Source organism: Armigeres subalbatus, chromosome 3 (genome assembly GCF_024139115.2).
Source record: "Armigeres subalbatus isolate Guangzhou_Male chromosome 3, GZ_Asu_2, whole genome shotgun sequence".
In the NCBI taxonomy this organism is placed as follows: domain Eukaryota; kingdom Metazoa; phylum Arthropoda; class Insecta; order Diptera; family Culicidae; genus Armigeres; species Armigeres subalbatus.
In genome coordinates this window covers 372,659,003-372,710,253 of record NC_085141.1, presented here as the reverse complement: position 1 = coordinate 372,710,253, position 51,251 = coordinate 372,659,003, and the positions used below count along the sequence as shown (strand labels likewise).

General features: G+C 42.8%; 2 protein-coding genes and 1 non-coding gene across 3 annotated transcripts; 1 reads left to right on the top strand and 2 right to left on the bottom strand.

Moving 5' to 3' along the window:
- Positions 1-14,988: 14,988 nt before the first annotated feature.
- LOC134226477 (chromodomain-helicase-DNA-binding protein Mi-2 homolog) lies at positions 14,989-39,927 on the bottom strand. Its single transcript, XM_062707281.1, has 5 exons — positions 39,664-39,927; positions 20,645-21,670; positions 18,829-20,582; positions 15,677-18,653; positions 14,989-15,608 (listed from the first exon to the last, which is right to left on the bottom strand). Exons 1-5 carry the CDS (start codon positions 39,698-39,700, stop codon positions 15,448-15,450), a joined length of 5,955 nt encoding a protein of 1,984 aa, XP_062563265.1. The 5' UTR covers positions 39,701-39,927; the 3' UTR covers positions 14,989-15,447.
- Positions 34,905-34,979, top strand: Trnas-aga (transfer RNA serine (anticodon AGA)). Its single transcript has one exon. It is a non-coding gene; the product is annotated as a tRNA-Ser (tRNA).
- A 2,414-nt stretch (positions 39,928-42,341) lies between the features above and the next one.
- Positions 42,342-48,080, bottom strand: LOC134226476 (DNA-directed RNA polymerase I subunit RPA1). Its single transcript, XM_062707280.1, has 5 exons — positions 47,298-48,080; positions 47,056-47,239; positions 43,632-46,994; positions 42,969-43,530; positions 42,342-42,909 (listed from the first exon to the last, which is right to left on the bottom strand). The coding sequence occupies exons 1-5, from the start codon at positions 47,797-47,799 to the stop codon at positions 42,430-42,432; spliced, it is 5,091 nt and encodes a 1,696-aa protein (XP_062563264.1). The 5' UTR covers positions 47,800-48,080; the 3' UTR covers positions 42,342-42,429.
- Positions 48,081-51,251: the final 3,171 nt, after the last annotated feature.

Below are 51,251 nucleotides of genomic sequence, written 5' to 3'. Positions count from 1 at the left end.
GGCCGCGCGAAGAACAACATGGTATCGTCGCGGAACCGGGCGGGTTCCGAGCCCGAAGACGGAAAGGGGTCCTCGTCAAGGCTGAAGCAGGCGTAGGCACCGCGTCGGCAAGTCCCTCTGTGTGCTGTGGCGAATAGGCCCTATCGCAGAGATGTCAATTTAGGGTGCACGCGGCATCATCATTCTTGATACCAGTCGTGCAGAGGGAAGCAGGCGCGAAGTCGACCCTTCCCACCTTCCGAGGAAATAGGGCGTGGTAAGGCCACATGCAATGTTGTCCTACACTCAAGGCAAAAAATTCTGCTCTTTGATTTTACTCCATCTAAACGATTTTATAGTCTCAACTAAGTAAGTTCAACTAATAGAAGGACATTTGAATTTGCTAAATGTCATGGCAAACTGTCAAAAAAATGCACTCCAGAGCCACAGGAGCGCGCGCACTGAAAATACAGTGGAGTGTTTTCACTGGAGTGTATTGCGAGAACAGAGAAAACTTCTAATTTTGCGGAACAAAGAAGAAGAAGAAGAATGAGTGTCGGAAACTTCAAATGACATGCACTGTGCGAAAAGTGTTGACATTCCTTGATATCAAGAATATTCGAGAGGTCTAAAATGTTTCAAACCGCATAAATACGTTCCGAAATGCCTTGAAAGTACCATAAAACTTATTTAAAATATATAGCGACATGTAATACTCGTTTAAAGTTGCATATTTTCTTTAATTTCAATAATCAACGTTCATACCGAAAAAATCAACCAACATTATTTTCCGTGCATCAAGTGATTTGACGTTTGCGGAACAACTTTCCGACGGTCGACCGTCGGACCCTCGTTCGAATTTTTCTATCTTCTCGCAATATTTTCAGCCTTACCATTTGTTTGACAGTTTGCCATGACATTTAGAAAATTCAAATATCCTTTTATTAGTTGAACTTGCTTAGTTGAGACTATGAAATCGTTTAGATGGAGTAAAATCAAAGAGCAGAATTTTTTGCCCTGGGTGTAGGACAACACTGGCCACCTGGAAAGCCGGCAATGCGCTGACACGATACCATGGTGTTCTTCTAAAAAAGCGAGTCACGATGTTCGATGCTGCAAGGACACGCAGCTAACCTCGAGGGTGCGTTGTGCACTGGCCCCCCTTTGAAGCATTACTTTCTGGTTGTACCGAAGGGGCTATGGGCTTGGCGGCAATGGAAACGGTTTAGCGGGTCGGAGATGTAGTCCTGCCTCCCTCGTTTGCTATTGGAGGTGGTCCCTAACCCCGCACTTCCTAGACAACCCAGGATGTCTGTTGAGCAGATTCCCCCTCCATTGCTTACACACTTAATTTAGATTACCGGGCTCGGTTGCTGAATTACCGAATTCTCAACAGCTGAGCTCTCGGTAGTCACCTCGGTAAACGACTTCAACAGTTTACCGAGTGTTCGGTTATGTATCCACGATGGCTAAATGTCAAAAAAATACCGAACTAATCTGTAAACCGCTACTGAGCACTCGATAAAGCATTACTGATAAATCTGTAAACATAGTGAGGACTTCTGTAATTACATCTACCGATTTAAATTGTAATAGAACTTTTAGTTTTCTTGCTTATAGTAACGAAAACAACAGATTTACATTTTTTCATGATTTTTTTCATTGGAAGTTCTATTTTATTGGTCAGTGGTTTTATCAGAAAAGTAAGGGCGATCCGCAAATTCGTAAAACGCTTCAGTACTTGTAGCATTGCATGTAGCCAAATTTAACCTGAAGATTTTAAAAAACGGCGAATCGTAAGGCGCAGTGGAAGCGGGGCATCTGAAAAAACAAATATTCAAAATTTGTTAATTTGAATCCAGTTTTTTATAAATACTGATATTATCATCAAAACTTACCGGCAATGTTGAACTAAACGCGATTTTTCCACCACAAATTTATGCTAAAGCACATACATTTTAATAGCAGCACATTGCTTCGAAGAAAACTTCAGAGAGGAAATATGGCGACACACCAAGCGTCACGAAGGACTTTCATAAACTGAGACCTCGGTACATAAATTACCGTAAGCCCAGTAGAACTTATTATTTTTACCGAGTTCTCGGTAAAATTACTTGTCAGAATCGAAAGTTTCAACCAAACCGAGTTGTTCAGTAGTTTACATTACTGAGGTCCAGTATTTTGATTTAAAGTGCTGAGACAACGGTATAAACTATTACTGAAATCGGTAAATGCTGAACATTTTACTGACCTTCCGGTATAAATTAACTATTACTGGATAAAATCGGTAAAAATCTTTACCGAGATGGAATTTGGGATTTAAGTGTGTAGGAAGAAAAAAAACACACACACAAACGGGAGATAAGAGTCAGCAAGTCCAACTGCTTCAAGCAGTTGTACCAAGAAGCTGACGCTGATCCTTGGGGCAATGCTTATCGTGTGACAATAACGAAAATCAAGGGTCCAGCGACGTCAGCGGAAGCTGAAGATCATCGTGGACGGTCTTTTCCCGCAGCATGATTCTACGATATGGCCGCCTACACCGTACGAAGATGAAGACCGAGTCACCATTGCAGATATGCAAGTCTCCAACGACGAGTTGTCAACAGTGGCGAAAGGTCTGAAGATAAAGAAAGCTCCGGGTCCGGATGGAATTCCAAACGTGGCTCTAAAAACTGCGATACTTCAGGATGGTGCTTCCTTAGGGCCCTCCTTAGCCGTGCGGTAACACGCGTGGCTACAAAGCAAGACCATGCTGAGGGCGGCTGGGTTCGATTCCCGGTGCCGGTCTAGTAAATTTTCGGATTGGAAATTGTCTCGACTTCCCTGGGCATAAAAGTATCATCGTGTTAGCCTCATGATATACGAATGCAAAAATGGTAACATGGCTTAGAAACCTCGCAGTTAATAACTGTGGAAGTGGTTAATGAACACTAAGCTGCGAGGCGGCGCTGTCCCAGTGTGGGGATGTAATGCCAATAAGAAGAAGAAGGTGCTACAGAAATGTCTAGCAGATGGAAGAAATGTCTAGCAGTGGAAGATTCAGAAACTGGTGTTACTGCCGAAACCAGGAAAACCGTTGGGGAGTCCAGCTTCGTATAGGCCCATATGTCTGCTAGATACACTGGGGAAGCTTCTGGTAGGATTATCCTTAATAGGCTGACGCAGTTCACGGAGGGCCAGATCGGCTTGTCGGAGAAGCAGTTTGGATTCCGAAAAGGCAGATCGACGGCGGATGCAATTAAGGCGGTCGTTGAAGTTGCAGAGAAAGAATCCAAGAGAAAGAGGTGCGGAAGTAACGATTGACGTCAAAAACGCATTTAACAGTGGCAGCTGGGAGGCCATCGCCGTAGCGCTGCATGGAATGCGGGTTCCTGGCTATTTGTGTAGAATCCTTAAGAGCTACTTCGAAAACCGGATTCTGGTCTACGATACGAATTCTGGGCAGAAGTCGATTAGGGTTACGGCGGGTGTTCCGCAAGGCTCCATACTTGGCCCAATGCTGTGGAACGTTATGTACAACGGAGTGCTAAAGCTGAAGTTGCCCAAAGGCGTGAAGATCTTCGGATTCGAGGATGATGTCCTAACGATAACCGGAGAGTCGCTGGAAGAGGTAGATATGCTGGTGGCGGAGACGACCGACGCAGTTTGAAACTGGATGAATGGAGTCAAGCTGCAGCTTGCTCACCACAAAACAGAAGTGATACTGGTCAGCAACTGCCGAATCATACAGCGAATGCAGATTATCGTCGGAGAGCACAACATACCGTCCGTGCGGGCTTTGAGACATCTAGGAGTGATGATCGACGACCGTTTGAATTTCATTACTCATGTCGACTATTCCTGCGAGAAGCAAATAAGCAAATAAGCTTCGGCTCGGAGGAAAATCCAGCACAGTGAGCAGTGTTTGGCCACGGGTCGTCGGGGCGCCGGTGAACCGGAAGTCTTCTGCCAACCGGAATCGTCGGACCGACTTCGGCACTCGATCAGCCAACCTGCTGAAGAAAGAAGAAAGAAGTGCTTCGGGTATGTAGGGCACCGCCAGTGCGGACGTCATCCACCACCGGAACTGTCGGACCTCTGCAACCCGAAGACGAAGTCGGCGCAAAGCGCGAATAGCCGATAGCCGCCGGTAGTCGGGGCACCATCAGTGCGGAAGTTTCCTTCACCGGAACTGGTGGACCACCCTCGACGCCGGGGGAAGTCAGGAAGATTCGAGTGAGGAAGTTTGTGGCACGACCGCCGAGGGATCGAGACAACGTAGCAGTGGATCTCAGCAATTTTAGAAGAAGTGCATGAGCACAGACAGCCCCCCCCCCTCTGCTCTGGATGCTCAGGTGTCTGTCTCGCAGATTTTTCAATAGCCTTAAACCCTTGAAAAAAACACATACACACGCAATGCGCGAAAGCGTCCCCTGCGATAGCCGCCGGTAGTCGGGCCACCATCAGTGCGGAAGTTTCCTTCACCGGAACTGGCGGACCACCCTCGACGTAAAAGCCAGCGCCGCAGCGTGGAGTTGGTCGGGTTGGCCCCCGCCAAGGGCGCCAGCCTTCAGAGGGCGCCGGAATCGAGAACTACGGTATGGGAAACAGAACGATTTTATTCGTTACATGGTCAAATAATAACAAACCGACCACAAAGTCCGAAGGTCTATGGCGGAGATATTTCAAGAACTCAAATCTTTCTTCTATCTCAAATAAACAAGTCGAATGATTTGGTCTTAACTTTGACTGCCATTTCGGTTTCTCTGAGCCTTTTGGAACCGACTACAAGGGGCTAAAAAAAGTCTAGAAAACTTATTATATTCAAAAGTCACAGGTGTTGATCAATTTTCTAAAAGACCTTTTGCGCTAATGACTTATATCGGGTAGGGGTAAGGATAAGGATGCTATAGATGTAAGACAAATTTGCTCATTTCATTCAGAAAAACTTCATTCAGTCCGAAAAATTAACATCATGGTCGCATTTGACCTGGCGGCATTACGATAAGCAGTGATAATGGCCTTCCTCAAATGACTTCTTTGGTTAACATTTCTCAAAGCTCTCGTAGATTAGCAAAATTGACATGTGCCAGGGCATGTGCTATCAAAGCATTCATAGCCTCATTTCACCACATGGCCTTCCTGCTTCCGATGTCGATTCCGACCACTTCAAAGTTGGATGTTATTGACCCAACAAAGTACCTCCAAACCACTGACAAACTCATTCTTATGTTGTATCTTTCTTGATCTGAAATCCGATAGCGATTTCGTTCATCGACCGATCCACTTCAGAGTTGGATTTGATTGTTCTATCAATTTGACATTTGTATATGATTTGTCATTTGTCAAATCCCTTTTCTCTGCGATATACTTGCAAGTACGTCAGTTCCTTCCATTTAGAGCAAGAAACAGCCGTTAGGACACTATGAGCTGTAAGTAAATAACTTTCAGCAATTTTAATGATCTTTCAGCCTGGATGTTCCAACAGATTCCATACCAGAATCCAAAAATGCCCACGACTCTGCCAAGTTCCTAACATATCTTACCATATTTTGCAAATTAGTGTAAAAGCTCACAACATTTAAAAACATTCCAGAGACATACCGCCTAATATACTGCTTGTTATAGTCGCCTCTCTACATCTCGATATTGAAGGGACCATCAAGATAGGGAGAGACCGAGGAATGGAAAGAAAATTGAAATGGATACTAGATCCAAAAAAGCTTGTTGCTATGAAAAACGACAACAAAACAAATGTCATTTCCTATTGTTGATGTGTTTGTTATTGTCTAAAGATGGTCTAGTAGCCATAAAATTTGAACATATCGACATAAGGAGAGTTAATAGGTTATCGAGATGTAGAAAGCCATAATGTATGTAGAGTGAAGGGACTGAGGAAACCATCGACATAAGGAGTCATTGGCGTAAATAAGGGGGGCCGGGGGAGGTCTGGCCCCCTCCAGACCTACTTGTGACCCCCCCCAGAAAGTTTTGAAAAGTAATTCCAACTTAGTAAGTTTTTATTTCATTTACATATTTCCTACATATTTCTTAATTTTGATTATGAATTCTATAAACATATTTTTTGTTGGCTTATCACATCTATGACCATTTGTTCAGCAAAGCATCGAAATATTTAAGTTGGACCCCCGGGAACATTTTCTCGATTTTTAAGCTAAAATCAATGCCGCTTCTAATTCAGTTGCTAGCTTAAAATAATAAATTTGTTCTGCATTTGTTTGACTAGTATCCTGGGCGCAGAAACATAAAAACATAATTGTATTAGGATATAAATATTTCTGTTCTATCAAACTACCATCCGCTTCAAAAAAGACTGAAGCAACTACATTCTTTCGAAAATCTTCGAGTTAATCGCAAGGTATGCCGCAAAACAGTTGATCAAATTCCTATGGAGCTTTTTGCTCTCGCTATATAATTCTGGCACAGAAAGATATAAAATTATAAAACTTAAGAATCTTTGTTACAATGACAGAAAAATCAACAACGCATTCCATTGAAAGTATTAGGACAAAACTTAGGCAACCTTCGCACTCACAACAGAGATTGCATTAAAGAAATATTTTTATAATCCTTAAAAGATCTTGTTCCATTTAATTTTTTGGCGATTTCATAAGGATCATCGGAAAACTCTTTTGTGCCTGCTTTAGTTAGAATAGAATTTGTTTTTTAGGATAAAAAAAAATTAGATTTAGAAACCAGTTCGTATCAGAAAACATTTCTTTTGCAGCACAATTCAGATCGATTTGGTTGCTTCTCAAGTCTCTTTGATTTTTGCAGAGAAATCTCTCACCTATTCAGAAAACCATAATAAAGCCTCTTCCTAACGTCAGTAACTACAAAAACCCTATGTTATTCTGGAATTTGAATTATGACTCATAATTTTATGACTCATGGAATTTATGACTCATAAAAAACACTTTAGGATTCCAAATTTGTGTCCATCGGTACTTAACTATTTCAGCACATAGCATACATTTTGGAATTGCATGAATACTTATATTGATTATGACAAAATTTCGTGGAATTTATTCCACAACTAAAGGGTTTCAAAAATTTCAAGTTTAAAAAAATCGAGATCTTTATGCATTAAGTAATCATGGAAATGCTTGAAAACTTTCAGAAATATACTCATATCGAATTTCATTTATAAATAATTCGAAGAATATTCTTGAATCTTAGATTACACACTTATCCACATTTAGTAACATGGAGAAGACAAGTTGACACAGACACAGCGTTTTGAAGCAATCACAGCATCATTGGAAATCAATTTTATTCGTATTATTCGCGATTTTTTTTATGTTAGTTCTAGGACGAATGAGCAATAAACTTAGTCAAACAATTTCTATTGCAATCCATGCGCACAGTGCTTTAAATCGCCTTTGAAAATTCCATCCCACCAGCTGGTGCCATGCCCCCCCCCTAGACCGAGACTCTATTTACGCCTATGATAAGGAGAGATATCGAGATATAGAACATCGAGATGTGAGAGTCGACTGTATATGAAGCATCTTCGATCCACTAAACTTTTTAATATTACTGTTCTACAAGATGAGCAAAAAAAGTTAACAAAATCTCGTTAATACAAATTTGTAAAACTTTAAGGTGGGATTTAAAATGTTATTGGATTGTGAAATATTGCACATATTTCCTTGGTAAGAGAGGGGCGCTCAAAAAACATTTCGCCAAGGGCGCCGGGAGTCCACGCTACGGCTCTGGTAAAAGCGTATTTTTTCGTTTATGTTGTATCTCTCACAACGGTGTGTGCCCTCGAAAATTGAAACATGGAATGGAAAATTACTAGAGACGGATTGGAACGGAATGGAAATTCACAAGTAGGTAATACATCATCACCGCCAATAAACGCCAATTACCTGCCTAATCGTCTTTTCTAATTCGGTGGAATTTTCCATCATAACGAAAGATTAGCAAGATGGTACTGTTCAGTATGCTTGCTATTGGACAAATTTCAACCAAAGAAACTTTTTTATTCTCTTTACTTTTTTATTTTGACATCGAGGTATTGCTTTTTGCTAGATTTGAATTCTTTTATCAAGGCAGTGACCACATTGCCATTGACTGTTAGCTTGAGGTGTTTTATATAGGTTTATATAGGAGTCTCAGAGGTCCATAGTATTATGTATCAATCAACTCATCTCGACAAATATCACTATAAGAAAAACATTAACCAACTTTCAATACAGTGATTTTCAGTTTGAATATGGTCGACCGTTACATTCAAAATCTATGATGTATCTAACCAAAAACGTTGGTGAGTTAATTTATTTGTATGATGATATTTAAAATATTGAAAATGAAGATTATTTACAACGTATGATCACGCATGTTTCAGACCTTGGTTAATAAGTTAAATAATCTGAGCTGATTATCCCATTGACTAGTGGCCTATAAGTAAACAATAACAACGAATCTGCAAACCGGACTGACGCCAATGCAAAGCGTTATAAGATAGTAGTGCTCCACTCGTTCGCCAATAAAGTTATTTTCATTCGTCATCATATTTCCAGCGAGATAAGCTTTCTGTTCGGTTTAATCTGTCTCCACAGCTTGCCTGTGACGTTTGTTTATTTGCGCGCACCCGTCTTAAAGATTTAACCCGTTGCGATTGGTTGGATTACAGTCATTTCACTACAGTCTGGGGAATACAAAATCGAACTTCTACTTTGTAATTTTGAAAATACGATCGTGACTATCCACTATTCAGTGTCACGAGTTCACGAAACATCAGATCGTTGCGTTTCAATATTCAACGCTTGGTAGTTGAAGGGGATTAATGAATAGTAGCGCCTCAAGCTGGACGAGTATTAAAGTAAAACAGTTTATCATTAGCGTGAATAATGAAAAATTCTAGGCGTGATTTTTTCTTGAGGCGTGGAGACATTTTGTAGATAGTCAGTTTGGTACGGCGTCGAACTCTAATCGATCGGAGCGTTTTGCGGTGTCCAAAGTACATACGATTTCCTGCCATGATGCGTCTCCGAATTTCTCGGCTGGTATCGTTATCGAAGGTCACCAGTGAGCCCACGTACACCAACTCTTCAACTACCTCGATTACGTCACCACCAATACAATCTCGTGGTGGGTGGCTTACGTTGTCCTCTCTTGAGCCTCTTCCTATCATGTACTTCGTCTTCGACGTGTTGATGACTAGTCCAATCCGTTTAGACTTCCTCCATCTTTTCAAAGTTACGTGCCATAATGTCTATGTTGTCGTACCCCTCGTGGCAATCCCTGTCCTTCGTATTACTACCTCCAAAGTGATGTTGAATAGCATCTCCTTGCCGTAACCCTTTGCGCGTTTCGAAGACACTCGATAATGCCCCTGAAACTCGAACTACGCACAAGACCCGATCCATCGTCGTCTTGATCAACCGTATTAGTTTATCCGGAAATCCTTTTTTCGTACGTTAGCTGATCCCGATCGATTGTACCATATGCGGCTTTGAAGTCAATTAATCCGGAGCCAGAAAACGTATGCCCTGCGGGGTCTTCCACGAAAGGCTGAATCACATAAGGCTGAACACGAAAGGCTGAAAAGTAAAAAATCTCACATAAGGCTGAAATAACAAAAGGCTGAAACTCGAAAGGCTGAAAAATCGTGAGAAACCAATATTAGTGGAAGAATTTACATTTGACGTTAACACAAACTAAAATGATCCGCAACCTTCTTGTGACTTCTTGTTGTCTTTCAATTTTTATACGGAATTCTTATTTTGTAGTCTATACAGCTCATAAAATTTTGAGGTACTGTCGTCGGGGGTTACAATGGGTCAAATGGGGGTGAGAATGGGTCACTGAATGAATGCTTGTAGAATGCATTGAATATATCTGAGGGTAAGAAGACTAAAAAATAAGAGACCTTTTTGAACGATTTTTCTCTACGACCTCAGACGTCCGACTTGAGAGCGATGACCCATTCGCACCCCCAGAACCATTGTCACTCATGATGGCGGTAACATAGAAGGGAACAAGACTTAATTGTTCTCGGTTCTTGTATTTAGTTTTTGATTCTTGCTAGATTGCTTTCTATTTTTTTTCTTTATTCTTCTCTCTTCTTTCTTCTTCTTTTTCCTTTTTTATTCTTCCTTCTTTCTTCCTACTCCAGTTTTCTTCTTCTTTCTTTTTTCTTCATTCTTGTTCCTTCTTCTTTCTTCTTTCTTCATTCTTCCATCTTTATCCTTCCTTTTTCCTTGTTTCTTGTTGCATCATCATTATTTCTTCTTTCATATTTATCTTACTTTTTCGTTCTTCCTTATTCTATGTTCTTTCTTCAATCTTTCATCTTTTTTCTTCTCCCTTCTTCCGTCTTCTTTCTCTCTTCTTCCATCTTCTTTCTTCTTCTTTCCTCCTTCCTTCATCTCTGTGAAATTTTTATTTTTTATTCTTCATACTTTATTCTTTATTCTTTATTCTTTATGATTTATTCTTTATTCTTTTTTATTCTTTATTCTTTATTCTGTATTCTGTATTCCGTATTCTTTATTCTTTATTCTTTTTTATTATTTATTCTTTATTCTGTATTCTGTATTCTGTATTCTTTATTCTTCATTCTTTATTCTTTATTATTTTTTTATTTTTCTTTATTCATTATTCTCTATTCTTTATCAATTATTCACTATCCAACCACTCAACATAGTTGGTACAACATATCTTATGGTTGGGATTCATTTCATCCCATCAATTTCTAGCCTTTCGATACGTTTCAGTCTTTCAGGATTTCAGCCTTTTGAGTTCAGCCTTTTGTGTTTCAGCCTTTCGTAGGACACCTGTCCTGCGCGCGTGCACCCAGGTTTATTACCATACCGCCACTGTTGTCTGCCACATCACCATTCAGATGCTCTTCGTAGTGCTGCCGCCACCTTTGGATCACCTCACGTTCATTCGTAAGAAGGTTATCCTTTATGTCCTTACACATATCGGACTGTGGCACGTGGTCCTTACACTGACAAAAATCCAATCATATCCATTATGTGTGGCACACATAAATTTTGACTATAGCATTTCCCAGATAATGGCTATGTGAATTCGCATAGCATATATGTGGAAACACACATAACCGTTATTAATTAATAACCTTTATGTGGATTCTCCTATAGCGGGTGATTATTAACGCACACATAAAATTTATTTTTAAAATTTCTTTAGATTTTTGCCAATAAAAATGTGTGGATTTTTATTAGTTTACGTGAACGGTTAAACTTCTCATAGAACTTTCATGATTTAGTACATTTGCAGTACATTTGCTCTACACATTCTCGATCTTTCTGCTGGCGCTTTTTCCTCCGAAAAATCGAGTTTTGTCTGTTCCGAGCCTATTTGTATCGTGACTCGTTCGCCGTCGTGCGATGTTGCAGCAATCTCGCCCATGCTTCAGTCTTCTCTTCCACTAATTGCTCACATTCGCCGTCATGCCAGTCGTTTCTTTCATTTGGGGCACCGTGCATAGTACAGCGGTGTTTCCAATGGCGGATCGGATATCTCTCCATCTTCAAGAGAGTGCCACTTCCAGCTGCTGCGCGTAGTCTTGGGCTATAGTCTACCGTCTTGTAGCCGCCCAATGTTGAGCCGCGGTATTCGGCTTCGACGCGTGTTGAGATGGGCAGGACATGTTGCAAGAATGCCGGACAGCAACCCTGCAAAGATGGTGTTCGCTTCCGATCCGGTAGGTACGAGACGGCGTGGAGCGCAGCGAGCGAGATGGGCAGACCAGGTGCAAAACGACTTGGCGAGCGTGGGGCGTATCCGAGGATGGAGAGATGCGGCCTCGAACCGTGCATTGTGGCGTCAAATTGGTGATTCAGTGTTATCTGTTTAGATGTTAACTAAATAAATGAATGAAATGCGTGTTGAGAGCAGGCATACTGCAACGGTAGGTAGGTAGTGGCCGGATTCAATATTCGCACTGCGGTAAGTGCGGACGTTCGTGATGTCGGAGAAGAATTTACCGTCGATTAGAACGTGGTCGATTTAGTTTTCCCTTTCTTGATGATTTCCATGCGGCCTTGTGGATATTCTTGCGGCGGAAGAAAGTGCTTTGGAGTTTTTGGTTGCAGTTCTCAAATCACTACTTACAGGAAAGAAAATCTTATTTCAAATCTCCTGATTCTGATTAAATCTAATAAATTGATATTTGTACAGCTCCAAGAGTCAAGTGGACTGTATAAATCGAAGGGCTCAACGTAAGCTAAATAAAAACTCAACCGCAAACGTGAGCTTCTGAATTTGAACTGATGTATTTCCGCTTTTTACACACTCAAGAATGATTTGACTATGCGTCCAATTTGGGAATCTCGAGCTCGTTCAGTAGCCGCTAGGTTGCGAAGGCCGACGGAGTTCCTTCGTAGCTTAGTTGGTTAAAGCACCAGTCTAGCGTACTGTAGGGTCATGGGTTTGAGTCCCATCGAAAGGAAAGTGGTTACCTCCAATACATTTTCCAAATCAATATCTTCCACATAACGTACATATTCACATATGAGTTTTCATAACATTGTAAATTAACGTCCGACCACCCGACTTGTTTAATCCCCGGAAATAGGCAATTAACTTAGATTGAACTGAGTTTTGACATTCCGAATCTAGTCAGTGAAACGAATCACGAATTTCGGTCGATGTGAAAAGGGATACTACTCGTAAAGGGCCAAACACAATGGATACGTTTGCATGCGTTTTGACAGTTTTCCCCATGGAGAAACTGTCAAAACGCACGCAAACGTATCAATTGTGTTTAACCCATAACTCTGGAAGAGTTACCTACGGAACCGGTGATCGTGTATCAATTTGGAAATTCCTTCGCTTCAAGATTTCACCAAATTCGATGTCCTTGCAGTTGATTCGGTTGAACGCCTCTAGAAATAAGATCGGCAGGGTTCAGCTTCGTTGAAATATATCGCCACTCAAACTGGTTGGTCAGCATCTGGATCTCCTTCAGTCGATTCCTAATGTAAAGCTGGCGATTTCTTGATCCATCAGAGTACTATCTGAGAATCGCTCCATAGTACAGCAGATTCGAACTGTATTTCCATTGCGTCGACCAACTTAACAACAAGACGAGATGACAGAAGAGCCGCCTGTAGCTCCCCACGTGGTGTTGTAATTTCCTTTTTCGTTCCTTGCTTCTTTGGTAATATTCTTAACAGACTAATTTCATTTCAGCACTAATGCAGATCGAGTATAGAAACAAGCACCATATGCCAAATCGGACGCATCAGCGAATCCATGCAATTCGACACTAATGCAATCCTGACTCAGCACGCAACGAGGAATCTGCAATCCGTTCAATGACTGTGGTCGTGCTCGGAAATACTTCCAAAGAACCACCAAATCCTGCGGCAATTATAAACCTAAATGTAGTTCAAGAAGCCATAATTCCCTCATAAACAATTTCGCTGCTGTTAGCACGGGAACAAGAAACCCCAGCGGGTCGAAGATTCTGGAAATTTCACTCAAAATCTGTCGCTTTGTCAAGCGTGAAGACGGTGATGGTTCTGCAAGTCGAAACATGAACACATCCGTTCCAGGCAATTCCAAGCGTTTTCATCAAACAGTTGATAGCCGCATCATCGATCGTAACCAGCCTTTCTCGCTTTTCAACTGGTACCAGCTCCAGCAATTCATTCAAATTCGAACAACACACACTGCCGAAGCCAACGGCAGTAAGCATACCGGTTATCTGTCGCAGTAGTTCCAAAGCTTCATCCAAAGTTGCTGCTTCCGCAAGCATATCGTTTAAGTAGAAGAATTTCTTCACAGCTTTAGCAGCAAGAGGATAACGGTCTTCTTCCGCGAGTTGCCTCAATGCCATCGTAGCCAAAAATGGCGAAGACGCAAGTCCGTACGTGACCATTTTCAAAGAATATACCTTCAGTGGTTCGTCACGGTTGCTTCTCCAGAAAATCCGTAAAAAGTCGTCATCCATCTGCACCTGCCGGTAAATTTTCGGAATATTTGCGCTGATTGCAAACATGAACGTTCGGAACTTCAAGTGAATGGACACAAAATCGTTCTGCACCGTAGGACCAAACATTTGTGTTTGGTTGACAGACACTTCAGTCGACGGTTCTGCCGAACCGTCGAATACAACACGAAGTTTTGTAGTTGAGCTGGTTGGCTTTAGCACGCAATGATGAGGCAAATAAAATGCTTTAGTCGGATCTTCACATTGTTTCGAATTTATTTTGACCATATGCCCCAACTCTTCGTACTCGTGCTATTTAATTCTTCTCTCCACAGTTACCACAGTGAATGAAGGGCTGAAGATCAAAAGGACAGAACGACGAATGAACAGATCTTAAAAAATAGAGAGACATGGAGGTTTTTTTTGAAAAGCTCAGTTGCATCGTTGTAAGAGAATTGGAAGCATCCTTCTACGCTTCTAGAAAGCCTCCTTCTAAGCAGCAAGTCGTGCATAAATTCAACGTATTGCCGTTTCAAATCGGGATCCTTATCCAGCCTCTACTCGACGGCCAAAAACCTTCTTCTAGTCATGGTTTTGGAATCGCCCAACTGACGCTTCGCCTCGTTGAAGGGTAGTCGCACGAAAAATTGACCGTTTTTGTCACGCCGATACGTTTCAAGAAAATGCACAACGCATGCATCATCAGATGATTGCTTGTGCACAGTTGCTTCGTCGTAAGCATCAAAATACCAAAATCGTTCAACTGCCGTAATCTGAAAAAGTGACGTATACGCCATTTTCCAAAAATGGTGTTAACGAGTACTACTCATCGAGCTCTTTAACAGAAAAATGGAAAACATGCATGTTGTAAAATGGCTGTTACGTCACTTTTCAAGATTACGGCAGTCAAGTAACCTACCGATGTCGTCGTCGTCAGTTACCATCGTACAGAGCGTACAACCTACAATCAATTGGCTAGTTGGAATTAAACCGCTCACAATCCAGCAAAAGTATTGGATTAGCTATGATGAATAATTTGGTAATAGTGTATTAGCATTTTCTTTTATTCTATCCCTGTTCATGAAAATCAATTTTATGTCATCTGAAGATGTGTTTATTCATTTTTTTTTCATTATCTGGTATCCAGTTATTTTTGAATCTGAATCGTCAATTACGTTGAATTTGATTTTGCTTGTAAAATTGTATCACTCAAATTAGTTATCTTACGATGAAACAAAATATGTTCCCACAAATTGTTGTTTACTCTTCGCTTATTTTATTAGCTTCATAATAGTGGCAACTTCTGTTGCGCGTGTTCAGATATAAATAAACATTCTTTACAGAAACAAATATGTTCAATTGTTGATTCAAACTTTTACGGACAGAGCAAAAAAAGTTAAACACAAATTAGAAAAATATGAAGGTTTTCCAATGGAACGCGATGGAGTTAAAATTACTAAACTTACGTAATACACATACATATCAGTAGCTGTATAACTAAAATCGTAAGATAAAAAGTTAATGTGTTTTCCCTACCCTTTGCTACCGAATTACTTGGACGATCCCGAACTGCTGGGGTAGCTTGGAGCAGGTTGACCCGGAACTGAGAACGTCGGTCGGAAGTTGGCAAAGTTAGCAGCCGCGGCAGCTGCCGCCGCAAATCCTGGCAAACTAGTTCCTTGGAAACCAGCCGGGAACTGTGTCAGGGGTGCTGTAAGGAAAAGAATGAAATCGATTAAAACAAATAAATTCACCAAGGAAGTAAACATTGGAACTTACGATTTGGCTGAACGGTGTTTCCGGTGGCCGCCAGGCGAGAAAGAATCGACCGTTCGGACATCTGCAGCCGTTGAGCAACGGGTGGAATGCGGGCCAGGGTGGCCGGTAGACGTGAAACATCGCTCTTCATGTCGGAAAGCAGTTCCTCCAGTTGGTTTAGCACCTTATGTAGGACGGCATTGGCCGGTTTGTTTCCAGCCAGAGATTCTTTGCTCAGATGCTGATGGGACTCAGCAAGGCATTCGACTTCGGCGAAGCGAGCATTCAGTGCCATAGCCGGATGGCTAGCATCCTGAGAAAGATTCAACACGGCAGCTCGCCGCAGTTGCTCCTCGATGACGAGGGACTGTTCCAGTAGCTTGAAGCGTCGGGCAAGGAATTTGTTTTTAATTTCCAGGAAGTTGCCCTTGCCAACGTCCATCTTGAATGGTTCGTTGATGATCGCGAACCGGATGTCGTTCTGGATGTCCTGCCAGCGACCATAACCATGAGTGACGATACCGGCTAGCAGCCAGTAATCGTGTCGACGGTGCCAGATTTCATACTCCCGTCCGGGAACGGCCGCTTTTTCTTCATTGATCCAAAGAGTGTGCAATTCGGTAAATCCTCCGTCAGCAATGTTGAACATAAACTGTCGCTTATGCACTTCGATTGGTTCTGGCTTTGCGGCCGGCTTCTTGACCTCCTCGTCATCATCTTTGACAATCACCACATCGTCATCATCATCGTCAATCGCGATCGGTTTATCCTCTTCCTTCTTGTCCGACGTGATCTTGACATCATCGTCCTCGGTATCTTCCTTCTTGGCGTCCACAGGAGCGGGAGTTGCGCTCTTGGTTTCTTCTTCCTTGGGTTTATCGGACTTGGCTTGTTCTTTGGATTCTTCCGATTTAACTTCAGCGTCTTCTTGTTTCTTATCTGTTGCTGTTTCGTCTTCTTTTTTCGTGTCCTGATCGGCTTTCGTCTCTCCAGATTCTGACTTTTCGTCAGTCTTATCCTCCGGTTTCTCCGATTCGGATTTCTCATCCGATTCTTCTTTCTTCACATCGTCTTTTTTCTCGTCGGATGCTTCTTTCTTAGTCTTGTCCTCGGCAGAAGTGCTGGTATCATCCTCCTTATCAACCGGTGTCGGAGCAGGACTAGGGGCTGCGCTGGTGGCCGGAGTAGCACTCGTACTGGTCGTGGCCGACTTTGGAGTTTCGCTAGCTTCTCCAGCCGCATTTTTCACCGGCTCGCATGGCCTCTTGATCAACTCCGGCATGCTGTAATAGCCATTGATGTGTTCAAACTCTTGAACCTTCTTGCGAATCAACGACATGACACCGATTCTGGTCAGGACATGTTGCCGGCTAAGGCCCTCTCTCGGTACACCATCGGCAAAGGTTTCCGCATTATCGGCTCCAGGTTCACAAAGATGTCGCATAAATAATGAAACGTAGGCTTTGAAGTTTCGTTCTGATTTTCCACGCAAGTCCCGAACCAGCCACTGAGAGTTGAATGCGTCTTGTGGAGGCATTCCGTACCGCATGATCGCATTCAGGAAACTCTTTCGCTGGCGAGCGTTGAAGCCAAGGACTTCAATGTTGCCGCCAACCCGAGCCAATAGTGGGGGAAGCGGGCGATTGTCCCTTTCGGCTTGACCCCGTTCGATTCTCCGCTTACTGCGACGATTCAGATCTCCATCTTCATCGTCCTCGTCGCCCTGATCATCCGAATTGCCAGAATAATCGGAATTGTAGTCGGATACATTTTCTTGCCAGGTGGTATCCTCCTTGACCGGGTCGGCCTGCACCACTCCGCCATCCGTGTAGTTGACCTGCTTGCGAACACGTTTGCCCTTGCCGAGTGTGCGCGACAGATCTTCTTGATGTTGTTCGTAGTGATGTCGCAGTAATTTGACCCAATAAGCTGGATCTGAATTTTCCGCATCCTGTTTGATGATTTCTGTGTCGACTTCCTCCTCGACATCTTCCTTCGTCGAGTAGGATGCCACCTTGAACGATGATAAATACTCGTTGGCCCAGTTTTCCTTCTCTTCCACACCTTTGTTGGAACGATCGAGCAACTCGGCGACGGCCTTTTCATCGTAGTGGATGGCCTCCTCGTCTTTACCGTCCTCTTTGAAAAGTTCCTCCGTGCCAAATCGAAGAATATCGTCCAGTTCTTGTTTGGTAAAGTTGGCTCCTTTGCCACCCATTCCCGGTCGTACCACCAAATGAGTCAACATCATTTTTCGCTTGGCCACCTGCGTCACCCGCTCCTCCACGGAATTCCTCGTTACGAACCGATAGATCATAACTTTATTGGCCTGACCAATTCGATGAGCACGCGAGAACGCCTGAATATCGTTGTGAGGATTCCAATCCGAATCGTAGATGATGACGGTGTCCGCAGTGGCCAAATTGATACCCAAACCACCGGCCTTGGTTGACAAAAGGAAGCAGAATTGCTGCGCTCCTGGAGCGTTGAATCTATCGATGGCTTCCTGTCGGAGTGTTCCCGTAATACCGCCATCGATGCGCTCGTACTTGTAGCCGAACCCTTCCAGGAAATCCTCCAAAATGTCCAACATCTTCGTCATTTGAGAGAAGATAAGCACACGATGGCCCTGCTCTTTCAGTTGTTTCAACATTTTCTCCAACAGGACCAACTTACCGGCCGCTTTTGTTAGAGCTTGGATTTCGTAGCTACCGCCTGGGCCTAACGGAGCCTCCTCGACAGCCGCTTGGAACAGATACGGATGGTTGCAGCATTTCTTCAGGTCCATCATAATGTTGATCAGAGAACAGGCTCCGCCACCACCCCTTGGGTTCAGAGCTTCAAAGTTGCGGGTCAGGATGTATTTGTAGTACTTCTTTTGCATTTGCGACAACTCGACACGGACGATAAACTCGGATTTGGTGGGCATGTTTTTCAACACATCGGCCTTGAGACGACGCAACATGTGCGGTCCCAACATCTCGTGCAGTTTTTTCACCTGTAGTGGAAAGAGATTATTGAAATAAGTGAAAATTCGAATCAAAAATTTTAATTATCACAAGAAGATGCTAGACTTGCGATAAAAAAGATACATAAAATTTACACGGGATTGCTTTTTTACGTAGCTTGTCTGTGGTTGAACGGCTAGCCATCTATCTGCCATAGACACTCACCTGATCTTCCTTGTTGATGTCGGCAAACTCAGCCTGGAACGTAGTCAAGTCGTTGAACTTGTTCTTGTTCAAAAAGTTCAACAAGTGGAACAGCTCCTCCAGATTGTTCTGCAACGGCGTACCAGTCAACAGTAATTTATAGTTGATGCTGTAGTTGGACAACGTCTTGAAAAACTTGCTTTGATTCGACTTCAGTCGATGAGCTTCATCTACTACCAAGGCAGCCCACTCGATCGATCCTAAACAGGCAGAGTCGAACGATACCATTTCGTAACTCGTCAGCAAAACATTGAACTTGAGCGTGCTGGCCCGAATTTTGGAGGCTCGCCCACCGCGAACTGCACCCTCTTCGAACGACAGTTCATGCTCGCGGATTATCGCACGGGAATCCTTATCTCCGACGTAGGTAATGCAGTATAGGTCCGGAGCCCACGTTTCAAACTCACGCTCCCAGTTAATGATAGTTGAGAGCGGAACCGCCACCAGGAAAGGTCCACGACAATGACCCTCCTTATACAAGGAATAAAGGAACGTTGCCGTTTGGATGGTTTTTCCAAGACCCATTTCGTCCGCCAGAATGGTGTCAGTATCGTTGGCCCAAGAGTAACGCAACCAATTTATACCTTCCAGCTGATAGGGATGCAGTCTCATTCCGGTATCGTCTAAGTATGAAGGCTGCACTTCGAATTTACGTTTCAGATCCGTTGTTGGTTTGTCTGGAGGCGGCGTGTAACGTTTGGAAATCCGATCGTCGTCTTCAACTTCCTTAGCTCTGGACTTGCGGTTCTTCTTTTTGCTCTTCTTACTACTGCTGCTGTTTCCCATTTCATTATTGCAGTTAGCTCGAAGATCGAGATAGTATTCGACCGCGTTCTTAAGACCAGGAATTTCGTCATCGTCTTCTTCCCAAGTACATTGATCGTAGGCCAGATCACGCCATTTGACGAAGTACAGTGTTCGACCGTCTCGCATTGTTCGGTGATTGATGACCCGGTGGACCATCAGCCATTCCGGCTTAACACCATACTTGTAGTACTTCTCCTCGAGTTCTGTTTCGTCTTGGTCACCTTCACGCATCTTGAGCAAACGCTTGTAACGACCATCCTCTTCGTCAAGCATTTCTTCTAGTTTAGGTGGCTCCTCCATGTCATATTTACGAATGTAGAAACGGTACATTAGCGGGTGATACACGTCCAATTGCAGTTCTGTGATCCAATCACAATGCCAGTATGACATGTCAGCGAACTTTACGAAGTACTCTCTACGGCGCGTAGGAGTTGCCTTCGAAGTCGACGGCTCGTTGGGGTCAACTGGTTTGTCGGTCCATCTCCAAGTGAGTATCTTTGCAACCTTGTATGGGATGGGTGGACAACTGCACCTCGGACAACGCCAATCGCCGTCGGGAATGTCATCTAGCGGTGGCGTCAGACACCATGTGTGATACGCCGATGGACAACTGTCACAGCAGAGCATTTCTCCGCCGTCCTTACAGATTCGACAGAACTCCTGATGTTCGTCGTCATCCTCGTCGGCAGGTCCTTCGGTTTCGCAAGTCGGACAGGACCATTTGCCTTCGGGAGTGTCCTCCAGTTCCGGATCCAAGCACACCAAATGGTAAGCTTTTGGGCAGGTGTCACACAGGATGATCTCACCTCCTTGTTGACAGACTTCACAATAATCTTGGTGTTCGAATTCGCCATCTTCACCTTCCGGGCGACTTTTCTTGGAACGTCCCTTTCTCTTCGATTTATTACCTAAGAACAAAAAAAAGCATGAGTACCAATTACAATGTATCAACAGTAGTGTCTCATCTTACCAATTTTGGTCTTCGCCTTTTTGCGAATCGGCGGTTCGCCGCCCTCAGCCTGAGCAGCTGCGTCGGCTTCTGCCTTCTCCTTCTCCTTTTCGGCTTTGTCCTCAGACTGTTGCAACATTTTCTCAAACTCAGCGTCTGAGTCCCGTTCCGATCCGTTGCTGGCATCCTGATCTTCATCGGAGCTGACGTTCTTCTTTCGTCCGCCAAACTTGATCTTCAGTGTCGGTACCTTCGGTTTCTTGCCCTTTTTAGCACTCGATGAACCTTTCTTCTTCTTCTTGGTGCGCTCCCGCTCCAGTTCTTCTTCATCATCATCATCGTCGTCGTAGATCATATCATCATCTCTCTTTTCGACCTTAGTCCTAGAGCGACTCGATTTGGGAACATACTCCGGCGATGGCGGCGGTTCATCCTCCTCCCGTTCTTCGGCTTCTTCGTTCTGAAGATTGGGATTCTCCTCGGTGAACTCTCGCCACTTGGCCGCTACCAACATCATGAGCTTGGACATGGGAACTTTAGGGTTCTCTTTCTGTAATATAGGCCGAACGTGCTGATGGAAGTTCTTGTAAGTGACCAAGTTATCGTAGTCCTCATCAGTGTATTCGATCTTAACATCAGTCAAATCAAACGTACTGCAAACTTCCTCAATCGACGGCATGTTGTAATCGGCTCCGCCTTTCTTCTCCTCTTTTTTATCCTCCTTTCCTTTCTTTTTCTCACGAGAGCTACGTTTCGGTCTTTCGTAGTCGGAATCTGCCGCGGCAGCACCTCCATCGTCGCTCTGCCGAACGTCACTCTCCTCCCCACTGTCATTCTTCTTTCGCTTCTTCTTCTTACGTCCTCGCTTTTCCTCGCCGCGGGCCTTCCGCTTTTTGCCCTTCTTGCTCTTTTTACTACGATTGTCCTCAGGCTCGTAGTCGTCATCATCATCCTGAGCCTGGGCTAAGCTTTTCAGCGTCTCATCTTCGGAGTTGTCTTCCGCAGCCAGAGAGGTGTCACCCGTCTCATCCACACCGGTCTCCTCCTCTGTAATGGAAGAATAAGAAAACGAATTTCAAATTTGAAAAGTTATTGTTTGACGGGAATAAAGATTAATTGAACTAATATTTGATATAATGACAAAGAAGCTTGGGACAAACTACCGAACGCTAACAACGGTCAGAACAACGGTCTAACCAGAAAAATCGGATTGCCAAGGAAGCTAACCTCAATTCGCTTGGACGAATGCGGTAGCGTGCAATCGACCGTTGATGAGCTGATGTCCACTGTGCATAAGCTTGCAGGGATCGGCTTCAAGGTTTGCTCTCGGGATGTGCAAATCTTACTTACCAGGCCCTGCCAAGCCAGCCTTAAAAAAACACACGGAACGAATAATAAATGAATCATCAAGAGTGTACGGACCGGTGCATTCCGCGGAGACCACTGCGACGAAAAGGGACTTGTGATTGGAAACTTGATTCGTGGAACTCAACTCCCTCAAATCCCTCAACTTCATCGGAAGCACACGCATACTCGATGATATGCTCAAGGACCGTGGATTCGGCATCGTAGCGCTGCAGGAGGTTTGTTGGAAGGGTCAATGGTGCGAACGTTTAGAGGTAATCATACCATCTACCAGAGCTGCGGCAACACACTCGAGCTGGGAACAGCCCTCATAGTGATGGACGATATGCAAAGGCGCGTGATCGAACGGTGGCCGATCAATGAGAGAATGTGCAGGTCGAGGATCAAAGGCCGGTTCTTCAACTTCAGCATAATCAACGTCCATAGCCCACACTCCGGAAGCACTGATGATTAATAGGACGCATTTTACGCGCAGCTGGAGCGACGACAGTACGACTGCTGCCCAAGCCACGACGTCATAATCATCATAGCAGGCCAAGAGGAGTTGTTTAGGTCCACTATTGGGAAAAGCTGACGAACGAAACGGCCTAAGACTAATTGATTTTACTGCCTTCGAGAATATCGCCATTGGTTATTCGTAGCACCTACTTCCAACACAGCCTTCCGTATCGGTACACCTGAAGATCACCACTGCAGAAATAATCACAAATCAGATTGATGGACGGCACTTCACCGACATTATCGACGTCAGGACATATCGTATATAACATCGACTCTGACCACTATCTCAACAATGATCGCTACCAACGACCGCCGTAGTACGACCAAGAACGACTGAAGCAACCTGATGTCCCCACTCACTGCATACGCGCGGCATCTCTAGGCAACGTTGCCGGAAGAAAGTGAGTTCGAGGGGGCCGTTCTTGTCGACTGCTGAAGCAAGGGACCCGACAGAACGTGGAATGTTATAGACGGAAGTGGAGACAGCAGATCCGCCTTTTTCAGGAGAAGAAACGCCGCCTGGAAGAAGCGGAGTGCGAGGAGATGGAACAGCTGTGCCGTTCTCAAGAAACACGCAAGTTCTATCAGAAGCTCAACGCATCCCGCAAAGGCTTCGTGCCGCGAGCCGAAATGTGCCGGGATAAGGATGGGAGCATCTTGACGGACGAACGTGTGGTGATCGAAAGGTGGAAGCAGCACTACGAGGAACATCTGAATGGCGCTGAGAGTACAGGCAGTGAAAGTCAAGGCAGCGGAGGAGGTGACTACGTCAGTTCAGCGGACGATGGAAGCCAACCAGCCCCCACCTTGAGGGAAGTTAAGGATGCCATTCAACAGCTAAAGACCAATAAAGGATGGTATCGGAGCTGAGCTCATCAATATGGGCGCGGAAAAGCTAGCCACTTGCCTGCACAAACTGATAGTCAGAATCTGGGAAACCGAACAGCTACCGGAGGAGTGGAAGGAAGGGGTTATATGCCCCATCTACAAGAAAGGCGACAAACTGGAGTGCGAGAACTTTCGAGCGATCACCATCCTTAATGCCGCCTACAAAGTGATATCCCAGATCATCTTCCGTCGTCTGTCACCATTAGTGAACGAGTTCGTGGGAAGTTATCAAGCCGGCTTCGTTGACGGCCGCTCTACAACGGACCAGATCATAACTGTACGAAAAATCCTTAAAAAATGCCATGCATACCACGTCCCAGCGCACATTCTGTTCGTCGATTACAAGGCCGCATACGACAGTATAGACCGCGTAGTGCTATGGAAGATTATGGACGAGAACAGCTTCCCTGGGAAGCTTACCAGACTGATCAAAGCAACGGTGGATGGTGTGCAAAACTGTGTGAAGATTTCGGGCGAACACTCCAGTTCGTTCGAATCGCGCCGAGGACTAAGACAAGATGATGGACTTTCGTGCCTGTTGTTCAACATTGTGCTAGAAGGTGTCATGCGGAGAGCCGGGTGTAACAGCCGGGGTACGATTTTCAACAGATCCAGTCAATTTATTTGCTTCGCGGATGACATGGACATTGTCGGCCGAACATTTGCAAAGGTGGCAGAACTGTACACCCGCCTGAAACATGAAGCAACAAAAGTTGGACTGGTGGTGAATGCGTCAAAAACAAAGTACATGCTTGTGGGCGGAACCGAGCACGACAGGGCCCGCCTGGGAAGCAGTGTTACGATAGACGGGGATACCTTCGAGGTGGTCGAGGAATTCGTCTACCTCGGATCCTAGCTAACGGCTGACAACAACGTTAGTCGTGAAATACGAAGGCGCATCATCTGTGGAAGTCGGGCCTACTACGGGCTCCAGAAGAAACTGCGGTCGAAAAAGATTCGCCACCGCACCAAATGTGTCATGTACAAGACGCTAATAAGACCGGTTGTCCTCTACGGACATAAAACATGGACAATGCTCGAGGAGGACTTGCAAGCACTCGGAGTATTCGAGAGACGGGTGCTTAGGACCATCTTTGGCGGTGTGCAAGAAGACGGTGTGTGGCGGCGAAGAATGAACCATGAGCTCGCCCAACTCTACGGCGAACCCAGTATCCAGAAGGTAGCTAAAGCCGGAAGGGTACGATGGGCAGGACATGTTGCAAGAATGCCGGACAGCAACCCTGCAAAGATGGTGTTCGCTTCCGATCCGGCAGGTACGAGACGGCGTGGAGCGCAGCGAGCGAGATGGGCAGACCAGGTGCAAAACGACTAGGCGAGCGTGGGGCGTATCCGAGGATGGAGTAATGCGGCCTCGAACCGTGCATTGTGGCGTCAAATTGTTGATTCAGTGTTATCTGTTTAGATGTTAACTAAATAAATGAAAAAAAAAATGATATTGCAAATACACTGGATTTTGTTTTTACACGATTTACATTTTTTCAATTTTGCACTCTTCCCAAATATTTAACGTATATTAATTATCATGTGATTTTTCTTTGATTTATTCAGGATTTTTTGAAACATGTTGCGAAGATTTTGGTGGTAAATTGAAGTCACACGATTAAAAATACGAGCGAAAAAAAATCGTGTAAAAACAAAATCCTGTGTATAATCAATTTTGAGAACAATTAGTTAAACTATTGAAAACAATCAATTAACTATTGATTTACAATCAAAAACTTTTTTTTTCGTTCACTAATTTGAGTTATGTCAAATAACTTTTGTTCTAGCATTTTTCTCAAAGATAATTCCTTCCTATTAAAATTCTTGAAAAAAGTCGTGAGCGGGAAAGGGTTAAGTAGCTCGTATATTTTTTTGTTTCAAGCTTGTGGAAAAATTTATGATAAATTGTCTGTCAGTTTGCGCGGAATGTTGAAAAAACCTGAATAAGATGTAGACATTTTAAGCAAATTTGAGCGCTCTGCCTAACTGCATAAAACGAATAATACCATCACTTTGAATGTTAGCTAAATGAATCATGCAACCAATACAAATAAGTTTAACCATCGGGAACTCGTACCGTTGTAAAAAGTTGAACAGATTCATTCACAACAGAGGTCCGATTGTGTAATTGATCCAGGGCCAAGCGAGACCCAGTGGGGTTTATCAAATTTTAAAGTTTTGACTTAAGCACATTTTTGAATAAAAACTCAAAAGTGCAGCCCAATCGGGTTGTACGCAAAGGTGACATAGGACTACGTAGCTATTCGAAATTGGTAGTATTTGCCATAATAATTTGTGTCGTTTTATTAACATTGAGCAAACTGCTCGGAGGCCAACTGAATCAAGAAGTCGAATAGTTGTTCCCAGTTGGATGGACTTTGAGTCTCTAACCGTGGAATTAACATGACTCATTGGCCGCTGAAGCCACTCGACTGGCTTTCAGTCGGGGACATCACAATCCTTACTTTGCCACGAACGCTTACATCGCGGGCGAAGACCAAACGTTGCATATAAATATATTTGTGTTTGGTTTCACGCCATTTCTGATTCTCCTTATTTCTCCTTTATTTCGGCCATTTTTGAGGATGGTGTATGCATACAAAAGAAGGTTGATCCGACAATCCGATATACACTTCCTTTAAAGTGCAAAACTCAATCGTAATTAGCAAATTTGATAACGCGGCGGAGGGAGATGTAGCAATTAATTTGACCGGGTGGAATCACTAACAGCAACCAAGCTACGCCTTCGTGCTGCTGTGTCCGCTCCGCTGCATCGAATGTCGAACCAAATCCCGATCAAAACGGCTCGCGCGCGCCGAATAGCAGCTTTTTGTATTTAATAAATTAAGCCCGTTAGCCCCGCCCCTTTGTGATATAATATGGGTGTAAATAAATTGTGCACTCATAATGATTAATGAAGGGGCGGGGCTAATGGAATTACTTCATTAGATATGAGAAAGCTGCTTTTTGACGCGCGCGAGCCATTTTGATCGGGATTCCGCAGCAGACAACGGACCTTTCGGAGAATGACAAATTCTAAGAATCTTATGAAATTTTCTCGCAAGATTCTGAATTTGGTTATGAGCTGTTGGTTATCTAAGATGCGTATTGTTGTGAAAAGTAACAACATAAATTTGACTCAAGACGAAGTTTCTTCATATTACCAAACATTATCTCTTGGCATCTGTCTGTCCGAGCGACGTTCACCGATGGGTGGTTGCTGTAGATAGTTACCACATAGGTGGCGTCTTCATTGATTTTATACAAAAGAAGGTTGATCCGACTATCCGAAAGTACAAAACTCAATCGTAAATAGCGAATTTGATTGCGCGTTAGAGGGAGATGATGCAGTAAATTTGAATGAATGGAATCACTAACAGCAACCACGGCACGGCAAATGCTGGGTAAAGCGTACCATTGGTACTTCGCGTACCTGAAGGAATAAAATATACCCCATCTCGCGGTCCTTAGCCTCTTACCCAGCAACTCCTATCCCTACCTCCCCGCGGTGCTGGCCGGGATACGAGCAACCTTAGGGAATATCGGGTAACCAACCACGGTTGGAACTTTGGTCATATGCTGACAGGGAAGGGGGGGTTTGCTCCTCTCCGGAGGTGCAAATCTTATTGAGCGTCTGTTCTCCATGTCAGGATCGGCTCACAACAGCGTCTGTTCTCCATGTTAGGGGCGGCTGATCATCGTCCGAGTGCCAGCGAAACTGTGCACCATGGTCCACCGGAAATAAGGAGGAATGGTCCTCCGGAAATTTAGGGGGTTTGGTGTCAGGCCCTGCAAGCCTTTGCAAAAATCTTAAGCAACGAACAATCAACAAGAGAGTACGGACCGGAACCATCGGCGAAGACCACTGCGACGAAAAGGGACTAGCGATTGGAAACTCGGTTCGTGGAACTGCAAATCTCTCAACTTCATCGGGAGCACACGCATACTCGCCGATGTGCTCAAGGACCGTGGATTCGGCATCGTAGCGCTGCAGGAGGTTTGTTGGAAGGGATCAATGGTGCGAACGTTTAGAGGTAATCATACCATCTACCAGAGCTGCGGCAACACACACGAGCTGGGAACAGCTTTCATAGTGATGGGCGATATGCAAAGGCGCGTGATCGGGTGGTGGCCGATCAATGAAAGAATGTGCAGGTTGAGGATCAAAGGCCGGTTTTTCAACTTCAGCATAACCAACGTCCATAGCTTACACTCCGGAAGCACTGATGATGATAAGGACGCCTTCTACGCGCAGTTGGAACGTGAGTATGACAGCACGACACCAAAATCATCATAGGAGATTTGAACCGTCAGGTTGGCATAGAGAAGCAGTTTAGGCCCACTATTGGAAAGTTCAGTTCCCACCGGCTGACGGACAAAAACGGCCTACGACTAATTGATTTTGCTGCTTCCAAGAATATGGCCATTGGTTATTCGCAGCACCTACTTCCAACACAGACTTCCGTATCGGTACACCTGGAGGTCAGGACCAGGGTTGTTAACGTTAATTAACGAATAACGCCGTTGCGTTAATTCGTTGACGTTAATTTCAACAATTAACGATTTTTCCGTTAATGTTTATAAAAGGTTATTAAACGGTAACGTTAACGTTTTCCGTTAATTTAACGTTAGCGGCTTCGTTGTTTTCCCGCTTTACATATTATCCAGCCGGAGGAAAATTATTAAGAAAATTATTTTGAGCTTTTCAGTGGAATGTCTTCACTTGTCGTAAGACGAGTTTGTACAATCCCAATTAATGCCATCACTTAATTGTACCTTGACAGATACGTATTTCGACCTCAACAGTAAGGTCGTCTTCAGTGTCTCGTACTTGAATCGACTTGACTGTTCATTGATTTCAAGCCGGCATACGACAGTATAGACCGCGTAGAGCTATGGAAAATTATGGACGAGAACAGCTTCTCTGAGAAGCTTAACAGACTGATCAAAGCAACGGTGGATGGTGTGCAAAACTGTTTGAAGATTTCGGGTGAACACTCCAGTTCGTTTGAATCGCGCCGGGGACTATGACAAGACTATGATGATTTTCAACAGATCCAGTCAATTTATTTGTTTCGCGGATGACATGGACATTGTCGGCCGAACATTTGCAAAGGTGGCAGAACTGTACAACCGCCTGAAACGTGAAGCAACAATGGTTGGACTGGTGGTGAATGCATCGAAGACAAAGTACATGCTTGTGGGCGGAACCGAGCGCGACAGGGCCCGCCTGGGAAGCAGTGTTACGATAGACGGGGAAACCTTCGAGATGGTCGAGGAATTCGTCTACCACGAATCCGTGCTAACGGCTGATAACAATGTTAATAGTCGTGAAATACGAAGGCGTATCATCTGTGGAAGTCGGGCCTTCTACGGGCTCCAGAAGAAACTGCGGTCGAAAAAGATTCACCACCGCATCAAATGTGTCATGTACAAGACGCTGATAAGACCGGTACTGCCGCGAATCGCATATCTGTCCCATCTTTGCTGGGTTTCCTATTCATATGGGACAAATATGCGATTCACGGCAGGGTAGTCCTCTGCGGACATGAAATATGGACATGGAGGACTCACAAGCACTCGGGAGTATTCGAGAGACGGGTGCTTATGATCATCTTTGGCGGTGTGTGGCGGTAAAGAATGAATCACGAGCTCGCCCAACTCTACAGCGGACCCAGTATCCAGAAGGAAGCTAAAGCCGGAAGGGTACGATGGGGGGCAGGCATGTTGCCAGAATGCCGGATAAAAACCCTGCAAAGATGGTGTTTGCTTTCGATCCGGCAGGTACGAGACGGCGTGCAGTGTAGCGAGCGAGGCGAGCTGACCAAGTACAAAACGACATGGCGAGCGTGATTCAGTGTTATGTGTTTAGATGTAAACTAAATAAATGAATGAGACTTTCAAATTTACCGAACACAACTGTTAACCAGCAATTGCAACTTATGTCGAAATTTTGAAAATTTCCAATCTAGGTTGGAACCAGTTCCAACCTAACTGCTGTCAAAGCGTTTTTTCAATCACTCAGGTTGGAACTAGGTTCGCACTAGTTCCAACCCCAAAGCTGTCGGGTTCGCACCAATACAACTGTTAAAACCATATGGGTGGTATAAACAAGCCGAAGGGAAACACAAACCAGAGTAAAAACGAAACTTTTTGTGCATTCAATAAAGAATGTGCAACGAAATCCGTTTTACGGGAATTTTTTTATTCCCTATGATATTTGTCTACATTTGCATTATATTTAAATTCCCTTAGGACTTTTTTCAGTATTCTTAGGAGAATTTGTTTTAAGCAGAAATATTATGGGCGTTCGATAATTCATTTGCAATTTGCTCGAAAATTCCCCCATTAATTATTTATTTAAGTAGATCTTCAAAAAAATCATACGGAAATTCTTCAAAGAATTCTTATTCTTCCAGGTATACCTCCTTGAAGTCCTGTATACATTCCATTGCAAATTCTTCCAGGAATGCATTAGAACAATATTTCAGGAATGCCTTCATATTTTTTCTTAAGAAATTTATGTGGAAATTCTTCCAAGAGTTCCTACGAAATTTCTTCCAAGAATTTATCTGGAAGTTCCTCCAGGAATTCCTTTGAAAGTTCCTCCATAAATTCCTCCGGAAATCCCTACAGAAATTCCACCCGAAGTCTACCCAGGAATTCCTCTGAAAGTTCTTTTAGAAATTCCTTCGGAAGTACCGGAGTTCCGGAAGTCTCTCAAGAAATTCCTCCGGAAGTCCCTTCATGAATTCCTCCGAAACTTCATTCAGAAATTCTTCCTGAAGTTTCTCCGGAATTTCCTCCAGAATTCCTCTAGAACTTCTTTCCTCCAGAAATACCTCCGGAAGTTCTTCTAGAAATTTCTCTGGAAGTTCCTTTAGAAGTCCCTCTAAAAATTCCTCCGAAATTCCTTCCAAGAATGGATCCCGAAGTCCCTCCAAAAATTCCTCCGGAAGTTCCTCCAGGAATTCCTCCGGAAGATCCTCCACAAGTTCTTTCAGGAATTCCTCTAGAAATTCCTTTGGATGTGCCTCCAAGAATTTCCCCGGATGTTCTTTCGGAAGCTTTTTCAGGAATTGCTCCGAAAGTTCCTCCAGGAATTTCTCCGGAGGTATTTCTGGAGGTATTCCTGGAGGAACTTTCGGACGAATTTCTGGAGGAGCTTTCGGAGGAATTTCTTGAGGAACCGCCGGAGGTTGTGGTTTTCATTGCTAACGTTGCTTTGCTTGAGTGTACACATTTTTAGTTTTTACATTTGATTTGAAATAAAATAGTCTGTAGGAGAAGATATCTGAATGGTTTTCGGTGGATCGCGCGTTTGTATTGCTCTTGGCTCCGGTCGAGACAAATGTGGAGTTCGGGATTGAACGTGATTCGCATGGGACGCGGTCGAAAAGTGAAGCAATTAATTCGTGACCAAACATGTTAATGTATCGGACGCGGAATCGAGTGTTACGTTTTATTTTCTGCGGTCGGAAAGTAAATCAATTATTATAGAACGCGATCAAAAAGTGAAGCAATTAGTTTATTATTTAGCGTGTTACGTAACGGAAGAGGATCCGTGTATTATTTTTATTCTGTACGGTTGGATAGTAAATCTGACGCATAATTTTCGAGGGATCCGAAAATTCAGTGCATTGCTGATTACGCGATTGATTGTATTTCGATTAGCAAGCAAAACGGTCGCGCGACCCGAGATATTTTGTTTTACTCTGCATTGTTCGGTACAGAGCCTAAAATATTCATCTTCATGAAGCAACTTCGGTCCGAATTTTGACAAACATCGCATGAATATTCAAAACATAGAATGACATAGTCAGACGACTACTCCACGAACTCATTCATTCAACTGTCATTGAATGTGTTTACTATGTGCAGAAAAAACATAATTATCATTGTTTATGTTGATGTTTACCGCTGAAAGTGCCTCGCGGATGTAAATCGGATTCAGTCCTGTGAGATAAATCACTTTACTCATTTGAAACGTGTTCAGATTTCAGATAATTTATCAATTTGGAAAATGTGCATAAATATTCAATGACTAATATTCAACTGAATATTGACTGTCCAGAGCCGACTATGAATGTGTCGGAAGTGAACTGACAAATGAAGAAAAATGGTCTTCACTAAAAATTTTCGATTATTTTACACTCTGGTTCGGTAGATCAAGTAATGAGCGTTTTTATTTGCGTTTCATATAATCCCCTCACATAGATTGCATCACTCATCAAATTGAATCAAGTTATCCTATACAACTAACACAGAACCACATCCCAAGACAATCGTGGAGATGCAGAGGTGTTCTCGATCTCTAGTAGCAACGAGAGTCGAACTACCAATCCTTTCTTTGCTATATCATCGTAAGGACGTGGCCGGCGTTGTTATTGACTTAAAATACGTGAGCTTCCGAAACGTGCTCACCAAATTTATTTATCGTCATACAGCAAACTGAATTGCTGGAATTGCTTCAGTAAATTTCCTGTTACTGAAACTTCAGCTAAGTTGGTTTTGTTAGCTGAAAATCCAGCAATTCTTCGACATTGCTGGAACATCCAGCAATGTATATGTCAAACACTTATTCGTTCATTTCATTTGCCATGTTGCGACAGCGGCGAAAGCGGAACCGAGGAATAAATTGCTAATTTGCGGTTTGGAGATGACAACAGCAGTTCGTAAGCAGTTTGCAGCCTATACATATTTATTCAAGACTTATTGAATGTGGGGGGCTTATGTTTTTAACATATTTTAAATGAAAACTATTGGCAAACACAAACTTAAGATTTTGCTGAAAAACCAGTAAAAACCAGCTGGAAACCAGCAATAGTTCTGTCAAAACGCCTTGCTGTCTTGATTGCTGTAAATACAGCAAAACATTTTTCTGAATTTATTGCTGGTTGAACAGCACAAAAAAAAATCAGCAAAATATTGCTGGTTTCCAGTGAAAAAAAATTAGTGTGTGTACATTGAAAATGGATAGCAAATTCCATGCTCCATTTACATGGTTCTCTGTGCAAATTTCACAATTTCCAGTCAATCACGGAGTAGAAACTACGATTTGTACGGGCATAATACTCATCCTCATGCTTGACTTGAAATAAAATAGTAGTTTGTAGACATCAATGAAAACCATAATGGGACAAATATAAATATTTAGCATAACATGTTTTCCGGGGCTACCTCAAATGGCATATTGTACTTCCAGTTGAAAACCGAAGTAAGCTCTCGCGACAATCGAGTTTTCTCCCATTTCCTTTTGTCGCAACTACGTCGCACTACGTCTACGTCGCATCATGGCGCACGGCGGTGGCATGATGCGCACTAGTCGCGATGCAGTTGCGACATCAGGAAATAAGGAAAAACTCAATCGTCGCGAGAGCTCACTTCGGTTTTCAACTGGAAGCACAATAATGCTATTTGGTATAAGTCCGTTTGGCATCAAATTCAATTCATACTTTTAAAGAAGAAGTCATCTTTTATTTTGCCTTTTTCCGAGCAAATGCATACTTTCAAAGGAGGCCATCTACTGGGCATTGTGCCAAATAATCGCTAATCGATACATCTTTTCAACGATTATGCCAAATGGCCTCGCAGTACCCAACAAATTATGCCAAATAGTCTTTATGCCAAATGGCTTTTTGAAATTTAAGTCGTTATGCCAAACGGCAGTACCGTGGAAGTACCATATTTGACGCAGGTCCAAACTTGGCGCACTCTCATATCAAATGATTCATAAAACTTATTTTCGCCAAAAATATATCAAAAAATCAAACTAGATGGCTTTATTTGCTCTTCTTCTTTGCATATATGGCAGAAAAAGCATATTATCGATGAAGAATTAACTTATCCGAATAAAATATATGGAGGTCATACTTATAATGCGTCAATTTTTCGCTTTCTTAGCCACAATGCTAAGGATCGAATGATCATTTTTTGCTCGCAAAATGACTTTTGTGAGTATTTTCGACCCCTACCTACAAACAACTGAGCATTATGAGTAAGCTTTTCCTTTTATGACGAAAATTGCAACATTCGAACGCATTTTTCAACCCAAAATGTTCAGCGTCAAATTAGGCTCACAATTCATTTTGATGTTCCTAATTAACCTTATCAGACTAATATAAAATGCAGTGCATAGAAACCTCAATAATACTCTTAGGAAAAGCAATATGTATTGATTTTATTTTAACTAAAACTCTACTACTTAGAATATTAATCAACATTGAAATATTTCACTAAGTGTCCAACCCATGGTAGTATGCCTTATGCTGTCTTCGATTTTGATGCGTTTTTTTACACGGCATTTTGGTAATTATGCAGTTTTTCTTTGCTGGTTTTGAGATTCTCGCGAGAAAATAATATTATATAATAAATTAGTATCATACAATTCAATTTACTTTCTCTGTACGAAATTCTAACAGGCCAAAAAATGAACACATTTTCAATTAATTACTCTACATATTGCTATGCAAGCTACTAGTCAGGCAACTCTGAATAGGAAATCAAACAAAAATATGCCTGGCTTTCTTATACAAGCTGTATATAGACGGATACCGAAGTTGGATTGTAGTCCAGATACAGGCAACTTTCCCAACTTCGGAAGTAGTGCGCTGGCCAAAGAAAGTGGTTTTTATTACAAATGTAACAGACCATGATAGGCTAGTTATGCAATGAAATGTCAAAGTTAGTTCTCCCGTGAATATATGTTTTGACATGACTCTTACACCTAATTGAGAAGCATTTTAATTGATGTGTAGGGTACATGAAACTAATAAAACACTTACATGCCACAAAGCATATAACTTGCAGAACAACTGTACAAAAATAAATGAAATGTGCTTTGTAAAATGAATTAACTTGTTATTTTATACCGTGCAAAGTTCTTTTGCACTGTCATTATATAATAAAAAAATAAGGCGTTTATTTGATTGAGTTTTAACATAATTTCAAAGTGCGTCAAATTAGGAACAACTTTGCGTCAAATAAGGAACATGGTAAAATTAGTGCGTCAAGTTGGGCACCTCAAGTACCACATAAAAACACATTAAAAAACTAAGAAATAAACTTATATTTCGAAGTTTCATTATTTGTACACATTCTATAATAGTAGAATGCTCGTTATGCAGAATATTAAGCGAATCCATTTTGCAATTATTTTTTAAATAATGATTCTTTTCAAAATTTTCTTAACTGCGTCAAATATGGTGCCTCCACGGTATGCTAAATGTCATATCTTATGGATTTCCCCCATGCTTTCCGGTATTTTGTGTCAAACAATAGATCTTAAATTCTTAAACAAAACAGAATTATAAGATCACAATTTCTTCTTCCTTTTACTCCTCTTCTTCCTTCTTTTATTTCTATTTTTTTACAAATAAAGTTTTACCGAAAATATTGTGGACGTGTACTATACACATGTGGAAGTATTGGCTTGAGAAATGGATTGCGAGTGATTTGACTATGCGTCCAATTTGGGAATTTCGAGCTCGTTCAATAGCCTCTAGGTTGCGAAGGCCGACGGAGGCCCTTCGTAGCTTAGTTGGTTAAAGCACCAGTCTAGAGTACTGTAGGGTCATGGGTTCGAGTCCCATCGAAGGGAAAGTGGTTACCTCCAATGCATTTTCCAAATCAATATCTTCCACATAACGTGCATATTAACATATGAGTTTTCATAACATTGTAAATTAACGTCCAAGTCGGGTGGTTTAATCCCCGGAAATAGGCAATTAACTTTGACTGAGCCGAAAATATTGTTAAACTTTTACCGACGCCCTTTTTCTTTATTGACATATACACGGTAATGAAATTACTGCACACTTCGTCAGTTTTTTACCATCTTTTTTTTGGAACTTATCCTAAACCGATATTCTCGATTGCATTTGACGCAGAATCCTGTCCCATTAATTCCTATTGAAAATTGGCTCTATCGGAATATGGTCTCGGAAGTTAGGGCCAACATACATTTTATAACGATTAAAAAGAAAAAAAAATCACTCATTTTTCAGGCACTTGCCCATAACCAATTTGGTCCCACAAGTTGCATTAGACACAGACCCCTAACTAATTATTTCCTATTCGAAATTGGCCGGATTGAACTATAAGCTCAGAAATTATAGCCAAAATTCATTTTATTAGCAAAACCCGCGAAAAACACTCACTCGTTTTTCAAACACTAGACCTCACACTCACTAGACTAGACACCGATTTGCTTGCGACAAGTTGCATTCGAAGGGGAATCCTGTCCCATTACTTCGTAATGCCCAAAATACGAATTTTAAACCTGTATAGGAAAACTTATTTGGTTCTTGTGCACATCCGATTTGGTTGCAACAAGTTGCGTTCGGTAGGAAATTTTACATTGCGTATGAATAAATTGTAAAAATTAGTATTTTCCATCTATCAGTGTTGTTTCAGACTTTTCTTATGACCTAAATTTTTATTTAATGATTGTTTGTTGTATGCACTCCACTTGTATGGAGCCAACTAAAACGTGCCTTATTAGTAAACAAGTATAAAAAAACAATCATTGATTAAAAATTTAAGTCATTTAGGCTGGGCTGCCAAAAATGTCCTCAATTTAATCGCTACAAATCGAGATTTTGATCCTCAAACAAAATCATTTTGTATAAAAATCAGCGAATGCGTTAGAATCATTTCCGGGGGTGTATTTTGAATAAGGTGATCAGACGTCTCGCGTTTCGCGGGACAGTCCCGCATTTTCGCCATTTGTCCCGCGCTGAAAAGAGTCCTGCGAAATGTCCCGCGTTTCACTTCAAGATAATGTCCCGTGAAATAAAGAAATATTTAATAAATAGCAGTAAACGTTCTTCAAGAACTTAGTCAAGATTTCGTCACATACAAAGCATCGCTCCGGAGGCTTGATGAGTCGTCTTTCACCCAATGCCATGGCCACACTCGCATGTGGTTTAAACCTCTTTTCTGTGTACAAATTATATTTCTTACATCTTAAATAAAATTATCATCAGAAACCCAGAAAAGAGGTTTCTCGAAGGGTTTCTCAAATTATCATAAACGTCATTTGTATCTTCCCGTCTCCCACAAAATTATAACTGTGGTAGTGCAACGCCGAGCGGCAGCACAATTCTCGCTTAACTTTTCAAAAGGACCTAAGTAACATTTTTTTCATGATTTAATTCGAATACTGCAATCAATAGCTTTCATGTTGTTCTGTTGATTGCGCTATTCAAATTAATTCATGAAAAAAATGTTACTTAGGTCCTTTTGAAAAGTTAAGCGAGAATTACTCAAATCTTCATGGACACGAGAACGAGGAACGTGCTATTGAGGAATATTTTACTCAATCTACAACAATAACAATGCTTTTAAAGTGAAGAACTGAAATCATTTCAAAATTTATAGATATAATAAATTTTCGAGATTTTTCGGCTATGCAGTCTGATTTATTAGAACAAATTTTAAAATCTTGTCCAACGTTTCGACATCGGGTTCAATGTCTTCTTCAGGGAAAAAAATTGTTTGCTGTTTGTAACGAAACGCCTACCATACTTAACAAAAAGCGATCAATTTTTTTTCTCCTGGAAGAAGACATCGAACCCGATGACGAAACGCCGAACAAAATTTAAAAATATATTCTCATAAATCAGACTGCACAGCCAAAAAATCTCGAAAATCGACACTACGGTTGAAGTCGACAACTAGAAATAAAAAAAACCCAGATTAATCCACCTACAGTGAGATTTTGACCCTTCCTTAGATATAAGGAATTTTTTTCCAGACTCCAGTAATTAAAACGAGTTAAAAATACTCAGCTTCCCACGGCGATTTACCGTGAAAGTGACAAAATAATTGCCTACCCAAAGGCGTATGTCATGGGTTGAGTGACAACTCAACGAATGATAACGTACTGTACTTCATGCTGCCTATCTATAAGGCGCTCGTCGGATTGAATAGCTATTGTGACATGGTTAGTAACTGGTTAGTAACTATCGAAACGCTGGTTGCATATATTGTACTTGTAATTTCCAGAGACCTCGATATTAATTAATCCAGAACTAACTAAATCAGTCATTGATCTGAGCGAAACTCAATAGCGTTCAATAATAACATATATTTCGCCTTATGGATGCCTAATTTGGTAAAACTAAACTTGTTCAATACCTTAAAAATGAGCGAGATTTTTATGGTAGTAAATTTCAGAATTTGCACACATACGCACACATACATGCATACAAGTGATCTATTAGTGTTTCAAAACATGCTCACATTTGCTATCTAGCTTCCACTGAAGAAATTTTTGAAATCCCTTTCAATTTTTACGTTTTTGCTTTGCTTTTTTTGTACATGCTTCTATATGTTCCTCAATTAAAATCATTTGTTTCTTTAAAACAAATCAGAAAAATAGGCATAATTCCATGTCATATCATTTGTTATAATTATATTTTCAATGTCAAAGTGAATTTGTTCAAAATACCATACATATTATTTAATTATTAACGAGATTTCTTGATAGATTAATACGTAACACACCTGCGTAACGCATACAAAGTGAAATTATATACACTTCCGAAGGAAGGGTCAAAATAACAATGCTCCTTTGGCCCAGATTCTGATAGTTCTAAATGCTCGACTGGCTCTAGCTCAACAATTTCAACTCACATCGTGTTTGTATGTTATTATTTCAGTAAAAACTTCACTTGAAATCTGAGCAAGTTCGACGAATTTTAAGTAGCTCGTATATTTTTTTGTTTCAAGCTTATGGAAAAATTTATGATAAATTGTCTGTCAGTTTGCGGGGAATGTTGAAAAAACCTGAATAAGATGTAGACATTTTAAGCAAATTTGAGCGCTCTGCCTAACTGCATAAAACGAATAATACCATCACTTTGAATGTTAGCTAAATGAATCATGCAACCAATACAAATAAGTTTAACCATCAAGAACTCGCACCATTATTGTAAAAAGTTGAACAGATTCATTCACAACAGAGGTGGGATTGTGTGATTGATCCAGGGCCAAGCGAGACCCAGTGGGGTTTATCAAATTTTAAAGTTTTGACTTAAGCACATTTTTGAATAAAAACAAGGATTTAACAAATATTGTCCCGCCCTGGCACAAAATATATCTGGTCACATTAATTTTGAACTTTAAAATTTTTACAGGATATGTCTTTAGTTGCCATCTCAGTGCTAATAGCGTACGCCCACCCATCGCATCAAGTTCACATATTCGAGGGGAGGGAATTAGTAATTGGTGCTTTATGGCCCGTTTACATATCAGCTAGTTCTAGCGGACAATGCACTATCCGACAATACTAGCACGAAATTAGCATAATGTAAACGCATACATGATGCTAATATCGTGCTAGTATTGTCGGACAGTGCATTGTCCGCTAGAACTAGCTCATATGTAAACGGGCCATTATTAAAAACGATAGCCTGCTAGTAGCGAGTCTCCAGTAGCCTTGCGAACAAAGGCGTAGGATTGCCAATCCGGAGATGGCGAGTTCGATTCTCGGTCCTATATAGGATGTTTTCAGATTGGAAACATTCTCGACGCCCTGGGTATGGTGTATCCATTGTACTTGCCACACTAGACACATACTCTTGCAATAGCGGGCATAGAAAAGATTTCAATTAACTGAGGAAATGCTTGAACTTGATCTATACGTGACAGAATCTTGTACTCCTAGTAGAATTTCTGAGTTTCAATTGGATCGAATTATTAATCCGCTATCAATAATATGGCTCTTCATTGAAGCTGCTCTGTACGCAAAACAATTATTAATAATAAATAAAATAAAGTTGTAAATTGTTAACCAATTTGAGCTATGATTGTTGTTAGTGACATCACACAAAACGATAAATTCAATCAAACCACCCACTATACCAACACTATCCGCGCGCTATCAAATAGAAACAATGAACGACGCGAAATTATTTTTTTACTTCTCACTAAACCAAAATGATCATCATTTCCCGTAACATTCCCCTTGTTGCATGTAATGACGGCAGCAATGATTGTTCCGTTTTCCGAAACCACCCCCTTGATCATCAATCGAAGCAACCAACGGAAAAACAACACAAAACAATAATCAAAATACGAAACACCGCACGGCAAAATAAAATCGTCTGGATGTAGCGCTAGCGTTCCGCATCCGCAACCCACAAACACCCGCACGCACACACACAACTTTCCATCATCCGGAGCCCAACAGGACAAGCGGGAGCCCTAGCGCTTCGCCACCGTCGTCACCCTTTGGCAGAGACGATGGCGATTTTTCCTTCCCCATTGTGAAAACTCACCGGCAATGGATTCGTCAATTTCCTCGTCCGAAGCCATGGTTTCCGGCCTAATTTTGCGTCCACCGGATGCACCAAAACACTTGCTCACTTTCAACACTGGATCCGGTCGGAATCGGGACCGATTGGCCGGCACAATTTGCAAACTTTTCGCGAACAACACGGATTTCACACCCTCGGTTGGCCGCTGCTTCAACAAGAGCTACACGATCTTCCAATATGGCGTCCGATTGCGGCGGTTTTGGTGCGGCCTTTGCCTTTTCCCTTCCGCCTCGCGAGAACAACAATGGACGGAAGTGTTGCGAAACATTGTGCAACCGAGATCAAATTATGCTTTTTGGTGTTTTGATTGATTGGCATGGCTGTCACCAGATATTCTCTGTAAAAATGATAAGATTTGAAATACTCACATATACACTTTGGAAAACAATCAAATTATATCTCAATTATAATGTTAATCAGGTATTTTAATTAAATCCAAGAAAACTGAAGAGGTATATTATTTGATAATATACTTAAATCTGGAAGCACTGTGGTATGTTTTTGCCTTTTTGCCGCTTATTCTCTCTTCACATCGACCAAAGAAGAGAGCAGAAAGAGTAAATGAGGAAAAACGTCAAACTGTTTTTGACAGACAGCTGTCTGTGGCATTCGAGGGGCTAGTCAAAGAAATTTTTAGCAGATGCGAAGTTAAGCTTCTTAGGGTAAAATCAGCAGTGATTCAAATCGTTCGGGGCTGTCAGTTTAAATATGAATCTGAAACATTCATTTCCCAGCAGCTGTTCACTCACAAAAACTCCGCATTATATTCATGAGTTTACACATGGATTTTTGCAATGGGGTTGCCAAATGCATTCCATATTTTGACACATATATTTCATGCGCCCGCATGCATTACATGAGCGTTCATACATACTATCTATGTGGGTCATCGTATCCATGTGTGAATTTGTATGCAATTTGGTATGTGCCGACACATGATATGCATATTTCAAAATACATGGATTTTTGCCATAAAGTATGTGTCGATTTTCCTGAGTGTAGGCAAGAGCATACGCAACTGCTGGTTAGCTCCAATATATTTTTCAAATCAAAATCTTCCACGTAATAAACCAGTGCATGATGACGTAGGTTGACAGTTCACAGAGCTTTTTCTCCGGGACTTAGCCTCCGGCGCAGCTTCCGATAAAATTGTTTTGTCATTTTATTCGCATGTAGATGTTCTTTGCAATAAGGTACCAGTCAAAACGGATAATGCAAGAGATGGAGTTTTTCCAATGGTAATAAAATCGAAATTTCATCTCTATTAGACTACCAATAAGTGGAAATTACGTGCAGGAGATAATCTTTTCACCTCATACTTCATTCCTTATCACTACTTTCTTCTAAAACACCTTCATTTTCCATAAATTTGCGAAATACCTGATTTTCCCATACATTTTATCGTTTTCCAACTACCATTCTTCCATGAGCTCATGGTGAAAACTATTAAAATCTCAAAACGTAGAGTAACAGGTTTAACAAAACAGATAGAAACGCCGGTATCGCTACTCAGTGACGAGTACCGTAAACATGGTGCACGGAAGGTTGCTGTCTACACTTTTTACCGCTGCTGCACCCTGGAAGTAAATGTCATCGAAGTAAACAGTCGGTCCCTCATTGATTTCATTCTGAATGCAAAGAATAACGCTTAAATATTCGGATCACAGCAATTTTAAACTAAAAATATGAATTTTATTTTCCCTTTATCGATTTTTCTTCCAACACCTTGTAAAAAGCTCTATGAACTGTCAAAATAAGTGAGGTTAAGTTAGAGTTTGCATTGGTCTATGTGCATATTCACATCTGAGTTTTCAGAACATTGTAAATTATATAACATTATAATGTCCAAGTCGGGTGGTTCAATACCCGGAAAATAGGCAATTGCAATCAACTTTGATTGAACTGAATTTGAGTTGCGTGCTCTTGCATACTCAATGTAGTGGGGTCTGAGCTTGACGACCGACTGGCAAATAGCACACACAACTTTTGACAGGTACTGGTCCTGTTGTTTACATACGACTTTATTTTAATTTTGAGATTCTTCTATGATTCTTTGGATTTTCTGATCGATAATTACCTAAACTTATCGATAATTACCAATATTTGAATGCGGAATGTACAGAATGTCTTCAACATCGTGCAATATGCAGATTTAATTTGGATAAAAAAAAATTCTAAGTCCGAAACGTAAACAACAGGACCAGTACCTGTCAAAATAGTGAGGTTAGGTTTGCCGCGCGCAATGACCTATTGCTGATAAAGAATGTGTGTAGCCGCGAGCATGACAAATGGATTGTGAGTGTTCCGACTATTCGTCCAATTTGGGAATCTCGGGCTCATTTAGTAGCCGCTAAATTGCGAAGGCTTACGGAGGTCCTTCGTAGCTTGGTTAAAAGCACCAGTCTAGCGTACTGAGGGTTGTGGGTTAGAGGTCCATAGAAGGAAAGTGATTACCTCCAATACATTTTTCAAATCAAAATCTTCCACATAATGTACATATTTACATCTGAGTTTACAGAACGAAACTAGCTTTGTTCTCTGTATGCCAATCAGGAGGCAGACTATTGAACTCTGTAAATGCTCAATACTTGATGGCGTGCCGGAAAACGAAATTAAAAGTCATTCACAAACGTCTGGAATTCTTATAAATAAATCATGTATCAATTTATTTAAATTTATCAACCTTAACACCCAAACAGCAACAACACTCGACCACTAAGCCGTTCCCTACAGCTTACTATACACGGAGAAAGCCCCGGTTCCACTTTTGCACAGTTGCCCCACTATCAATCTCGAGGACGGCGAATCCAAGTGGTCTCCGATTCCCTTCAGTGCAGCCGCCTTCAGGAACTGAATCGACGATTCGAACGAAATCTGTTGCAGTGGTGACACGTTGCTCTCCATGCCTTTGCGGCTCATCGGTTTGAACGTCCCATCGGCGGTCATGTAGTCCGCCACCAGCAACAAATGCCGCGGGTTAATCGTGATGCCGTAAACCTTGAACACATTCTGAACCTCCTTCACGATAACCCGCGCAGCCGCTTCGATCCCGTAGATCTGCGAGACGGCGTAGATGTCGTTCGAGTAGATCCGATCCAGGTCCAGACTCTTGTAGAACTTGGTCATCGCGGAGATGTTGATTCCGTCCGTTTTCAAGTACAGTTGATCGTTTTGGACGTAGGTGATGGCACGACGAATGTTGGGAACCTAAAATCAAACAAGTTATTGGTCAAATTCTTGATTGCAGATCGAATCAAATGATTTACCGTCCACACAACGCACTTCTCGGCAATCTCTTTCAAAATTTTCGTAAAGTCAATGTTCTTATACTTCAAAGGCATGTGGAACGTCAGCTGGCACCAACGATGATGTTTCCTGTCGAACATAAAATCACGAACCACTTCGTTTGTCTTCATGACATGCAACTTTATTGTTTCGAAATCCAGCGCGGTATCGACATCGCCAAGGTTTTCCTCCATGTCCTCCTCATTGATCACTTCATTCTCCTCGTTTTCCTGGTTATTGGGGTCCCCTTCTCCCGTCTGCTTGCTGTTCTCTCCGGCATCTGGCAGATCGTTCTCGTCTTTGTCTTCATCATCGTCGTCGTCATCATCTTCCGAATCGTAGCCCACCTCGTCGCTTTTCTTGTTCTTCAGCTTGGAATCCGTCGCATCGGCATCTCCATCGTTGTCGCCGGCATCATCATCCGAGCTGTCGTCCGGGTCTTCCTCCAGCCGGGTGGACATGTTAGGTTCTTGGTTATCCACGACTTCGTCGTTCTCGGTTGGTACGCTCTGTTTGGCTTTGGCTTCCTGCTCGATTTCGATTCTGTAAAGAAAACGTTTTCAAAGGTTTGAAGTTCCCTATTTTCATTAAACTATATTTTAGATAACTGAAAGTTCTTTAAGAACTTCCTAAAGCATACTTACAGAACATTCTTGCTCTTAGCGGACCGGAAAATCATGCGGAACATGTACTTGAAGAAGCTTCCGGACATGTACTTGAGGATCTCGCTCGGTTCCACCCGGTAGTCGTGCGAGTAGGCGTCCTTTGGCAGGAAAGTGAACCGCACCGTGTGCTGCATTCCGCGGAAAGGGCGCAAAACCAATCGGGACTGCACGTCGATGTCCTCGAGCACGTCAGCAACCGTCACGCGGTTGAGCGTCTTCCGTATCCGTTCCGCCGCCGAGTGCAACTTTTTCTGACTCTTGAACGTGCGGAAGGGAATCTCCATCGAGGGCGTCTTGATGCGCTGCGAGGCCATCATAAGAATTTCACGCAAACGTGGAATACCGAGCGTTACGTTCATTTCACCACGACCGGCAAAGTGGAACGTGTTCAGGGTCATCTGAGTGGAGGGCTCCCCAATGGACTGCGCTGCCAACAAACCGACTGGTTCACCGGGCGCCGCAAGCGCCCCGCTAAGTTTGACCTTCATCAGTTCGTCCATGTCGTTTAGGGGGCTTTGCGAACGGTTGTAACCTTGCACAAGTTGCTCGAGGTGCTCGGACATGGCACCGAAGCAGCTATCCGGACGAAACAGCGAAAAGGTTGGATCCGGGCAGGAAGAATTCTTTTTAATGTATTTGTTCCTCACGGTCACGTCTTCTTTGCGCCATTTCTTGACTATTTTTTCAGTGAGTCGAGTGCGTCCCGATTTCGATTTCAATCGATCCGGATCCGACATCTCGGCACGTATTTCTTCACTGTGCTCAGAAGAATAATTAGCGAAAGGAGAAACTCGAGTCTTATCCCGTTGGTCTCCATGCTTTTTACGCCAGGACTTCATCTTTTTCACGTGTTTCTTGATTTGATCGTTCAGATCGTCATCATTTGCCAACAACTTCTTGATCTCCGGTCGAACGATCACGTCGCGATTCAGATCCAGGAAATTCAAATGCTTCTCGGTTTCAATGAACTGTGCCTTGGAGATGTCCATGCCGTCCTCTCCGTACATAAACTGGACAATGCTGTTGTCGCTGTCGCGCACGGTCATGTCGTAGTGGACGTTCAACCCCTCGAGATGCTTCACCAAACAACGCTGCAGATATCCGGAACGACTGGTCTTCACGGCGGTATCGATCAAGCCTTCTCGGCCGGCCATACAATGGAAGAAGAAGTCCTGCGGTTGAATGCCCGTCATGAATCGCCCATCGATAAAGCCTCCCGACTTGGGGGAGGTTTCGAAGCTGGCGAAACTTGGGAGCGACTTGCCGGAGATCATCAGCGGGGGTCGCTTTCCTTCCAGTTCGATCTGTCCCAGTAGACAGGAGATTTGCATCGTGTTGACGGTGGAACCTTTTGCTCCGGATTGTACCATCAACTGGAGGTTGTTTTCTGGGAATTTGGAAATCAAACCGGCTGGAAGGCACGCCTCATTGATTTGGTTGGTGAAGGTGTCCAAGGCGGTTTTGAATTTGCGATCGAGGATCGTCCGGAATCGAGGATTCTTGGCGTAGGCTTCCTCCATTTTCGAGTTCAACTCATCGGCGGGTGTGTTCGGAGGGAGATCCAAAGCTGACGCAGCCGTCTCGTGTCCGATCTCTCGGCAAGCTTTGATGATTTTGGCACGTTTTTTGTCGGCTGTTTTCTGTACCAGAATGTCCTTGACGCCGAGCGTGAAGCCTTCCCATTGAAGGTAGTATGTGAACAGTCGCGATAAGGATGATAATAGTAGAGTGGAACAGTTTCCACCGTAGAGTTCGTACATGCAGTGAACCAGACCGTACGGGGTTGCACCGAAGTGGTTCTTGTCCAGGATCCCAACAAGAAGTTCTCCGTTACGAATGATCACTTCCGATTCGGACATTTGGTTTCCGGTTAAGGGAGTGCCTCCAGCCTTCCATTCGCAAGCAGGTTCCGTTTGCCAGTGCTTATTGCCGAGTTTGGCCGTTGCGATCATGTTGATGTGTGGCATTTTTCTGGGGATTATGTTTTTGATGATCGTGGAAATGATCTGTTTGCCGGACCAAAGTTTTGCAGGCTTCAGAATCGTCGGTGGGAGTAGATCGATGTCTCCGCGATGGTTGGACAAGGCTTGGAAGACCAGCTGCTGGTAGTCGTCGCGGTTGAAGAACTTCCCTCTGATGAATATTTTTACGGCGGACACAATGTGATCCTGGATCAAGCCTCCTAGTGGAGTACCGTCTTTCGGAACGAGATATTGGTGCGGAACGGCAACGAGGTTGTACGCTTCGCTGCGTCCCAGCTCGCTTTGCGGAAAGTGGGCATTCATTTCATCGCCATCGAAATCGGCGTTGTAAGACTTGCAGTTTGAGTAGTGCAGACGGAAGATCTTCTCACCGCTCAAAATCTTCGCCTTGTGGGCCATGATACTGGGTCGATGGAGAGTTGGTTGTCGGTTCAAAAGCAGCGCATCTCCGTTCAACAAATGCCGATGGACGATCTTGACGCCTTGATCATTTGAGCTATGGGGTGTTAACAAAGTCTTGGCAACGGACTCTCTTTGGGTTACGTTCAAAGCCGAAATCTTGCTCAGCTGTCCGTTCGAATCTTCGAGCATGTTTGCCCCAGGGTAAGTATCAGGGCCGTTCAGTACCATTTTTCTTAATTCTGCGACATTCCATGAAGTCACCGGAACTGGATATGTCAGCCGTTTCGCAAACGTGATTGGTATCCCAATTTCATCGACTCCTATGTTCGGATCCGGAGTTATCACCGTTCGAGCGGCGTAGTTTACTCGCTTTCCCATCATGTGCATTCTTACCAAGCCTTCTTTCTTTTCGATAATCTGTTTCAAACCGCAACCTCTGGCCTTGCTCCTGTCCACAGCCATGTTGATATCCAAAGACATGTCGACATTAGTCTGCAGTTCAATCCAAGCATTGTACAACTTCTCATAACCCGAACCACCCTTGGCCGAATCAAAGACCTTCTTTATCTCTGTCGCCACTTGAGTCGTGGTGTTGCTATCTTCGTTTCCTACTCCATCTTCCTTCTTTTGCATAACGAGAATCGCTCGTAGCGTAGCATTCGCCATCAGTATGTTGCGTAGGATTGAGGTCTGTTGGTGTTCCAGGATCTCCATACCATCGACACGACGAACGGGACGCACCAGTGGAGGTTGCACCGGGACCACATCCATGAAAAACATATCCACCGGATGCTTCATTGATTGGGCGCTGTGCTTCAGAATCGGGAAGAGCAGATTCAACAACGCACCGTCGTTCGTGTACAACTCGTAGAGATAGCGTTGACATTCCTCGGCAAAGATGATCTTGTTCGTGGCTTTTGTTTTTTCGTCCTCCACATCGTTCAAGCCCTTCTTTTCACTGCGATGAAATGAAAAGAATAATAATCTACGTGATTTTTCTTAATCAATGAAGAACTTACTAAAATGCCCTCATTTCAGTACGGGTCATACTGAACGCCAGTCTCTTATTCGACATTCGACACTTTCGTATCGGAGACTTGCAGTGGATGCACAGCTTTTTAATACAATCTTTCAACGTAACATTAACGATTGCATTTCGAATAGCCTCCGAGTTCTTCGTGTTTCCTAGTTTATTGTAAGGATCTAAAATTAAAAGATGATTAGTAATCACCTCATCTGATTACCGTTCCAATCTCCTCACATTTCATCAGCAACTCGGTGTAGTACGCAACCTCCTCCGGCATCTCCGAAACTGGAGCCATTGCTACCTTCTGCTTAAACACCTCCATTTCCTCCGCCTCCACAATGTAACCGGCGTCCACCAGCTGCAGTTGCAGCTCCAGCAAGCTCTTCGTCGAGTCGTGGATCTGCAGCCGGTAGCAATCCGTACACATGATCCGCAACAAATTGTACACCGTTTTCATGAAAAACGGATTAAAGACCGGCACGTACAGCTCGATGTGCCCGAAGTGCCCATCGCAATGGTTGATGTCCTTCACGCAGGTGGCACACACCTCGCCTTGGCCGCTGGGGCCCATCGCCGCGTCGTACAGCCCGCCGGGAATGGCATGGCCCAGCTCGTCGAACGACCGCTGCGTCACAATCTTCGTCACACTGATCCGCTTGATGTCCTGCGAGCTGAACACGGAAAACTGCAAATTGGTTGGGTCCAAATTGACATCCAAGTTTTGGTCGATCGTCATCTCGGTTTGCACACACTGTCCACTATTCCGCTTCGAAAAGGTTCAGCCCGTGATGGTTTCGTTGATTGCGAATTCTTATCGAATATTTTTATGCACCTTAATTATCGTAATTGAACGGAACTTCAACACTTTGGCACGACAACAAATCAAAGCAACAACTCAAGCGTAAACTAATCGAATTATGGATAATTTTAGCACTATTTTTCAAGAAAACTATGCAGCACTTTGAATTTTGAGCAGCACATGTTCGAGCGATCTGTCAAAAAGTCGAAACAGAACAGCATGCGGCGTAAGCAGGTGTATGGGTGAAATATTTACATGTATTTAAAGTTGTGTGCGTGATTTGTTTTGCAGCACGCATTCCGAGGCGAGCGTCGTCGCAAAATAACGGTGTAAAGAGCTGAGCAGAATGGATACGTTTGCGTGCGTTTTGACAGTTTTGCCATGGAAAAACTGTCAAAACGCACGCAAACGTATCCATTCTGCTCCGCTCTTAACTCGTGTAAACAAACGTGCGTATCGATGCAGTGCGGATGAATGAATGACGTCACCGTTGTACTGTGGGTGGGTGTTGAAGTTGACGCATCAATGAAAACGGTGTGACACTGGAAGAAAAAACTGAATTATTTGATTTAATGAAAATTAATTATTGAGAATGGAATAAATGACATCGCAGATATCTGCGATGATATCAAATCTTTATCATTTATATTGTTTGTCGTAATGCAAAATAGGGTTTTGGCTCCTTGATTTCATTTTCATGACATAATAATAGTCATAATAATAATTATTATTGATCATTTTTGTGATCTTTTCAGCAGAGAGCACACTTTTGATAGAAGCATAAAATGGCACAGTCGAAATCGTCTTTTTTTCGGGAAACTGAACGTCTGAACCTGTCTGAACGTCTTTTCAGCGACGTATTGGATCAATATTAAAATTGAACAATAATAAATTACTTGGATGTGCACCTTTCCCAGTAATGAAGATGAAAAAAAATCTCGCTCTGACTACTCAGAGAGGGATTTCTCAGAAATTTTAGTCAGTTCACTTGAACAAAAGTGAACTAAATAACATGAAATGTTTTGAAATATATATTTGGCCACAGCCAAACCTCCATGAGTCGATGTTCCAAGACTCAATATCAACTCATGGAAGCCAATTTTTCCATATTCAAAATATTTGCTATATATAGGCGTATATTTTTAAAAACCATGAAAAATTAGTTGTTGCATGAGACATTTTGCTCTTAAATCGGAAATGTCCCCTCATACAGGTCCCTTCGGGTACTTCGTGATATTCCGGAAATGGCAGTTGAGTTGAATTGTTCTTTATAAGATCTACAGATGATTATTCGTGAGAAACCATGAAGATACCCAACAAACAATTTAAGTTGAACAAGCTAATTTTTTAACTGAAGAAGACCATTTTTGGTGGAATAAACGCTCTCTCGGTTTCCAATGTTTGTTGGGTAGAGCTATCGCATGACATGTTTTAGTGCAAAAATGAAAATGTTCATATCTACAAGTTCCACCGGGGCCTTCCGTGGTGTTCCGGGAGTGGCCAATAAGTTGTTTTACACTTTACACCCTTATTATTATTATTTATTCAGACTAAGGCCGAAGTGGCCTGTGCGCTATATAAGAGTCTTCTCCATTCGGCTCGGTCCATGGCTACACGTCGCCAACCACGCAGACTACGGAGGGTCCGCAAGTCATCTTCCACCTGATCGATCCACCTTGCCCGCTGCGCACCTCGCCTTCTTGTGCCCGTCGGATCGTTGTCGAGAACCATTTTCACCGGGTTACTGTCCGACATTCTGGCTACGTGCCCGGCCCATCGCAGTCGTCCGATTTTCGCGGTGTGAACGATGGATGGTTCTCCCAACAGCTGATGCAATTCGTGGTTCATTCGCCTCCTCCACGTACCGTCCGCCATCTGCACCCCACCATAGATGGTACGCAGCACTTTCCTTTCGAAAATTCAAGTGCGCATTGGTCCTCCACGAGCATCGTCCAGGTCTCGTGTCGGTAGAGGACTACCGGTCTAATTAGCGTTTTGTAGATTGTCAGTTTGGTACGGCGGCGAACTCTATTCGATCGGAGCGTCTTGCGGAGTCCAAAGTACGTACGATTTCCAGCCACTATGCGTCTCCGAATTTCTCTGCTGGTGTCATTTTCGGCAGTCACCAGTGAGCCCAAGTACACAAATTCTTCTACCACCTCGATTTCGTCACCACCGATGCAAACTCGCGGTGGGTGGCTCACATTGTCTTCTCTTGAACCTTTTCCTATCATGTACTTCGTCTTCGACGTGTTGATGACTAGTCCGATCCGCTTAGCTTCCCTCTTCAGTCTGATGTAGGCTTCCTCCATCTTCTCAAAGTTACGTGCCATAATATCTATGTCGTCGGCGAAACCAAATAGCTGGACGGACTTATTGAAAATTGTACCACTCGTGTTAATCCCTGCTCTTCGTATTACACCTTCCAAAGCGATGTTGAATAGCAAACACGAAAGACCATCACCTTGCCGTAACCCTCTGCGGGTTTCGGAGGGACTCGAGAATGCCCCTGAAACTCGAACTACGCACATCACCCGATCCATCGTCGCTTTGATCAACCGTGTCAGTTTATCCGGAAAACCGTGTTCGTGCATCGATCGGGACCAGCTATGGCAGCTAATGCACTTTACACCCTTACCAGAACATTATTTGTGAATATCCATTAAGATAAAGCTGTCGCACGATACGTTTGGTTTAAAGTACACAGAAAAAAATAATGAAAAATAACTAGCGCGTAAAAAATACAGACGCGGAAAATTACACTATTCTGAGCACACATGAATCTTTTCTATCAGTTTTGCCCTAAATGTATGCAATCTGTATAGCATTATGCCACCTAATGGAATAAATAGTGAAATAATGCAATACAAATTGCATACGTTCATGCGAACTATCGTTTAAAATTACGCTCCTCTTGGCATTCCCTTTATGTGCATTACTTTTGTGTAAATTTCAACTACTTTTTCTAACTGTGTAGAAAATGTCCTCTTCTACAGGTTCCCCCGGGGCACCATGTAATATTCTGGAAGTGGCCAGTGAGGTCAATCGTCCTTTATGGAATCACCAGAAGATTATTCATGAGAAATCATGAAGATAGAGCAGTCGCATGGCATGTTTGGGTCAACAAATGAAAATGTCCATTCCTGCAGGTCCCCCCGGGGCACTTCATGAGGTTCTGGAAGTGGCCAATGAGGTCTTACAAACTTTTCACACATACCAGAAGATTATTTGTGAGAAATCTTGAAGAAAGAGCTGTCACATGACATGTTGTGGGCTAAAAACTAAAATGTCCTTTTCTACGGCTTCCCCGGGAGGCGTTTGGGGACATCCGCGAGACGCTTATAAGCACTTAAAAAAATCTAAAAAATCCCTAATAGAACCGTATTTAG

What these genes read in the sequence shown, in the direction of transcription:
- LOC134226477 (XM_062707281.1), bottom strand. Translation starts at nt 39,700, where the DNA reads ATGGCTTCGGACGAGGAAATTGACGAATCCATTGCCG. An exon ending in AAAGGCGAAGACCAAAATTG is followed by an intron (nt 20,583 to 20,644) that starts GTAAGATGAGAC and finishes TTTTGTTCTTAG; the next exon opens with GTAATAAATCGAAGAGAAAG. An exon ending in AAACACCGTTCAGCCAAATC is followed by an intron (nt 15,609 to 15,676) that starts GTAAGTTCCAAT and finishes TTTTCCTTACAG; the next exon opens with CACCCCTGACACAGTTCCCG.
- LOC134226476 (XM_062707280.1), bottom strand. Translation starts at nt 47,799, where the DNA reads ATGACGATCGACCAAAACTTGGATGTCAATTTGGACCCAACCAATTTG. An exon ending in CACCGAGTTGCTGATGAAAT is followed by an intron (nt 47,240 to 47,297) that starts GTGAGGAGATTG and finishes TTTTAATTTTAG; the next exon opens with ATCCTTACAATAAACTAGGA. An exon ending in AGAAGTGCGTTGTGTGGACG is followed by an intron (nt 42,910 to 42,968) that starts GTAAATCATTTG and finishes GTTTGATTTTAG; the next exon opens with GTTCCCAACATTCGTCGTGC.